The following is a 72,089-nucleotide window of genomic DNA, read 5'->3' as shown; positions in this document are numbered from 1 at the left end:
GTGTATACTTGATACCTACTCATGTTTTGAGATAACAAGGTGAAGAAACCATTAGCTTTCTAGATTAGCTTTCTAGATTCCTTACTAACTATATATATACAAAAATATATCTCAAATAAGACTATCATGATTCTTTCCAACAAGACTAGATTTATTTTCAAGAGGATCAAAAGTATATACAATTTAATAATACGATATCTAACTATATCTCCATGATAATTTTTTTAATAACCTTAGGAAAATCCATCCCACAACTTCTTCTCTTGCTAAAAGATCTTCACTTGATTGATTTTTGAGATTAAATCAATTAAAAAATTCATAAATGAGTTACACCATCTCAAAACAAGTACATGAACACAACCATTTTAAATTCATCATATATCAAATAGTTTAATGTTTCCATCAATCTTATTGATTTTATACATTTTTTGAGGTATGTTCTCTTTAATAGATCAAAACCCTATACAAAATCTAAATCTAAATGATGTGCCTTTTGTGAAAAGGTAACTATCCTTTAATGTTGACAGTGAATTGTTATGGGCCAACCACAATAATCAATTAATATTGAACTAGTTATCATAAAAAGCATTGATGCAGAGCATCTATCACAAACCATAAAACCTTCATTCAAGGGTAGACTTTAAACTTGAATCAAGAGGCATATAAAAAGATAAAAAATTCTTCTCAACTCCAAACTGATTTCAAAGGTTATATTACATCCCTAAAAACCTTCATTCAAAATTTTAGATCATAATATTCACCATAACATGAGAGAACAAATTCTTTATTGCCATGGAATACCCTAGTTCAGGGTTTCATCCTTTAAAAACTATTTTCACCAAAATAACCACACAAAATTCAATTCTTAACCAAATTAAGTAAGAAAAAAACAAATGGAAAGAAGATTCAGAGAACTTTCCAACACATATATCCTTTCTTCATTACTATTTCTCATGTGACCACACCAAATGCTGCAACTGGACTGTTGTTGCCTTCACCAATCTGCCTTTCACCATGAACTGTAACAAACAGTCATCAATAACATTTACAATATTGATCTTAAATAAAATCGCTTCAGTCAGAATTTATATTACTGAGTTACACAATTCCTCTCAAAATTTGAGCCCGATCCAACAGTTAAATCAAAAGTTATGATCATTTTCCCAAAAATGGGTAACCCTTGGTAAGGTTTTGACAATTATTGTTAAGATAAACATATCTTGCCAAATACTCCACAAAAATGCATAAGAAATGATTCATTTGAAATATATTTCATTAATATATCATTCAATAACTTATACATATAAAAATTACACCAAATGGGATCCTCCATGGATCTATGACAACCACAGATTCCTTAAAACCTCATGACAGTTTGAGGGTTTGATGGATAATCTTTGTCAAATCCCCTCCAAACTGATCTACCCTCTTGATTTCAACCAAACATGGTTTTATAAACCATTTCCAACTCCTTTATAACTACTCTAACCACCTCATGACCAATGGATTTTGTTTTTACACTTTTGTTGCACTTTTTGGCAATGTTGCAACTTTACAATTTTTACAATTTTTGTATTTTTGACATAAATGACTCTAACCCTTACATGGACACTTTTAACACTTCAAGATGGATCAAATATGATATCTTTGGACAAAATGGCTCACTTAGAAGCAAAGAGATGTAACTCTTAATGTACCATGTGAAAGCATGAGCTTTTTATCTATAAGTTAGACACGTCATAGAGAGTCATATGTACTTTATGAATAAACATGTAAAAGCTTTTTATGGAAATGCTTCATTAGTCCAACTTGAAATCTACATTTTATTTTATTTTTCAAAATTCACAAGGGAAGTGAACTATTTGAAAGAATTCAATTCAAATAGATTAAGACTGCAATTGTAGCTGGATATGCACAGAATAAATAATTTGATTTCATGGAAAATTAGGTATATATATGAAGAATAGTCTTACTAGGGCTTCTTTCACAATGTTATAAGAGATGGTGTAGACTTGTCCTTTCCTATATCATCCATTATAAGTGTTGATATTTCATAATTCCCTTATAACTGTTCTTTATAATATTCTTGATAGTCATTTAGTATGAGTGGATGTAGTAATGTCTCTTTTGTCATTTTATGCTATCTTTTATAAATAACTTGTTAGTGAGACATGAACAAATAAACAAGCACTTCATAACTAATGGTGTTGATCCTTCCATATGAATTTTTAATACAGTTGATCATCTATTCTTAGTTCATATTTTCATGTGACCCTCCCAAAGTACCTGTTATTATTTATATTAGTCCTTTAAGTGCATCACAAAAAGTCACATATGAACTAGTAGGAATAAAGGAAGGAACATCATGATTTATCTCAAATTTAATTTTTATAGGTATTTGATGGAGGATATGCCTTATGTTAACATTAAGAATATTCTTGATTATAGTATGTTTGATAAGCAAATTCCTTGATATCAAACTATCACAATGATAAACAAGAAATCATCTATCTATCTATAAATGTAGGGTAAAATATTTTTTTATGAAATGTACAAGCTAGTAAATATGCATAAGTAAATTTAAAAATTTCTCATTAGCATCATTTTTTTGGAGATCCAAGTTATTTGTTATTCTATTCTATATTTGATCCATTTTTTTTCAATCATACTATTTATAATGGGTGACTATCGCCCTTATAAATTGTCTGGAGAGCAAACCTAGAAAGGATAGCTCACCCGTTGCCTAATTTTTTATGGATCATTACTATATGTAGTAGCATGTCTATTTTTGTATTTAAAACAAGACAACAAATTATTCATTCCTATTCTCATGAAAATATATGTTGATATCCTTTCTACCAATCATTGGACTATATTTTATATTTATAAGGAATATTATATGATCTTTGGCAAATGACAAAAATAATATTGTGTTCTTTCTTTGCACCAAAGATCAAGTTTAATTGATTACTATGTTACTAACTATATTGTTTCTTTTATGATGAGGTTATGTGTTATTATGCAAATTGGTGCAAGCGTTATTATATGGATGATGCAATACTTTAATGAGAAGACTATCTTCTATCTGTCTTTGAATCAAATGGGCAAAATATGAATGTAGCTCTTGAAGAATCAATATGGCCTTGAAGATTTATGAAAGAGTTCCATTTGGATACATATGAAAGTACCATATTACTTGAAGTTACTTTACTCTTTCTAGAGAATATCATTTATAAAGATCAAAATAAACATTGAAGATCATGGGCACCTCACTCAAGTGAAAGCATTCTATAATAAAGGCACCTTGAAGATCATGGGTACCTCACTCAAGTGAAAATATTCTATAATAAAGGCACCTTGAAGATCATGGGCACCTCACTCAAGTGAAAATATTCTATAATAAAGGCACCTTGAAGATCATGGGCACCTCACTCAAGTGAAATCATTCTATAATAAAGACACTTTGAAGCTCATGAGCACATACTATATATTATAATTTTAGCCATCACCTCAAAATCCTCTATGCAGTGATTGGCTTTGAGGTGATGCCATTAAGGGGGAGTGTACATGACACCACCTAGTGGCTAAATCCTAGATTTAAGACCTAATAGGCATAAGACCTTTAGGCATTATATGCTCCAAATTCAATAATGCTTAGCCTTAGGTGATGCCATTGAGGGGGAGTGTGCATGCCAATGACACCACCTAGTGGCTAAATCCTAGTTTTTATATCCTACGGGTAGGCATATGTCATAATAGGTATGAAATAAGACCTATATAGGCATTAGTAAGTCCTTTAAGCTTGCAGATAGGCATATGTAAGTCCTTTTTGTTTTAATTACTGCAGGTAGGCATTAGTAAGTCCTATAGGCACATTTGTGCTTAAGTCCTACGAGCATTTGTAAATTCTTCTCCTTGTAAATCTTCCACTTGTAAAAGCATTGTATTAAGACCTATAGGCACTATGTAATGAACCTGGGGAGAGGCTAATTTGAGGGGACCGTGGCTCCAATATAAATTTTTTAAGACCTCACAACATCATTTTTAAAACACTGGGATTATAAATTATGACAAGATGACTTTCATGTAGTCCGGAATGCATGATCTTCATGTTGGCATATATTTGTGTCCCTATTTATCACTGTCAAAGAAGACCTGCATTACTGGGGTGCTTCATTTTTTCTTCTATGGAAATTGACATGTGATCCCCTATTAACATTAAGGGGGAGTGTTAGAACATAATGTTATTAGGGATCACATCCTTATAACATTTATATATAATGTTCTAATCAAGGTTATAAAACCTTATATATTATATGCTTTATAAGCATATCCCATTTGAAATAATTATAATCTAATAACTATTAGATTATTAATTATTTATGAGTGGGGGTTATTGAAAAGGTGTGACTAGTGAAGTCACCCTTCCTCCTATATTTAAGGAGGTTCTCTCTCATTTGAGAGGTGTGAGAATTTGGAGCTTTATGGTGAGTTGTATCACTATGCATATGAGGTATTATTGGCCATGTGGAAGTATTGGAGGAGTGTCCCTAGGTTCATGTCTATTTTATGATAGACTATATTTGTAAGTGTTTTAATTAAATGATGCTTTATGGGGTTTTTTACCCGAAAGGGTTTTCCCCATGTATATCTTGTGTAATGTGTACATTTTGCATGTATGTTTCATATTTCATTTACTTTATAATCTTGTTTATAATGATTAGTATCCTAAGATCCTAATTTCTAACATAAATTCATCTAGCTAGACCGCCCTTATATGATCACCAAAGAAGCAATTCAGGGAGTCACCAGATTACCCAAAGTCGGGCAGGAACCCAGCAAGAAGATCTCCAACGCTGAGGTGGAAAATCTCACCAGCGCAACCCATGATGGAAGGTCGATGAGGATTATCACCATTAAGGACTTAGATGTAAAATTTTCCAGCATGATCATCGGTTACAAGGTAACACAATCAAGTCGATTAAACTTTGTTGTCAGTTCCTGTATCCATGTTGCATAACAAATGATAAAGAATGATGGAAACTACGATTTGTGTGACTGGCTAAGAAGTGAATTGATGATAAATCTTGAAAAATCAAAAGTGATAAGAAAGGGACATTCCAGTATGGTAACCTTATTGTCTGTTTGATGTTATATTTCATGAATGAACTACCGAGATTGGGAAAGAAATGATGGGCTCATTACATTCTGGTAGGCAGACTAATTAGAGATGCAATCACCGGTCTTGGCAGCAACAGGCATGAGAAGTTATGGGGTTTCTTTAAATCTTTCCAAAAGAACATGAGACTAAGGGAGAGAATCTCCAAACACATTATGGAGAAATACTCTCATGGAAGTAGTGGAATCTAGAACAATATGGGTCACTAAATTGGGCTATGAAGTTGATGACAGCATTCTAGAACTATATGCAAAAATGTTTCTTGATGCTAATTTGGATGATAAGACTGAACACTTTGGTACTGCAGAGGAGAAGGCACTTGAAGTTAAAATTGGTTTCAATAAGAAAAGGAGGGAAAAGAAAATAGACAAAATGTCTGCTTTCGTTCAGAATGTAATTCACAGGATAGATACCGAACTAGGTTATGGATCTAAACCGATAGATCAACTGGCAATGACTGAAGTGAAAAGTGCTCCAGAGGTAAAGAGGCCAGAAACCTTCATATCTCCTATCACTTTTGACTCTGATACAGAGGAAAATCAACCTCTTGTGTTCAAAAGGGTACAGAGGAAGAAAGTTGACAAGCCTCTGGTAGAAGAGAAGAAGATGGAACCAAGGAGGAAGCTAGTAAGAAAGGTGACAATAGCATCCACACCTCCGGAAAGGAAACCTACCCAGAAGAGGAAGCCAGCTCCATCTGCCCTTGCAACCCCCGACAAGAAGAAGAAAAAGAGTGAGATAGATGAAGCAATTGAATCCGGTAATATGACTTGTGTAGAATTAATAGATGAGGTAACTAAAGATGGAATTTTGAAGGATGTGTCAAATTTTTATGAGCATTTAGATGACAATGAGCAAAATGAAATGGAAGAAGCAATTTTGTTATATTTAACATATATAAGAAGGATTTTGTAGAGATTTTGAAGGAAATTCCTTTATCTTTGTATAATAAGTTGGATGCAAGGAGGTTAGATGCAATCAAGAGGGATAGAGAGATTAAAGAAGTTGAACTTTTAGGCATTTGTGGTTCTATAAATAATGAGGAAATGAATAGATGTATAGAAGTTGCAAATAGAACAATCTTTAGCAGCAAACCCCGACAAATAATCTTAATGATGGGTAGAGTCAATGAAATACTAAATGAGACCTAAGAAGGATGGGCTAAATTTTTCCAAAAGAATCCTGATTTCCTTACTTCCCAAGAAGATTTTGCTAAGGCAACAACTCCTACCATTCCAGACAGATCCAAAGGAAAATAAATTTTGGGGAACTCAAATCAAATTTTGAATGAACCGATAGATAATTCTCAATTAGATAAGTGTGTACAAACTCCGCTGGCAGATCAACCAAAAATTAATGAGAGTATACAGGCTAAACCGATAGAGACAACATATGTACAATCTGAGAAAGGTAATGTACAAGATATAGATAATATTGTGGATAATAATCCACCGACAATGACAGATACCACACCAAGTGGCGGAGTCACCGATGCAAAAGAGGATGGAAAAGGGATACACTAGGAGAGGATAAGGAAAATAAAGAAAAGGAAAAGGAGACTGATAAGAGTAAAGTTGCACAAACATCCAGTACTAAACCGGCAGTTGATTCCTCATCAAAACTTTTGGCAATTGACACTTCTCAAGTTGAGAAGAAATCCATCACAGAGATGAGTCCCACAGAGCTAATGATGATGGCTTCTCAAAAACTAATGAAGGAGGGATCTACAGACAAGGGGATAATAGATCAGTCAATAACACTTTTGCACAGACTGATTCCGAAATGTATAATTGAAAATGAAGCGAGCCCTTCTAGCAAGCTTAATGCATTGACAAAGCACATCTCTAAAAACTTTCAATCATTACAGCAGATTTCCAACTAGAAAGCACTTGAAAGATTCACTTTGGCTAAGAAAGCCGCTTTTGACCAAATTATTGAGACAGAAAAGAGGAAGATTGAAGAGAAACTTATACTTATTGAAAATTCTTTGAAACAATGTACTAACATTTATAGGGTCTTTTGTAATATAGAGATTCTTACAGCAAATGTAGATAAGAGGATAAATGAGTTACAAGAAAAGATTGCTAATATTGCTAATTCGTTTGATGGACTAACTTCACTTACAACATCTATTGATGGACAAATTTTGACTTTGGAGAACCAAATTTTTCCTTTTGAAAAGGAAAGAGAAAAGATCATTCAGAGAGCCAGAAGTCTCAGAGGTTTGGTGAGTCCAAGATTGGATTCACTTGGTGTACATAAGAGGGAATGCATGGATATGCTTGGGAAGCCCACACCGACAGAAGTCACTGTGAAAGAATCACTTGCACATTTACTGAGTGGACTTGTATCCATATTTGAAACATTCAAAATCAGTTGGGATACCTATATACATTTACTAGAGAAAGAATATCTAGAAATCTTGAAATTGGTCAAGCTCCAGTAAGTAATCTGTAATTATTCATTCTTTTGCACAGATTCCTAACAATTCTTTCACCGGTCTTTGGCATTGATGCCAAAGGGGGAGTATATGTATGTGAAAAATGAAATGAAAATGAAAGTATGTATATAATCCTAGGGGAAGGATATCAGACAGAGGGTATATGAATCAAAGGAGGAGATGAATGCAATCATGGTCAATCAGCTCAAGGGAGCATGTTTCAGCTTAGTTGAACCGGCAGGGAATTCATTTTTCACATGAGTGTTTCCATCAATGCCAAAGGGGGAGATTGTTGGCAATTGACACTCATTGGATTCATATGTTGTCATTGATGGCAACAAGATTCTGTTGAAGGCAGATACCAACAAATACCGGCATCGGCACCGGCATCCTACACTTCAGTGAAGCCGACATCAATTTGGAATCCGGAAAAGGTTTTATTTGTAAAATCATTTTGTAATTATTGTATAGAGCCAACATTGAATATCTTTTGTAATGTGTTGTAAGCAGAAATAAGGCATATTGTTTTGATTAAGTAAAAATAGGTATTTGAAAGGTACCTGAACCTTATACAAGCCAGGAGAACAGAAAAGCTTTAAAAAGTGCCTAATCACTTCAAAAAGTCAAAATGAACCCATCGGAAGGGCATAGCTTAAAACATCATTACATAAAACTCAGAACAGACAGCAAAAGGAAAGCAAAAGATGGCAAAGAGACAGAACCAAGGACAACAACTTGAACTAAATACTATTCAGGATCTCCTCAGCGTGAACAACCATTTGTTTCATGTTGTTCGCTGAGGTCTTCATATCCTCCAGCTTACGACCTTTGATGTCGACCTTATTCTTTGTGTTGGCTCTAGTCCTCCTTTCATGACCCTTCTTGTTCACCTGCTCTTTATGCAGAACAAACTCTTTAACATGCTCTGCCAAGGGCTTGTCACCAACTGTAATTCTTGCCATGGCCTGTGTATCAGTTTTCAAACTATTAATATCCTTCACCAAAGTAGTAATGGTCTCACAGAAAGCCTTAATGGTATCTTTGTCACCACTATCACTTTGACCCCCTTTTTCCTCGTTATGCAGACTAGTGGTATTCATGGTCTCCACGGTTTCCAAATTATCCTTAACCGGGTTACCCTCCCCTTCTTTGTCCTGACTATCAATCCTCTTATTATCATCATCCTCCTCCTCAGACTCAACCAGAACATAATTGAGATCAGAATTGCTACCCTTTTTAGTATTCTTTTTCTGAGCCTTCTTTCCAGAGGCTTTCCCTTTCCTCTTTTTAATAGGTTTTTCCTCAAGGGAATCAGTTTCAGAGTCTGACATTTCAGATTCCACAATAATCCTCCTCTTCTTGGCCCTAATCCTCCCTTTTTTGCTAGTTTCTTCCGACTCTCCCTCAGTGAAATAAGGCATATTATTTGTAAAGGGTATATAAGTTAGTTTATTAGGTCATTTTGATATAGGAGAATGTAAATAACGAATGTGGAGAAGAAAAGTGATGTGAAGGATATGTATGTAGATCATTTTGTATGCGAAAGTAATATCATGCAATGGTCAATAGACGGTTTGTAAAGCATTCTTAGAGAAAAGGAGATGTCGGTAAAAGGGTTTAGGGTTTATGAACTGGTACAGAACAGAGCTATAATCAGAACTCTTTTTGGCATTACAGATGCACTTTGTGAGTTCACCATTATTGTTTTATCTCAGCAGAAGCCTATAGTCAGTGAGACTCTTTTGTGTTGAGCAGTGTACTCTAGGCAGTGTGCCTTCCTGCATGTGCAGGCCCCCATGCTATGTAATATCTTTCATATGGCCAGTGAATTGATATTGTGGGTCACAAATCCCACCGTGATTTTTCCTCTTTGAGGTTTTCCATGTATAAAATTCTATGTGTTATGGTGTTCATTCATGTGGCTAGTTTATTTACCTCATGTTATATGTTTCTTCATTTACCGGTTTATATGTGTATGTTGTAATGAGGTAAAATCTTATTACACCGACAGAACACTAATTCACCCCCCCCCCCCCCCCCTCCCCCCTCAGTATTCCTGGATTCCTTCTATTCCAACACTAGCTATATTTTGGCAGAGTATAGGTATGCTCAAGCTATGTGTGATGATGAATGAGAAGGAAGAAGCCTCTTTTATAGAAGTCACTATGAGAATGGAGGATTTAGATTAAAAGGTGAAATTGTGAATGGCCAAGATCTCATAGATGAAAGATAATCAATAAGATTTGAGGGTCGGTAAAGATGAAGGGAGGAGATTAAAAGGTGGATAGGTACAAAGATAAGGGTGAACAGGATTAAGAGGATAATTTGAAATGAAGAGATATGATTAAGCGATGGATTAACTTTAGAGAAGGCACAAAGTGAGTGAAGAGACAATTGACACTTGTCACATGCCCACGATTTTAGATTATGATCCATGCGAACGAGTTGGAGCGATAAGATTTAAATAAGAAAAATAATGAATTAATTAAATAAATTACAGTCTTTATTTAACTAATAGAGAAAAAGGGCTAGATAAATTAAATAAATAAGAAAATTTATTTAATTTAGGAGAGAGGTGAGATTAAATAAATAATATTTATTATTTATTTAAAGAAGATGATTAGTGATTTAATTAAATAAATATAAATATTAATTAATAGTGGAAGAGGCTAATGAATTAATTGAATAAATAAAAATATTTATCTAATTAATAGAAGCGATTATAGTAAACTAATTAAATAAATAATAAATATTTATTTAATTAAGGTCATTTCTAGGTGTCTACAAGAGGAAACAAATCAGAATACCTTGGAGAAAGGCGGCAAGTAGTTGTAACTTTCCTACATTATTCAGGAGTTTGCCTTTCCAACTAGCTAGTTTCTTTTGAAGTTGCTCCGGGATGGAATTTTAGAAGTTGAGGGTAACCTCCTTTATATTAATGGGGAGACCCAAGTAAACTCCAAGGAGGTCAGCACATTGACAGCCTGGAATGTTTTGAATTTTTCTCCTCAGACAAGTCATGGTGTTGAAGAAGTAGATCTAACTTTTCTCATAATTGATACATTGGCCCAAAACCTTAGTATATTTGTTCAAACATTTCTTCCATCTCCTAGCCTCCACCACCAAAATCACACCAAACAAGATAGCATCATCCATAAATTGTTGCAAAACAAAAGGAGAGAGAGAGAGTGGACACAACTTTGACACCCTTGAGTTCTCCATCAATACCGAGTTTAAGAATGTTCCTTCCCAACACCTCAACCAACATGGTAAAAAGGTAAGGGGAAAGAGAGTCCCTATGTCTGATACCCATCTCCATCCCAAAGAAACCTCGTGTAACCCCAGTCACACTGATGGAATCCCAATTTACTAAGGACTTTAAAGAGGGAGTCCTATTTGACCCTATCATAACCTTTGGAAATATCAAGTTTGAGAGTCATACCTAGGAGGAGGCTCATTTCCATCGAATGCATAATTTTGTGCGTAGAGATAGTTGCATCCAGAATTTGGAGGCCAGAGAGAAAACCTTTTTTAATTCATATTGATCAAAGTTCCAAGCAAGGGTTTAATTATATTCACTAGGACTTTGGAGAAGATCTTATAGATCGTATTACATAAGCTAATAGATCTAAAGTCAGATAAGTTGGTAGGATCAAGAACTTTGAGAACCAGATCCATGTAAGAATTGTTGATTTTCTTTATAATTTTACCTATTTGAAAGAATTATTTGTCCGCCATAGTGATGTCATAACCAACTATATCCCATAATTCATGAAAAAAGGTTGGGGGAAAACCATTTGGCCCTGAGGTCTTATAAGCCCCCATGGAAAAGGTGGCAAGTCTGACTTCTTCATTAGTAATTGTGACAGGGATTTGGGTGTTATTCTTCAAATATAGGGCTATAGGTAAGTAGTATAATGATTGTTCTTCCATTTCAAGGTCACGGGTCGTGGAGCGTTCCAAATAAGCCTAGTAGAAGTAGTTAGAAATCATCAAACCAATTTGAGTGTCATCTGAGATTTTTTTGACCATTCTCATCAAGAAGAGACGAGATAGTGTTTATTTTTCTATGTTTGAAAGCAGATTTGTGAAAGAAGGTAGAATTCCTATCACCTCCTTCAACCACTAGATACTTGATTTTTGTTTCCAAAAAAAATCTTCTTTCTTTAAAGTATATTTCCAGTTCCTCCTCAAGGATTTTTCAGCAATATGGGTCACTTTAGAAAGGTCTCAATTGAAAATTTTAATTTGAATATTGGTAAGCTTAGTAGTCAACTCTTCCTTAACCTGGATCACCAAATATAAATTTGTTCCACCCCTTCACTTTAGCTTTTATGAGATTCAGTTTTTGGAATACCTTGTACATAGTCATCCCCTAGATGGGGATGATCCACCAATTAAGGATGCAATCCTTGAAATTGGGGTGGGTAGACCACATAATTTCATACCGAAAAGCAAAAGGTTCCCTTTTGTATCTGTTGACCCAAGAGAGCATGAGGGGGTTTCGATCTGTAATAGTCCTTGATAGAGATACAAGATTGGAGTTGCAACCAATGTCCTAGTTATAGGAGGTCATGGTCAAGTTTGACCTAGATAAGGTTAGTATCTTTTGTGTGTTTAGTCCAGGTAAAGGGTTGCCCATGTATATCAATCTCCATTAACCTTATTGTATTGATGAAGTCTACCAGGTTCGCCATGTTGTCAATGTAATATATTGCTCCCCCATTATCCTTGTTGTACCATACTCATTATGTTTCCTATATTTATTTTTTAACTCATCCCATTTGAGAATAAGATCCCCCTTTTTGAAATATCTAGAAGTTGATTTCTTGTTAAAAGACCTCTTCATTTATGCTCGATGCATTTCCAAGTTTTGCATTGTTGGCCTTCTTGTTTCTTTGAACTACATTATCTCAGTAAAATTTATTTCAATTGGTTCTTCTTCCATCATTTCCAACTCCTTGATAAGACCAAGTGCTAGTAAATCAACTGAAATAGTAGCCTTGCCTCATTTCCATACACAAGAGCATAAGATGAATTCCTTGTAGACCTCTTAGGAGTGATTCTATCAACTCATAAGGTTTATTCGACTTGTGCTAAGTTATTTGATTATCCTCAATTGTCCTCTTAATGACCCTGGTTAGATTGTTGTCTGGGGGCTCAGATAGTCTATAACCTTGAGGATAGTGATTTGAGGATGCATTCAAATAAATTTCATTTCTCATAGCCCAATCACTTTTTTTATAACAAAGGTCATTACATTGTTTGGAATTATTGAGTCGTGAACACCAAATCTTACTACCAAGTCTTTGTAGAATTTTAGGATAACACTCTCACTTGCCTCTTTCAATGCAACACCTTTTGTACATATTGTGAAGTAATCTATTTATATCAACACCTACTTATGATTTGAACTTAAGGATAGATTATTGACTCCAATGAAATCAAGACTCCACTTCATGAAGGGTTGTTCTACTTGTATTCAATGCAAGGGTGAGCCTGCTAACTTATTCTCCTACAAACATAGCACATTTTTTGCACTTTCTCACCCATATATGTATGTCCTTAAAAAAATCAAGTTGGGGCAAAATGACCTCCTACTACCCCATCATGAAACCCTTCTAAAGTTTTGTTAGTCTGATCAAATTCAACACACCTCAACAATACACCATTAAAATCCTAAGAAAATTACCACCTATAAGGACATAAGGAATTGCTTGCAATATAGAATGCCTTCTTTTTTCATTGTTTAGTCCCTTGGGGCATTTGTATATTTGAAGATAATGAAGCATTTCATGTGTCCAACTTGCATTATTTATAGGTGTACCATTTTGATGTTTATTATTGAGTACAAGGATAGCCTCTTTTTCTTTTTATCACTCACTTTCTAACCCAACAACTATACATTCACAAATAAGGGGAGCTTTGTCATGTTGATTTCACATCATACTCTATAACTTTCATGATATAACCAACCCTATTATCACTCAAAAATAACTATTTGACACTTGGGTGAGAAACCATTAAATGAATCTTATTGTTTGAAACAAAATTCCTAAATCTTTTGAGACATCTAATCACAAGTACATGTCTTTCAACAAACATATACCTTTCATAATAACTTTTTAGGCCTTATCTAAAGATGGCTATTGGTTGCTCCAAACCATCTTCATTTTTTTGTACTAGCATAGATGAGATGGTATTCATGCTTCCAAAAGAATACAACATGAATTCTTTAGAAATATCAATATCAATAAGTGTAGGTGCTACTACTATATCCTATTTAATGGCTTCAAAACTCCTCTTCAATTCTCTTGTCCAATTGAAGCACATATTCTTTTTCAACACAGAAATGAGTGGCTTAGAAATATTTGTTATATCAAGTATAAATCTTTTTACAAGATTAATCCTTCCAAGAAAAATTTGTAAACCTTTCTTATGACTTAGTAAAGGCAAACCTAGAATGTCACTTACCCTTTTAGGATCAATAGTAATTCCATGTTTTGAGATAACATGGTGAAGGAGTTTACCTTCATGGATAGTAAAGATACATTTATTTGGATTAGGTGATATGCCATATCCTCTACACCTATCAAAAACTTACTTTAATTGGGAGAATTTTTCTTTAGCATCCTTTGAAAAAATAGTTAAAGTATTAAGGTAAACAAGAACAATCTTACTCATCAACCCTATAAATTCCATGTCCATGGCCCTTTGAAATTTTGACCCAACATTAGATAAACCAAAGGGAAATTTCTTGTAGACTATTTTTCTCCATTTAGTGATAAGTGGTGTCTTGTATTTGGTCTCTTCTTTCACCAAAAGTTGGTTATAGCCAAAATATCCATCCAGAAATGGAAACCTCTCAGAACTAATATAACCTACAAAATTTGTTTCATAGAGGGTAGCAGGTAATGATATTTGAGTGAAGTTTTGTTTAGGTTTCTAAATTCAACACATAGCCTTATCTCTCTATTTTTCTTCGTCAAGGGAACTAGATTAGAGACCCAAGAAGTGTGTTTGATTGCTAAAATGTTGCTTTCCTCTATCAAATTATTTACTTCTTTTTCATGAGTGGCTCAAGCTTGGGATTTAACGGCCTTTGTTTTTTCTTACTAGTTTGGCATAGGGTTCCAATTCAATGCTATGTTGTGCCAATTTAGGATCAAAACCTTGTAAATCTTTGTACTCCCAAGAAAAGATATCATTATAATCCTAACAAATTAAAATGAAATCATTATTTTCTTCTTTAGTGCAAACCTTTCCAAGCTTGAGGAGCTTTTCTTTGAGATGACAACTTCCTCATAATGTTATTATTTAAATAAAATATCAGTCTCTTATTTCTTAACTTGGTCATTTGTGTTGAAAATGTATCTAAATTCACTAATCCCCTTGGCAACTTGTTTTTTTTTAAACTATATAATTTAATCTTCATATTTCTATTGTAACTTTTCTTGATTACCAATTGAAAATTGAACCTCTTCTTAAAGAAAGTTTACAATTTGTTGATCTCTATCAAAAACTTTCCAATGAATGTTATTATTAGGTATCAAGGGCCTTACCATCTTTACATATTTTTGTATCTTTCATTGATGATATCACTTGTTATGTTATTGATGCCCTCCTAAATGGCACAAGGTTAGAAAATGATAAACAACACAAAAGACACAAAAACCGTTAGTGTTAGTCAATCAAAAACTAATCTAAAAAGGCATACCAAGAAAGACACTAAAAACATGCAAGCATATTTAACTATCAAAGCAAACATGATGAGGCATCTCCAAATACCTCCTAACATGCTCTTAGTTTCTTCTCCCTTGTTCCTCTCCTCTCCAAGTTCCAAAATAGTGTAGCTCTCAGCAACTTTTTGCACTATGGATGCTTATGGAGGATTGAGATTGTAGTATAGCTCATAATGTGAAATGAAAAGCTAATACTATGCTATTGATGCTAAAATGATATATTTTAACCAAAATAACAAGATTTTAGTTTGTTATGCTGGATTATGAAGAAATGGGCTCTATTTATAGGAAAAATGGAGCAAAGGATGGTTGAGATTGAGCAATCTCAACAATGGTCAGGATTGAATGATTTCAAATCCATGTGAGGGCTTTCAACCCAATCCCAGGATGACAAGTGTCAATGTGAGATAGGTTGAAAGGGGAGGGAATAAGCATTAAATGCTTGATATGACCTTGAGATTTAGAGTCAAGGTTGGTTGAATGAATAAACTCTTTATTCAAAGAATAAAGCTTTTATCCAATGGATAAACTCTTGTGCAAATGTGAAATGGATGAATATGGTCAAAACAATAAATGTTTGGGGGGACAAGTTTGAAATAACCATAAATGGTTATGTAAGAGCCATAAATGGTCATGTAAGAGCCATTAGTGGTCTTTGAAGACTTTGGGGGTTAATTTGTTGAACACGCAAAGCATTAAATGTTTTTCAAAGACTTTGGAGTCTTTGAGAAGTGACTTCATTTTGCTTAGGAATGTGACAATAATTAGGGGATGGATTAGGCTAATTAGGAAGGGGTTAGAAGAATCTAGAAGGGGATTAGATTTTGCAAGTGGATTTGGTGGGTGAGGGAAAATAGGATTTTATTAAAATAAAAGTTCATTTATTTCAATAAATGTGTGCAAGTTGCATTTGTAGGAAAATGCAAGTGGGGTGGGGATAATGATTTAAATAAATGTTTTATTTAATTTATTTAAAAGAGGAATAGGGGGATTTAATTAAATAAATAGATTTTATTTATTTAATTGATTGGAATTTGATTTAATGAATTAATTAAAATAAATTGAATAATTTATTTAATTAATAGAAGAATGTTTGGAGATGAATTAATTAAATATTTATTTAATTAACTGATGGCTAGTGCATTTTTAATCAAATAAATAGCAAATATTTATTTAATTAAGCTGGACAGATTTGTGTGACTACAGTTATTTTGCACTCCTATAGTAGCAAACATATCAACATGTTTGTTATTTATTCTAGGCATAGATAACACATTAAAAGCATCAAATATTCAATCAAATCCCATGCCCTATGTTGGCAAGACTACAAAACTTCATTTTCATGACATAAATACCCCTATTCTGATTCATAATGAATTCACTATCCCCAAATACCTGCAAGCAGCCAACCTTCCTCGTCCTTACCAATTTGAAGTCATGAATAAGAGTCTTGTATTCAATTGTTTTAATGGTATAGCTTAAACAGAACCAAAAAAAGTAGTATTTGTCACCTCTTGGAGATACAAGGATTGCACCTCCACGAGCTCCATTTTTACTTCTTGAGCAATCAAATAATATTTGTTGAGCCTCATTAGACTATTGTTCATTATTGTTCATCACTCTTGACAAGGTTAGGCATCACTAAATCAACCTCATCCATCAAATAAACCAAACCCTACCTCTTCCACTTGCTAGTATGGACTAGCTAAATGGTTTTTAGCTACCCATTCATCAAGATGTATAGTAAGAATGTTTTTTGTTTATGTATTATGCTCTTGGACAACAAGTGTTCTTATTGGTTAATGACATATTTGCATTAACAACACTAGGGACATATGTATCTATATGGTATTTGCCTATGGATTCTTATTTTATGGTCACCTTGGTACCATATCTTATCCTAAATAACATGTGAGACCAATCAAAGGAAAACTAGCCACTTATCCTCATTTTAAAATCTCTATAAAGACAAGTAAAAGTATGGTGGTAAGGTCTATCACAAAGACATCAGGAGGAATATAAAATTTTGTACAAGCATTCAAGGTAAGACTCAAACCTTTAATAACCCATATTGTATTGATGTTTGTCCTATCCAGTAGTACTACTCCCTTGGCAAGTGGATCATACTAGACACTCAACCTATCAACAATTTGTTTTGGTATGGCATTACTACTAGCACTTGATTCTATCATACTATTATGGACTAAATGTTGTCAATGATTAAAGACACATAGAAAGGTTGTAGTTTTACCTCTTTGTGTTTCTTTTAACACTTACCTTGGGATGTGTTGGTGAGTACAACTTTGGACTAGTCCTTAGGAGGCTAACTTGAGAAACATATATTTGATAAAGTAGCTTGTAAGAGGTATTTTTCTTAATAATGGATAATGAATCTCACATTGAAATACTGATGTTTTTCCTTTTTAATATGCTCTACTATATTGAATGGGATTGTACTAACGTTTTGGTGTCTCTTAGGAACAATAGTGTCTCCTTAAGCTTGTGTTGATTGTGGTTGTGCTCTTGGCTACTCCTTGTTTTCTACAACTTGATTTCTTGGTGGAATTCACAAATTTAAAATGCTAGATGGAGCATAAACCCCTAGATTCACTTGAGGAATGGAAATATGTCCCTAATCGGCATGTTATCCAAAATCTACAACCCTCTTTGTGGTCATTGTATTGGCTACAATTGATGAGCATGGTTGATTTATTTCACAAGACTCCTCTCCTTGCCAATTCACCAACATTTTTCATTGACTTTGTTCTTGGAGTTCATCTTGATGCGATGATGTTTCATGAACTACATTTAAATGCACATTTGAAGTGTTTTGCACCATTATAGCTTGGTTAATCGATCAAATTGACCATGTGCTTTATTTATGTGGTTGGTTACATGGGAAACATCACTCATAATATTGTACCATATTATATTGGATAGGTACAAGCTCTCTTGAAGTGCTTATAGTGTTAATATTATAGACTTGGTAAGGACTTGGATTAAGAGGTTATCTTAGGCCTTGATTTTTAGCTTGATATGAAGGCATGCTTGACTAATTTGGCTAGTAAGGAAGTTGACAAGTAGCTTGATAACTAAAATCTTGATTATGTTGTGTTTTTAGGTCCACTATCTCATTACCAAATGATTGTTGGAGACTTTTTATTTCTTGGAACTCAAGATTAAGTTGGGATATTATTTTCTTTAGAAACTGACTATAATAGGTACAACAACTATGGGGGGTATTCAGATAGGCATGGTAGCTTTATTTTAGGGAAGATGGGCATTGGGGGTCTTGGTACAATTTTCTCAACTTAAATAAGGATTTTTTCTACCCTTATTGTAATTTCATATGTGCATTTGGGAGTGTAACCCCACCCATTAATTGAGTTAGTACTAATATGTCACTATTTAATTCCTTCAAATAATACAAGAGTGCATACTCAAGAGAGGGTCTTACCAACAATGGGATTCTATCCTAAGTCCTTTGACAATGGAAGTTGAATTCTATCATATGCTCATGACGAGCCCTTTCAAGGGTGGTTAGTTGATCTACCAAGGACAAACTGTGGTTTGGTTTGTCCTCAAACTACCTACACAAGGCTTCTCCCAATTAGTCCCAGGTGTTGATTGATTTTATTGTTATCCCTTTGAACCATTGTAGAGCTTTCCCTTTGAATGATGTAGCTATAAATCTAATGGCTTTTTTCTCTTCAATTATATGATGAAATGAGCATAGATTTGCCACATCTTTGATATGCTCAATAGTTATTGTTTGATCTTTTCCATTAAAAAATGTATACTTTTGAGGGTAGATATAAAGATATCATGTTGTTGTGTAAGCTTTAGAGAACCACCCCATTGAATGGTACAAAATTTTGATTCCTAGGTACAACAATAGAATTTGGAGTTGTTTGATTAATGAAAATGTGTTGAAAAGGCCTACTAGGAGGAGGTGTAGAGAGTTTCCTTATTGATAGACCTACACTCTATCTAGTTTTTCTACCTCTTCTCCTAGGTGTTGAGAGATTCAAGTATGTGAATGATTTTGATCTTCCCTAGTTTGTATCCTTCTCATTCAAATCTACACACATTGCTTCAAAACTAAAGCTCAAGAGTCACCAACTTTGTTAAAAATGCTTCAACAAGTTGAAAGTTGTTGGTACACATATCGACACTAGCATGAAATTGATGTGTTATGGATGTGTTCTAAGATTGTTTTAGTCCAAACAATCTCACCAAGCATGCCAAAAACTATTATCACGTAGATATGCACCCTTTCTAAGTTATCAACTCAGTTATCTATTAAAACATGGCAAGATTTCTCAAAGTGTGTGCTTTGATAGGTAAAATTCAACCCTCAAAGTAGTTTGGTTCCCTTGTTGCAATCACTTAAACTAAACTAACTATTGTTGTTGTTGAGGAAAGGGATAGAGAAATAACTTGAAAATAAAACCAATATTTAATAAGGTGATGCAAAAAAAATTTACTAAGACCTAGACTATTATTTTCTCACAGACATTCAGTAACTCAGTTTTTACATATAACTCTCATATTTGACATATCTATGTATAAGTATTTTATAGAGAAATTTATGTTTTAACAATCATAGGAGGAAGAGAATAAATTATTGTTCAACAAATAACACCTGCACACAAGTAACACAAACTATAACCTACATAGAACATGCTTTCCTATTCAAAGGTGCCAATGATAAGACGTGCATTTGAGGATTACTATTAGAAAACACAAAAACTAAACATCAATTATCAAATTTCAGACAATATAACATTCTATTTGAAGTTCAAATATTATAAAATTTATTGATAATATGGTCTTGTAGCAACAATACAAGTTTGAAATGCTTTGAAAATACTTGAAGAAAGATGAAATTACATTGTTTTTAGTCTCAAGAATGATTGGTTATGAGTCATTTTTTGGAAAGAACTCTCAAAATCTACAATACTAGAAAAAGTTTGCAAGAAATAACTCTAATTGTTCCTAGGCATCCCTTTTTTACCACATATATTTCCTAGAAATCAGCTACATATGCAAGGAATGGTAAAAATACACGTGTCTTGCCTTGATTTACTTGGTCAACTTCATCCTAGTTGCCCAGCTTCTTACTCCACCTTTTGCTCCTAGATACCTTCTTTGTGATGATAGTTTGAAGGCTCGATGTTTGATTTCTTTTCACTTCATTTATTAATATCCCTTTGGTAGATTCTTAAATGCTCTTAGCTACCTTGAACTAGGTCAAAGTGTGTCCAAATCTTTTCAACCAAACCCAAATTGTCCTATATATTTGCAACTTGTTACCCAAGTCATCAAACTTCCTTAGATGCTCTCTCATTCTCATAACATCCTTTCAAACTACTAAAATCCACTCTCCACATTTATAGGACATGTGAGAAGATTTAACAATGGTTAAGTGTCTTATGGGGGAATAAGAGACCATTAAGGCTTTAAAATGGCATAGGCAATCACCTTTATGATTTTCTCCTTTTATTATCTTGGTTATTGTGCATCAAACTAAGTCACTATTGAACTTTTCCATATCTCCCCTCAAATACTCTTATCGTTTTCATCTTTAAGACGATACTTGTTTGTCTTGCTAGGACTGACACCATGTCTTCATTACATGGTAGACCACTCATCAAAATTGTCATCTCATTTATTGACATGTACCTTGTCAAGTATAATATGTGTACTATCATGGCCACTATCTCTTCAAGAATGCAATTGCCTCATGGATTACATGATTGCCTTATAACACAAGAAATCATTGTCCTCTTATTTACATGTCTTTTGCAAGATTTTCTTACCCTTATGTTTGGCACTATCATGATGTTTATCTTAATTGATTTGGTCTCTTTGTGTCTTGAAAGTCTTTCTATGTACAGTTTCATGCATAGACTATAACCATGTCTCTTTTCTAATTATCTTATTATAAATCCCATATGCACTAAAGACCTTATGCAACTCCTTTGTTGTTCTATTCTTTAACATGGCAATGCTTCAAGTGGACTATCCTATATGCATTATGAAACTATTATTTTGTCACTATGTAATTATTCTAGGCTCTCATTGTTAGCATAGTCACTATCACCTCTAACTTATCTTGCTATTTCTCATTTGAGATCCATGTGCTTTGATCCACTAGCTCCACTATGCACTATCATTCAAAGCCCCAAGGTATGTGTTATCTTGTGCCCTGTCCCACATCTTTGTTCTCTATTTATCATGAAAAGAGGAAGTGGCTTCATTCACCAAGGAAAAGATGGCATTCACTATCTCTAACGGGCTTTTGACTATCTTCAATATTGTACTCACGATGACTACCATCTTATTGCCAAAGATTTAGTCACTTTTAGACACAATGTTACTCTATGATCCTTTTCTCTTCATATAGGACCCGTCATATCAAAAAAAAAACTTCAAAGAAATGTATGCTTTCTCCCTAGCTATCATTTTGCTTCATTAAAATTAATGAAGTTTCCACAATCCATAATGATTTGCTTGTTACTCTTTTGGATATGACCATGTAGATTTTGTTGTTGCCAACATTTCGGATCAAACACCATGACCTGATGATGGATCATGGTGTTTGATCCAAAACGTTAGCAACACCAAAATCTACAGAGTCAAATCCAAAAGAGTAACAAGCATTTTTCTTTTCATACACACACACACACACACACACACACACACACACATATATATATATATATAACTCCGTTGGGAGATAGAGTATCCATATGTTAAGGAGCTATATATATATATATATATATAGGGTATACACAAGTTTTATATCACTTAACAAAGTGAGTGGAGTGATGAATGTGAACTAATAACACCATTCAAACAACCTTTACTTGTATTTACATTTTGAAAAAAAATAGAGAGCGTGAATAGGTTTCTATTAGGATTTAATTATTTTAACCATGAAACAATGATACATCATTCAATGGTATTTCAACAATTAAAGAACTCTCCCATAGCTCATACCATTGGAAACTTTGTCATATCCTTTTTAAGATACCTCTGTCACAATGAACTCATTTCTAGAGGCTTCTTTGTACATTGTCGAGATAATGTAATTAAAGGACTGTCATGACCGTTTGTTGGTATTCCTGTCATGTATTTTCTATACATATCTAAGACTTTCTACTGAAAATATCGACCCTCTATTACTATGCATTATGACTATGAATGGCACTCTTGAACTATCATTGGCCAATCAAGTCTTTGACTTTGTCTTTGGGACTGCTTTACAAGGTATATTACTAGGACTATTAAACACATCTACGACATTGCTATCCCTATCATGCTTTTGGATTACCTTGTGACTGTCATCTTCTTTTGATTTCACTATCATACTTGTTCACTTCATTTATGACTTCCCTATTTCATGATAGTGGTGATCCTTTTTGGCATTTTTAAAGGTTCCTACCAGCATTATCATTGTCATTAAACATTTTTCCACATAACCACCATATTGTTGACTCTTAAAGATTTATCTCTGCAACCTTCACCTTTCACAACAATATCAATCACATTGAATGCCTTTTTTAATTTTAGTCAAGTGACTTTTTTCTTATTTTACAGTGGTCTTCAAGAGAGCAAGTCAAGGAGGATTGTATGTTACTCTTTCTAATATTCCTCTAGTTTTGAATTGAACCTAATGCCTTTGAACCCCTCATGATGCACTTGGTTTCATGTCACCACTTCACGGCAAGCCAACGAAAGCCATTAGGATACTGAGGATGCATTTTATTTCCCCACTTGAGCTAAATTCTATCTCTCTTCACAATATCTTTAAATGGAACCCCCATTTTTCACCATCATGTATCGTTGGTACACTGTTATTAGCTTTAACTATAATTTAAATGTGTAGGAATGAAGGAAATGTCATGCAATATTCCCTACGTGTTGGCTCAGTTACTTTGAAATATAATGTTGTGGAATATTTCCTTCGTACTATCTTATGACATTCCCTAATATGCATTGTATTCTAAGGGTTTCTTGGTAGAAGCTCTTGGTATTTATGGGCAGGGTTTACAACATTTGAAGAAAACTTCAACAAGGGAGAGTCTTGACATTTCTCATGGCTGTTACTTGATTCACATGATCGCCTTTGATCTCTCACTAAAGCAGAAAGATCTTACTGTTATATGACATGTACTTGAACATCTAAAACCAAATGTTTTTCTATAGACAAAAAGGTGAGAATCCTCGTGATAGGAAGAAATGCAGCTGACTTATAATAGAGCATTTAAAATAAAGTATCACTTCTATGGGCAAAAAGGTAAGAATCCTCACGCTGGAAGAAATGCAAAAATGATCTTGATGTACAGAAAGTATGAAATTTCCAAAGAATAAAGTTTTTTATAAAAAGGGTTGATTTTTGAAAGGAGGTCAGCATCCACAAAATGCAAAAGCTGATCAATTTGGTTCCCTTCCAAATACAAATAAACAATAACCATATAAAATCTGATAAATACTAAATAGGCTAGGTACATCAAAAGACACGTTAAATCTTCCTTTTAGATTTAAATTCTGGATTATAACATCAATTGCAAGCTATAGTATTTGACAAGAAGTCAAATTATAATATTGTTGCCAAGTTATGGAAACATCTGGACACAAAGATTTCATCGAGTTCATAGTTATCATCATCTGCCATATCTATTCACCTTATAAATCAGGCAACATATGATATTTATAAATCAATTATGCATTTTGAAAAAACCTATACCAATTTGACAAGAAGTCAAATCATCATACTGTTTCCAAGTTATGGAAACATCTGGACATAAAGATTTCATCGAGTTCATACTTGTTATCGTCTGCCACCTACACCTTATAAATCAGGCTATATATGATATTTTTAAATCAATTAAGCATTTTGAAATAAGCAATACGGATTTGTGGAACAAAGATTATAAAAATATGGTGTAACAACCACATTATTCTTGGAATATGGATCTGCACCATGCTTAACTAGTTACTTGGCGATACCTCTGTCTCACACACTGTAGCATAGCGAAGTGCCGTTTGTCCCTCCATGTCCTGTAGCACCACCAAGAATGAATATAGCATTTCAAAAATTTTATTGTATGTTATAAATATATATTTTGATCAATTTGCCTCAATTCTTATAGAAATTTATTTCTAGAAATTTCAATTTTTTATTACATTATACAAGTTCACAATCTTTGACATCAGGTTTTTGTTTCCAAAACTTGTGACCAAGTTATACAATTGAAAGTTATATATCAACTGTCTCCCAAAGATTTCTACACTGAAAATATACAACAAATCATTCTCACTCAATAGCATACCAATCATACAAACTCTAGACAGAAAATTTCTGCATAGCCTTAGTATAACTACCATTGCCTTACCAAACGTTGCACAAATCAAAATCATGTGCAAAGGTTTTGACACTACACTTAATTATGACTGAATGTTGATTGTCATATAACCTCCCCTCTCACAGATTGTTAAAATTTGTAGGCATGTGAAAGGTTTTACTCGAAATTCCCTTTGTGATGCAGATTAAAAGACTACTGTTTTACAGATTTAATAGTTTATTTCACAGCTCCGTAAGGTAGGGTGTGGTCATAATAGGAGAAAGTTACAAAGAGAAACCAGCTAACAAACAACTAACAAGGAACAATGTCAGTGATGACCAAGAAATCAAACCCAACTCCCAAAGTAAAAATCAGCTGAATAGCATCATTTAGAGTAAGTAAAGAAACAACTTGTATCAATATTTGTGGATGAAAATCAAGCAATCAACGGAATTATCAAAAATACAGTGTACAATATCACAAGGTAGTGTCCATAAGGTGCCAAAGAACAGTCATCCTTGACATGTATTAAGTGAAAAGTGCCTCTGAATACCATCCTCTGTAAATCACCATAAAGTCTTGCATAACTCATCTAACAATGACATCTCTAGGAGAGACTCGTGCACTACACCACTGTGTGGCCTCCAGAGCATTCTAATATCAGTGGAAAGCACATCTGATCAAGGATGTTAACAAAAAATTCACAGTTGCAGAATCTGGTTATGATGACCACAACACCATATTTTACAAATATGGCAAGTTTAATCCTACTAACTCCTCCCCTAGTTCTCATATCTTGCACAAGATGACAAGATTAGAAAAGTATAGCATTGCAAAGAGAAGATTAGCTTGGGGTTACAGCCACCTCCATGGCTTATGCATAATGACATTGGCCAAATGGAAATAGATAAAGCATCTCTTAAAAGCTTGAAAATCTTGCACTTTTATTGACAACTTTTCCAGATACATTTGGGTTTATTTCCCAAGTCTATTACAGATGGGTGGTTTGCATTACTTTCTTGATATGCAAGATTGGCAATTGGAAGATGCAATTTTTCTCTACGAATCCAAGTATGCTTTGCAATCTAGATAAAGTTCATAATGGATGACAGTGAAACAGCATAACTACCTTTTCAGACAGGATAATGTTGGCTCCCTACTGTGGTAATAAAAAAGGTGATGTCACTCTATGGTAATATTTGGTTGGCAATCTTCTATACCCATACATATCCAACCCATATTTCCTATATTGTTGGTTTACTCTCTAGATTCATACACAATGCCAAAAAACTAATTCGAATGCTGCAAAGAATATTCTGGGCCATATTAAGGGTACTTGCTCCCTTAGCATTGAGTATAGTGAACAGAGCAGTGCTCCTTTACTTAGGTGCACTAAGAGAAACTGGAAAGTGATATTAACAGTAGGAACTCCACTTCTAGATTTGTCTATTATCTTGGTTCTAGATTGATGGCTTGGTAGTACAAGAAACAATCACTGCCTGCTCTACTACCAGGGTTGAGTCCCAGAGAATATCTTAGTGCTGGACAAGAAGCAGTTTACTTTCAAAATTGAATTTGCTTGAAAAGTTGTATTAACTAGAATCTGCATCCTAAGAAGCAATTGAAACTGTAGCCCAACCAGCAAAGAACTTTTCTTCATGTACAGACCAACATACATCATCATTAAATTTTCCTATTGAACCATGATCAAACAATTACCTTTTGTTAGAGTCGCCAATAGACTCAATCCTCTAGGATCACCTGCAAAAGCAAAAGATGTCTTCCACAAGAGAGCAAGAAGAGCAAAATATTGCCTGATTATGTGCACAATGGATTAGACTGATGTTGGACTTGAAATGTCCATATGATGCCTTACTTATATAAGCAAGGTTAAGAGATAGGTTTAGACAAGATTGTGACAAGTGTCTTAATCCTATAACATAAGACAGCTAACAAGACAAATATTAAATGACCTAGGACACCAGAAGTAAATGTGACGAGATAAGATGTCATCAAGACAACCAAAACTTTTAGAAATATTCCTAAGACCTAAGTAAACTTAACATATGAAAGGAACCTACTAGTGAGCTAGTTAGGTAAAACACCTTATTGGTGCAGGGGCACCCAAGGGTTTTATGAGACCACATGAGTAAATGTGTCAAGTTGAGTCTATCTGAGGTGTAATAAGGACATTTTGCTCATTTTGTGATGTAATAAGACCATTTATAGTCCATGGTGTAATGTGTAGGGTTCATGTGTCATTGTTTTCAAAAGTTATCTAGTTGAGTCACAAAGTTGTCATATGAGCAAATAAATGTAAAAATGTTCCTTATTGGTGTGAAGATCATGTAAAAATGATGTAAAAGGTCAAGCAATGTAGGGTTGTCATGAAACAACTTGTTAAAATTTTCAAATTTGAATTCCAACAGTCATGTTTAGTTTAAAAGTTGGTTAGGAGGTTGAAGTCGGTTGAATGGGCATGGAGAAAGTTTAAATACTCATGTTCACACCTGGAAAAGGTTTTTGTTGATGGTTGAAGGTCGGATCTTGTAAAACAAAAGAGTTCTTGGCAATGAGTAAAACGATTCCCTGCAATTTTGTGTAAAATCTGAACTTTTTCTTGGTTGCAACAGTCCGTACAGGGCAATATTTGATTGGATTTTCATTGGAAGTGATAGGGAAATGTTCTAACACTCATTTGGCATTGGTTTGAAGGCCTAATCAATCCTTTTTGTGCATGTATTGTTGACTGTCCTAAATTCTGCCATATTTGACAGTTTTGTAAGGGTTTGAGGGTCACAATGAAGAATTGACCCATTCCACTTTATGTATCCACTGTTTCTTGTGGAATGGGTCTGGAAAGTTGTATTATAGCCTATTCTAACAATTGAAGTGCAGGTATGGCCATGGAGATGTGATGGTGAAACCCTAGGCTGAAGAGTGGTGAGGAATTGTGTGTTGAGTAAGTAAATTTATGATGCCATGTGTGGAGTTGAGTGAAATCATTGAATGAGTGGGTGTTTTTACAGTTTCTTGAGTTTATGCAGGTCACATATGGAATGTGTTTGGTTCATTGTTGGAGTATTGAAGAGATTTGAGGGGTGAGATTGAGAAAGCCCTTGCTTGTAGTCCTAAAAAGGAGGGTTTTGTGTTTGGGAGTGTAAATGTTCATGGAACTGTCTAAAACCTTGAAAATATGTTGATTTGCATCCTTTAGTAAGACTTTTTGGGGGTTTTGAGGTTTGGTGATGAGTTTTTGAGGTAGTTGCTTTGTAAAAGTGGACTAATTAGCCTAGTTTCATGCGTAGCAGGGTGCTGGTTGGTACAGTTGGTCCAAAGTACCTATACCTGAGTTTTGGATATGTTTTAGAACTCCCAAATAGGTGTCTAAATATGTAATTTGTTGGGCAAGTGTTTTGGAAGAATTTGGAGTTAAGTTTTAAATACCCGTTTAGTAGGGCTACTACGAATAAGCCTTATAGAGCAGTCCGGGTGTAATGAAGTTAGAACCCTGAGTTTGATGAGTGCAGAACCTTTTGTCAAGTTAATTTGAGTGTGTTGAGACCCTTCGATGTGTTGGATAAGCCTTTGGAGTTGGAATCCATAGTTGAGTGCTTTGAATGAAGCCTAGTAAGGTTGAGTACCAAACAAAGTGAATAGATTGTGAACCTAGTTTGGAAAAGGGGTTGATGATATCCCTCTAGAGTTGATCATGACCAATATCCTCTGCATCACTAATTCACACCAACACCCTTGAAGAGAAAATTGAAGATGGAAGAGAAAATTGAAAAACACTTTATAAAGATCTTGACAAAAGCCAAAGGGATCAAGTTCCAAGACATGCTAGGGCTGCTAAAGGAGACATCATATTGATGTCCTCAAAATGAACAAAACAGGTCAATGAGACTTAAAAGTACACTTAATTAAAAATTGAAAACTACAACCACAACAGAAGCTCTGGTATCAAAAAGAAAATAAGCATTATTTTATCCAAGTAATAGATGTGAGTAGAGACCCATCTAGGAAACAAGTAGCTCATAAAATTATAATTTGGAGACTGTTGTGACCTTTTCATACATCGCCCCATTGCAAACGGGGACCCCCTCTTTCCTGCTTTCCGCGTTGGTTAGTTTAGGGTTTTGGCAGCATAATGGGCAATTTTGAGTTTCCCGTGCCCAAGTCTCGGATTTTTGAATATGCCTAATTGTCATTTAGGGTTTTTGAAGTTATAGGATCAAGCACATAAAGTTGAGATTTTAAATGATCCTAATTTTGTCTAAGTATAAACCTTTTGAGTGTTAATGTGTTTTTGAGCGTCCATGTCGGTAATTTTAAAGTGCTAAGGTGTTTTAGGACCTTCTGGAGTTGTTTTCTCGCTCCTAGGAAGTTATTCAAGTTGATTTTGCACTTTATCCCGATAGGTTTCCTTTTGTTTCGCTCAAATTTTGGTGAATTTGCCTAAGTCCATATGAGTTTTATTGAGTTTTGAAGTTTCCTAGTGGTTTTGAGTGGAAAAATCATCATTTTCCGAATGAAAATCCATATTCTAAGGGTTAAAAGGTCAAAATTCCACACTAGAGGTGCTTTTCCCCTCATATTCCTGACTACCCATGATTTTCCCCACTCAAAATCCAGGCTGGACATGAATTTCCCCTGGAATCCAGACATGCCCTATTTTTCCACCATTCAAAATCCATACTAGGGGCAATTTTCCACCAGGTAACTGAAAATTTGGCTAAGTGTTGGGACTTTTCCTGACAACTCACGTTTTTCCACTAGGAATGTGGATAAGGTTGCGGATGACTTTTATGATGATTCCTGACATGGATCGATTTTCCACTAAGTGCTTTTGTGGCAGGATTTTGTGGATTTTTATGCGGATACTCATTCCAGACCCTAGGCGAATTTCCACTGGAGATGATTTTGACAATTTTGTATCCGGATGATTATCCAGACAGGGGTCGATTTTCCCCTAGGATGATTTTTTGTGCTGAGTGATGAATTTTTTTGGTTGGGATTTTCCCAATAGGGGTCAATTTTCCCCTGGACCCCAATTGTGCAAAGTTGATGAAGATTTTGATAGGGATTTTTATCCCTACTTGGGGCGATTTTCCCCCAAAGCCCAAAGTAGATATTTAATGATTTTTAATGATTTTTATTGGGGTTTCTATCCCGAGTTAAATTGATTTTCCCCCAAGTGGTCATTTTGATCTAAATTTTGAAATATTTTAAATGAATGGGCCCCAAATTTAATTGTTTTTACAAAGTGCAACAATTATTTAAAAAATAAAAAACAATTAATAAATGATTTGCAAAAAACATTTAATGATTTAACCTTCTAGAAGCAAATCGATTTTTGTCAGGCAAGTATAAGTACAAGTTTTTTATCCCACATTGCTTATGTGGTGAAAGTTGAGGGTGAAAGCAAGTTTAAAAGGAGGGAGACCAGCAATATTTTATTATTATAGTTGCTAATGGTGATTGTTGTGGCAAGTTGAAGACATATCATAGACTCCAGCTAGGCGATTTTTTGCTAGAGTGTCCATTGGACACCATTTGGAATTCTAAAGTTGCAGATTTGTTTGTCTCGCCTTGGCGCCCCTTGTGGAGGAGAATTTGCAGCAACTTTGGCCACCATTTTCAATGATTTTTGGGGTTTCTTCCTAACTTGGTGCCATACTTTAGCTGGGCGATTTCAACTTCGGGGGTTATTTCCCTTTAGTTTGAACATTTTGATGAATGTGTTGAGTGTTGGTTGGCTGCCATTAATTTCAGACTCAGTTGGACCTGCACATATCCACCATTGCTGAAGATTTTCTACCTCCATTGTTGGTTGGAAGTTCGATTTTCAGACTTCACACTTTGTTCCCAGCTGATTTTCACCTAAGGCGATTTTGTCAAGAGGTTGATTGGAGGAGTTTTAATGCATTTTCAGAGCTATTCATCACTGTTGCAAGTCTGAGACGCCATTGTTGCAAGTTGTCCTCAGAAAAAACTTCATTTCCAGCCACTTGACAGCTTTGGCAATTTTGTTTGGAAGACACTTTTAAATCATTTTTTGATCATTTTCAGGGATTTTTACTACTTTGCAAGGTGCTGGTAAGTCTGAAACAATTCATTTCAGACTTGTCCTCAGAAAATATTCTTTTTACCAGCCATACTTGTCCTCAGAAAATATTCTTTTTAACAACCATACTTACATTCCCGGGATTGATTGTTTTCACCAATTGAAATAGATTTTCATCAAATTTGTGCATATTTGGGTGATTGCAACGTATTTTTAGAGAGTAATTTGTGAAGTTGCAGGTTATCTTCAAATTTGCTGACAGCCATTGTTGACCTCGGAAGTTGTCATCGGACATAGTTTTGTGTGAAAACACAACCTTTCACACCTTTCCGTAGTCATTGTTTGATCCGGTTTACTCCTTTGCACTCTGATTTGAATAAAATTTCTAAGTATAAGGAGGTGATTTCAGACTTTGGTCTGAAAATTGTTAATTTTAATGAATTTCACGATGATTTTATACCCTGACCTTGTCACATCTTGCAGTTAATTGTTAAAATCTATTGAGAATGTGATTATTTTCCTGATTTCCATACCCAATCTCGTCTAAATCATTAGGAAATTAGAAATTTTGTCAGGAAAACTTTCCAAGGTTCTAACTTCTAGCTTCATACAGGTACGAAGTCGAAGTCTAGACTCAAGGAAAGGAGAGAACAACAGAGGATTGTTGAGATGGGATTCTATCCAGAATCCAAGATGTCATCCAGATGGAAGGAGATTACAGACACGAACATGCATTTCTTGAACATGAGCCAGATGCGACAGCGTATGTTCGGAATTGGAAGCCAAATTCCTTCCCCAGCCTATGTGAACATTATGAAGAGTGGCATTTATCAAGCCGTTGGATTCCTGCAATCCATACAGTGCAATGAGCTTATCCTGGAGTGTGCACGATGCTATGATCCTCGCCCCCGAATGATCAAGACTCCTAAGGGTGCCATCATTGCCTACCTTGCTGAGGATGCGATCACTGAGGTGTTTGGAATTGCACATGGAGCAGATATGAAAGATATAACTAAGGATGAATATGAAGATAGATGTAAGACGATGGATGCGTGCAAGACCGTAGTAAACAAGGAGTGGATGATCGAGCCTAGGCCTCATCATTCCAAGGCTCCCAAGACACTCATGTGCATAGACTTCAAAGATGAATATAGTGATTTAATATTCCTACTTAACCGAGTGATGGGGATACCGTAGGGTGCAATATACGATGGATGGATGTTCTATTTCATCCAGGATTGTCTGAAAGGAACGTTGATTAATTGGTCTAGAATCATAAGTGACAATCTGGATTTTCAGCTGAGGAATGTGGAGCGGTCCAGATCATTCGCCATGACTTCCTATTTGGTGTACCTGCTTGCATGATTTGTTACATGCAAGGGATTGATATGCAGAGGTGAAGTTGGGGATGAACAAGGACAATTTAGGAGTTATGAGTGCTATCCATAGTTGAACATGTATCAAATTGAAGCTTATAAGAGAGTGAATGATGTATTCATAATGTACATAACGCGAATGTTGCAAGTTGGAGTCCACAGGAGGTTGTCTTAGGAGGCAACGGAGCTGATAGAGAAATATGGATCGTGGTATATACAGTTTCCCACTTTCACATACCTCAGGATTCATGGATTTCAATCTAAACCTTACAAACTTCCTAGGTATCCTTCTGACAGAATGATCTTGTTGGAAGTGGTCAGATAGCTTTTGGATTTTGATTCCATCCAGAAGGAAAAGCACAGAATCAGCATGCCAATTCCTATTTTTGTGGGGAAGACATCGAAGGTTTGCCAATCCGCCTTAGTAGCTAGCACAGCAAATGACGAGCTTGCATTCTATCGATTTGCAACATACAAGAGAAGAGAAAGATTTGATCTAGATAAGAAAGTTGGAAGAATCAGAGGAGATAAGTTCATCCACCAGGTAGACATAGAAGATTATTGGGTTGACCTGATGGACGAGCAAGCAATAAAAAGAAGAATGTGGTTCAGAATGTCAATGGATTTCATGAGGAAGTGTGGACTTTTCCTCATTCCTGATCAAGTAATTGATGATAAGGATCATATGCATCCACAATATGAGAATGAGATGAAGAAGACGATTTTATTGCCAAATTGGTCAAAACCAGAAGAAATAGATTTGAACAGATTGATGAGAGAGGTCTTGAGTTTCTCCTGAGCATGGGTGGCTATTCAGATGAATAGATTAGTTGATATGGGTGTTGCTTTCACTTATGAAAAGATGAAACGGGAAGAATTTTCTTCCGAGGATGATCAGAGGACTATCAGTGATATCAGGATTCATGCGGATGAGGAGAGTCAAGCTCCCAAATGAAGGAAGAACACACCAGGAGAAGTCAAGGCTAGAGGGAAGAAGATTGAGGAGGTTAAAAAGAAACAAAAGTCTATCATTCCTTCAACTATCATTCATCCGCCACCCCTCAGTGTCTCATCAATCAAGGAAGTTGAAGTGCCAGAACAAAACAAGGAGACTGAGCAATGTTCCAACACAGTGATATTGCCAGAAAATATTCAGGATTTACATGCCACAGAGACATCTGCTCCACCTAAAGAGGATAATGGTCAGTCGGGATCCCCTACTGTCCTTTTACAGGTTAGTTTGGGAAAGAATGTATATGATTTGACCAAGGATAATCCTGATGATGATGATGATGTTATCTCGGCATTGAGAGGGCTTGATCGAGATATGTGTCTCGATGATGGTATGGAGATGGCCGCTATTTCTGATTGGTTGATGAGGAGTATGGAGAAAAGTAAGAAAATGATAGAGGCACAGTCTATTGATGACATTGATGACTACTTAGCTAGAAGCAATAAGGAGAAAGAACCTAAAAGAGCTGAGATTTTGTCACACATAGCTAGAGATGAGACAGGAATGTGGATTACGCAAGTGGTTGTTCCTATTGGAGGTGTGACAGCGGACATTGCTACTCCCATGGATTTCCATATTACTTCAGTTACCCTTGGTCGTACTACCAAAGAGCAGGAATTTCAGGAGGTTGGTGACACCCTTAAGGCAATCAGTGCAAGATTGGATGGAGAAATAGAGAAAAGAGAGAAGTAAGAAGAAGAGAATATCAGACTTAGAGAGTACATTGCAGGGATAAGGCGTGAGAATCCCACCCTTATTTCCCCTATTGCAATTGATCATGGACTACATTCACATTATGAGGCAGCGAGAGATACACTCTCAGAGGTGGAAAAATGGATTGAAAACACAAAGAGATAGGCGGATGATTTCCTTACTCAGTTTGTCCAAGCATTTGACAGGACAACAGGGCTCATATTTAGAATACAGTATTTGGAGGGAGTTTGGGAAGAATTTCGACCTATTTAGGAGAAGACTATTCCACACCTCAGAGCTTTGAAGAAGATTCCTATGTCCACGTTGATCATGGAGAATGTTGTACACAATGAAGATAGATACGATTTCCATGGCTGGTATTGTTCGTTGGTCATGAAGAAATCAACTTATGAGAGTGCACAAAAGAGTTGTGCAGAGATGGAGGGATCTATTCATGATATTCAGTCGAAGATCCTTGCCTCAATTGAGGAGTTATTGGGGGTTGATGTCAGTGAAGCCAGTGGGTTACACTTAGCTGAATTAAGAGACAAAATGAAATTCATGTATTTCAATCAGTTGGACTCTTTGAAGAAAAGTCAGATCAATGATTTGGTCTCTTTGTTGATTCATGTTCATGATTTGCAGAAGCTCATGCCAGATTGGGAGAACACTTCGGATGCTTGCTCGGATGCATTGGACGTGATTGATTTACAGCACGATACCTTACCCAGCATTTCCATGGAAGAGCTAGATTCTGTATTGGTTAGATTCTTGGAGTATGCTAGGAGAGAGAGAGATGCAAGGGGGGATCTTCTAGAAGATTCCCTATTTGATGACTAGGTATCTTTCTATTGGGCCATATGTTGGTGGCACCATTTTTTATGTAAACCCTAATTAGGGCAATTCTAGGGTTTTGTTGGCATGATCTTGGCCCTTAATTTAGTTTTAATCTTGGCTATCCATTTTGTATGAGACTCTATATATACCTCATTGTCTCTCATTTGTAAGAGAGAGTTTTTGTAAAATTGTTGGTATATGCTACAGCTTTTGAATATAAATCATTGTTCGACTTGATGGTGATTTTGTCTTTCAAGTATTATTTTGCATTCAAGGTTCTCAATTCCTCCAAGTTAGATTAGAATTTTAGATTAGAATTTGATTTCAATGTTTGTTAGATTGAATGAAAGAATTGTTGAGTATATTTGTATGGAATCTATTAATCCATACCACTAGCCCTCATGTTGATTGTAAGTGTGCCTTGCGTGGTCAACTGGAAATTTATGCAAACTTAACTTCAATTATTACATATCCATTGTTATGCATCAACTTGGATGGTTTCAATGCTTGATGGTAGTAATTTGAATATCTATGAGATACCCCTTAGATGATTGCACTAAGCTCGTGTCAAGATCTGTTCGATTTGATGGTGAGACCTTGCCTAGTTTGATTCCACTAAATTTGTTCATCATTTCCTACATTCCTAGGCTTAGAATAGATTTCCTGAACACTATTCCCTTTTGTCATTTTTTAGTAAGTCTTGTTAGAATTGAATCCAGAACTACATTGCCATATCCTAAGTTATCAGCACACCCATTCCATATCATGATAAATGAAGTTAATTCGAACAATTGTGTAAGTTACTGAGTGAAAACAACAATTCACATCGACCATTGAGTTACCCACTCGTCAAGACCTGACTGTAGAAAACTTGGAATCATTTTAGTTGATCTTATCCTTGGCATCTGAGGTGATTTTGTTCAAGAGAGGGTAAAGTACTTTGGTATTTTATTCTGAATGTTATGTGCTTAAAACACACATCAACAGAGACCAAGGTTGGGAATTAAAGCTGTCATAGATTCCTAGCAAAGCTTGATGTAGAAGAAATGATAGAATCACCATCCACCACTACAATAGGTTGATATTTCAATATAAAATTGGTAATATCCTTAAGAGAATGTCCAAGGTTAAGGGTGTCAGCTAAAACAATCCTAGAAAAATGAGTACGCCCCCTAGACGGTATCCTAACACCCAATGCCAATGAACCTTCAAAAGAGGGAACAAACCAATAATTGCACTATCTCTTTGGTGACAGTTTTAGGAAAAGAGAACTAGAATGTCCTCAATGTTGAACAAAAGTAGATTGATAACAGATGGTATGAGAGCACTAAGTGGACAAGGTTGACCTAGTAACACAGAAACAGAAGAAGTCTCATTAACATGTCTCCATTAGTTTGTCAGCCAACAAGATCCACATTGCACTTGATGGTTTCAATGTCCATAATAGATTGAAAGGTACTTGTCTATATTGCCTACAATGCCCTACATTTGAATGTGACAGCCTCCCAAAGATAAATGACCAAGCACTCCTAATTAATTGATAAAGAAAGTAGATATTAAACCTCCAAACACTTTGAGAAACTAGCGTACATTTCCTAAGTCTCAACAAAAAGGGCACCTTAAACTATAGTGTTCCTCATTCTTCACTTCCAAGAGGGAACAAAGATGATAATACAAACCCCTAATTTATATCAACTTGTAATTGCTCAAGACAAACCTGTAAATGTCCTACTAGACGAATCCTCAAGCAATTTGACCACTAATGTTATGAAAAGGACTAGTCAGATGATGCTACCATCAACAATCTATGAGAAATGCTCCACCTAGGAACCCATTTAGCATCTCAACTTCCTCAACCTAAAGACCAAGTGCATAAATGACCTGATGTCAATTGACCTGAAGTCCTTGAAGTTGATTGAGGATTACTTCCAAATATTCGATCTATCGAAAAGATACAAAGGAGAAGTCCAAGAGGCATAACTGTATTTCCAATATGGATGTTCTCTAGTTACCTTATTGATCATAAACATTGGAGGAAAAAGAGAAATCATGACGTCTAAGGATAATTTGAATAGAAAAAACCAATAAAAAGAGAAGCTAATAGTAAAATGGTCATGGAATATCAACATCAATGTCCAATGGGGACACAAGGAGAAAACCCTCTCAACGTAATGAATTTCTAAAATGTATATCTCATGAAGGCTAAACCTCTAAGGGTTCAAAAATTGTGAAGTTGGAAAATAAGCCTAAAGCTACTCTCACGACAAAAGGGCTAGGAAGCAAATTCGTCTTTGACAATGCACTAAGGAACCATTTGTTTGCAATGGATCGTATGTGGAAGTATCATAGTTTGACTATCTCAATACACATCTAGTTAAAAGATCCTAAATTGGGGCCAAACTTGTGAGTTAATGATTGAATAGAAATGTAGTAACTTCAAAGAAATGTCCTAGAAATGTACCTAAAACACCAAATTCCGAAGACAAAAGGAATGTCCCATGAGTGTGAAGTAGACTTAAATTCAGTATACAAGTCAATAAAGTGAACCAATTATATGATATTGTGATCTCCACAAGCTCTTCTTCAAAAGGGTATTTGAAATCTCGTATGAGCATCACACTGAAGACCATTACCTTAATTTTATTAAGGTGATTCACTAGCTAGTGGCATGCATAGAAATAAGAACAAGGTCAAGGGCATTCAAATATTTCTTCAAACTATCACAAGTATACAAGGTGGCCACATCATTGAAAAAAAATTGTATGGTGATGAAAATATGATGCAATGCACAAATATCAACATAATTATGTTGTCAAATAACATCTTTTATCTCATCAATGTAAATATTAGAGAAATTCAACAAGAGAGGACACCCCTACTTTGAATCCATTAGTATAATCAAAAATTCCATAGTCTATGGGTTTTATGAAATTGGCCAGCAATTGTTTCAACTAGACATCAGTACTCTCATGATGGCAATACTAAAGGCATTTAGGATTATTGAAGTACAAAATTTAGAACACAAATTGTAAATATGTTTTGCGCTCTCTACATGAAAATCATGTCATTAGATATGCTAATCAATACACCATTAACATCCAACAATTACTCGATTATACTGAAAATTTGTAAATCAAATTATTACACAATTACTGCACAAATAAAAATGTTGAAATATAATTGTTTTATTCGGGATGATCTTTACATTGCAACACATTAGCTTTAATAGCTTGACATTTCCCATGAATAACCACCCAAAATTCTTAACATTAATTTATATAAAACTATATTCCCCCCCCCCCTATTACATCAATTCAAACAAGTGTGAAACACTGCAAGGACTAAACACAACAACCCTTCTGAAGACTTTTAAAAAGAATCTCTACCAATTCTCCTTGCTCACCCAAGAAACACCACACTAAACACATCACTCGATCTCCTGACTGTCAAACCTGCAAAATATTTGTGAATCAAGGCGTACTTCACTATCCACAAGTATACCACTCCTGTGAACTGAGATAAACTCCATTATCCACAAGAAAATATACCAACCAATGGTGAATGGAGACTCTCTCAATTATCCATGGTAACACAACCACCAATCAATTGTGAATCATGACTAACTCATCCATAGTAAGACTTTTCCATTTGTGGATTGACACTAACTCAATTATCCACAAGTGCACACTTGCAAAACTATAGATCAAGACAAACTCAATTATCCATCTATGCTCCCCCAAGTTTCCAGGATGGGGATGGCGAGACATATTTCCAATTCGGGATTACTTTTTGGCCATTTTTTAGGGGACGACAAGCAACGGCTATTAAAAAATAAAGAAATTTTTAAAATATAGGGAAATTTCATATTATTCAGATGATAACGTTGATAAAGCATTCATCATAGACATTATAGAACCTTTGTGAGCATAGGTGATTGAATAGGGATTGTGATCTTTATATATACATATGAGCACAAATTCATATTTTTCCAAGAAGCCAAAGCCTTCAATACTACATGTTTTGTTGTCAAACTCATTTACAAAGAGGAATGGTTAAGTAAAAAGGTGATTGGTTATGTTCCAATTTGATCTTAAATGGGATTTTTCTGAGTTGTCTCTACAAATACATTTTTGCATTATGAAAATGGAATTTCTTGCCAACTACGACTTAATTCGTATTCAACAATATAATTAATATAGCATGCCAACTTTGTCTATGGCAATCCTTGTACACTAAACAAGTTGTCTCCTACATGAAACAAGATAATCCTTGATTGCAGCTTTGACTATGACGATGTAGAGATTTGCAATAGTGGATATATATTTTGCAGATTCTATGATCATGATTCATCATTGGTGTAATACTTGGTTAGACTTATATTTTGATGGGGTTTGGGAGCAACACCCCGAATGGGGTCGAGGAGCAACACCCTTTGTGGGGGTCTAGGGATAGTGCCCCCACAGAGTTGAGGGGCAATGCCCCTCATGGGGTCTTTATATTAACACCTTCAAAACCACACAAACCTTCATGGTGAACAGCATTTTCATATTTTTTTTGTAAATCCTACTGGGCATGTCATAAACCAAACAAGCACTGAAAGGTTGTAAGTTTTTTTTTTTTTTAATTACATAAAATTGTCCCTGGGTATGTGTTGACGTGTATTTTGTACACCATCATACACAGAATAAAATACCTAAAGGCATCTTATCCTCTCTTGAGAAAATAGTCTCTAACTGCTGAAGATTCGCGTAAAGGATCAGTTAGGTAGACTCCAAGGTTCTTTGATGTAGGGTCTCTACGTGTGGACAAGCTCCAGTGGTATGATGTGATTTGCTGGAATCACAAGGGGACTTACATTGAACTTCCGATCTTCTTTGCTGGACACAGGCTCTTACTAACTTAGATTAAAAAATGGAAAAAGGATGGGGGTGAAGAGAGGATCTAATCTTAATACTAAGAATGTAGGAGCAATGATTGATTTTGATGAAACTCTAACTAGGTCTTGTTTTGACATCAATGGAACATCTACACAAGGCTAGTGCGATCTTCTAAGGGATCTTTATGATGTTCAAATCATCACCGCAGGCATAGATACCATCCAAGTTGATGCATATCAATGAAGAGGCAACAAATTGAAATTGAGCTTAGGCTGAATGATCCAGTTGACTACGCAAGGCAAGTCTGCAATCAACAAACTGCTAGTAGTATGGATGTACGAATTCCACTATCAATCAATCACATTCCCTCCATTCATTTAATCATCTACCATCTAAGATTGAAGACTCAACAAGAAACCATGCAAATTGCAAGAAAAACGACATATTTCACCATTACTTCAATGAAAATGGAGTTTGTTTACAATCAATGGCAACAATTTCTTGCCTTGTCCTCCTATTCTACTATCTATCTACTAACTACTTTCAACTATTTCTATCCTATCTCTCTAATTCTCTCTAAATCTCTCTAACTCTCATTCTCTTTTACAAATGAAATGTTTGGGCTTATATAGTGCCCACAATACAATCTGATGGCTTAGATCAATTCAAGATCAATGGCCAAGATTTTACAATGAAAACCCTAATTAGGGTTTGTTACAACCATTACATAACATTCAATGTTTGACCAATGATAAAATTGTATTGCTTGGACACATGTCCCTTTTAGAAAAATTGACCAATGGATAGCCGGGGTAGGTACATCGGAGTTTGTGCCACCTTCCATGAGTTAAGTACATTGAATCTGGACATGCTGAGATGGACTTCACTAATTGGAGAAATGATGACTAGGACGCCACCTCATTTGACACTTGGAACTTGGTAGATATTCAACTTGATGTTGTTGAGAAGCTTGCTTTAATTAATTCATCTGGAACTATTTTGCTTCTTCAACGAGCCCTTGTTCTAACTCCTTGCGTCCTTGATGTGCAGGAAGATGATGTACCTCGCCTTGGAACGCTGGATTGCCCTTGATGACGTTAGTCCAAAGAAGGTCGTCCTTGCCAATGCTAGACTAGATGAGGTCGCCCCTGTCCTTGCTTGATCGTCCTGGCGAAGACTGTCCTTGATCCGGCTTGATTTTTTCTTGAAGAGATCTTCATTCGATGCCTACACAACATTTCAAAATTAGTAACATGATTTTGCAATACATAACATAAATTAGAGAGCAAATTTTAGGAAATTTAATGATAAGTCCTTTATTAATCATTTCCTAAAAAAGACTGAGCTAAGGCAAAACAAAATTCCAAAATTCAAAATTAAGGCAATGACGATCAAAATTTGAAATTAAAACAATAAATCCATATCGTCATACCTCTTTGAGAGCTTAACTCTAAAATGCAAAATAAAGGAATTCGCCTAGGCAAAATTTGAAATTCGATAGTCTTGATGTGATCTTCAAAAGAACGTTCCTCTTATCAACTTCGCCACCCTTCAAGTCTTGGACGTGATTTCCTCTTCAAGTTAGCAATTTCGCCATCTTTGATATGTCTTTGACGTCCTAGGCAACTTCGCTCAAATGGAAACTTCAAGTTCGCCTCTCCTTTGGATAGTAGTTTCGCACCACCTTTGATTGAATTCGCTCCTCTTCTTGAATGATAATTTCGCCCTTCCTTTGTATGAAATTCGCTCCTCTTTTGCCTTCTCCAAGTTGCATATGAGAGATGATAAATGATGATGTGAAAATGAAATAAACACCTTCCTTTATAGGCGCTCACCTTCATATTGACCTTAGGCCGACTTTTTGCAAAATATAGCAATTAAAACGATTTTTAAATAAATAATAAAGGCCGACCTTGACAAAATAAACCCAAGCGCTCCCTTTTGATTTTTATTAAATTAATAATTAATTATTAAATGCCTTTATTTTTAATTAATAAATTTCGATTTTTTACAAAGGCAAAAAATAATTAATAAATACATACCATGCGCTATTTAAATGCTTTTAATTAAATATCGATTTTTTTTTAGCATTTAAATAAATTTAAAAAATGTGTTTTAAGCGCCAAAATGAAAAAGTGAGAAGATACGTACCTCATCGCCCTGGTCCCTGACTGAGGGACAGGAGCGATCCATCAATTTGGTCATGATTCTTGCAATTTTTACGTCCAAGGTCTTCATCCTTACGTCCAAATCGCCATTTTAGCTGGGTCCTTTGAGTTAGATTGACTTGCATGTGTGAATGAGTGCCTTTGGATGTAATATCGCCCTGGTCCCTTCCTGAGGGACAGGAGCGATCCTAGTGTCCTGGCTCAAATTTGCAAACTTTTGATCTTTGTTCTTCATTCATTGTCTTCCAAAGGGCGTCCTTGACCATGCCTATCTTTGCCTTGTCTTGGTTTTGATGGAACATGAGTGTTTTAGTAAAAATCGCTTTGGTCCTTGTCCAAAGGACAGGAGCGATATAGGCTCTTTGTGCAAAATGGTAGCATTTTAACGTTCAACACTTTGGTATATCACCTTCAAAAGACGCCTTAGACCTTTTACCATCTTGCAAAACCTTGGCTTGACGTAAATTTTGAGAGACTTGGCCAATATAATCAATATCGCTCTGGTCCCTTCCTGAGGGACAGGAGCGAACTTCAAGTTTTTGAGCTTGTCCTTGCGTTCTTCAACTTGCCATTACCTTCAATGCGTGAAATGACGTCCCTTGATTCCTCTTGGTGGCTTGATACTTGTTAAACTTTCAAAATCTTGGTCTTTATGGAAATTTCGCTCTGGTCCCTTCCTGAGGGACAGGAGCGAATTAGGATATTTTAGAGCAAATCCCTCAATGTGGCGATCCTTGTAACTTTGTGCTTGATGGAGATGCTTCGAAACGTCCTTGGTACCTTGTTCTTCGCCTTGGAGTGTCCTGATCTTGGAGGGACGGCAATATAATCATCATATCGCCCTGGTCCCTTGGAGAGGGACAGGAGCGAATTTGTACTTGTAGTCTCCATCACACTTCGCCAGCTTCCAAATTTATCTTCAACGGTTTCGTAATGTCCCCTTTCATTCGTCCATGCCTTGGAATTCATTGTAACTTGGCAAGAAATTCATCTTAGACAAAAATCGCTCTGGTCCCTCCCTGAGGGACAGGAGCGAACTTAAGCATTTTGGTCCCTTGTTGGCGTTTCATAATCTTCAATTTATCTTCAATGAGTTCATTTCACCTCTTTTCTTGCCTTTGAACGTAAAATTTGCTTGATCTTTGCCCAGATCGTACCTTATGAAGAATTTCGCTCTGGTCCTTCAATGAGGGATAGGACCCTCTAGGCAAAAACTTCATCATTTCGTTATTTTTGATCAAGTCTGGATGTCCTATCATGCTCATTTCGTCCTTCACCATGCCTTTGATGTCTCGATTCGTCCAAACAAGGTCAGGAATGGCTCAACTAAGCATTTTCGCTCTGGACCCTTGGTGAGGGACACGAGCGATTCGCCTTGGTCCCTTGGAGAGGGACAGGAGCGCTTTTTCGCTCTGGACCCTTGGAGAAGGACACGAGCGAAATTTGACTTTTCGCACTCTCGATCAGGACAATTTTAATGGAATATAACATTTAAGTATAAGTGACATTTCCTTCTATGTTTCTTCTGTTTCTTCTTTCTTATACTTTAAGTTATATTCCATATATACTTTCAGGATGTTTGAGAGTGGTTTTAGACCTCCAGGAGTTATATTGCAAAATCTAGTTTTTGGAGGTTTTTTCAGTTTCCAGACTTAGTCAAATTTCAGGATCAGGACATTCCAGACTTAGCCAAATTTCAGGATCAGGGCCTCACTCAAGCCGGACTTGCTTATCCATGTGATCTCCCCGACAGCACTTCAAGTTATATTCATTTGATAAAATGTACTTCTTTGGACCTTTTCACATCGTCAAGACGTTAAAATCCTGCAAGGACAAAGCAAAATTGGATTTGTAGCTCCGGTCCTTCACTGAGGGACAGGAGCGATTTTTCCCCTGGAGGCATTTCTGTGCTCACGAAAATCTTCAATTTATATTCAATGGAAAGATCTCGCCTTTCTCCATCACTTCCAATTCGTAATTCATCTTGACCCTGCAGGAATAGTAAGATATTTGAAAACGAGCTCCCGTCCTTCACTGAGGGACAGGAGCGATTTTGCTCCTACAGGCCAAAATAACATGATTTTTCACATTTTAACACTTCACAAGGCGAAAACAAATCAATTCCAATGCCTAGGATCAAAAATCAAAAAAGTCAAAATTTGGTCAAAAATATTCAATTGGACAAAAATTCACATTTCATCTTCAACACTTAGACAAATTTAAGCTCTGCATCAACATTCCAATTGAAAATTAGACCATTCTGGCGAATTCATTGCATTCAAAATTTGCATTCTAGAAAAGGAAATTCAAAAAAACTCTCAAAACCAACTGGATCTGGCCTGAAAAGACGGTAATTAAAACCCTAAGGCTTGATCCTAAATCCAGACAACTAACAAACTAACAAAACCCTAAAAAAGCAAAGCGAAAACGAGCAAAACGAGCAAAAAACATGGGTCCCCATTTGCAATGGGGCGATGTGTGAAAACGTCACAACAGTATGTTAGGGGATGGCTACTCATCCACAAGACAGATGGGGGACATTTGGACATTTCCTAAATCTTGGGGACAGCTAGCCATCCCCTAACATACCCTGCCTTTTTTATGTACTAGGGACATGTCCTAATTTTTGACAAAAAAGGGGACCGGGGGGGGGCATTTCCTACACATCCTTGTGGCCCTGAAATGTTCCCTATGGGGGACTACAGGTAAAAAGGCATGGGACAAACCTGGGGAGCAATGTTATCCATAGGTACCAAACGCCAAATCTCTAGAACGACACATACTTTACTATCTTCAAACCAAACAAAGTTGTCAGGCCCCCTTGCTCCATCAAGAGACTCAAGATGAAAGATGAAACTGATGTTGCTTCTCATGCACTGTATCATCTCCGAGTGAAAAGCTAAATTGAGATGATAAAATACCTCCTCCCTCTAATGCCTCCAACCTCCAATTTGACCTGTTTAAAAAAGATGTTCATCCGCATTGTCATTGTGAGGAGAGTCTTGATCATTTATTTCAAAATTACTTCTTTCTTCCTTAGTTTTAGTAGCAGCCAAAGCATTAATTTTTTTACCTGCCATCAATAAGATGCCTTACACGTTGTATAAAATTCAAGCTAATGTGCCCTCTTTTGATTACAATTGTATCATTTGAATAAAAGCTTTTGTTGTTTTCCCACAGCAACATGATTACTTCACTCTTACGTTATCTTTTCTCCTCCACTTTTCCTTCTTTTAGTTTCCTTCAAGATTAACGTGCTTATTACAATTTTGGCAATGACAAGAAATTAAAAAAGGCAAACAAATGTCAACTTACCATGGCTCAACTAATGAAGATGCTTGGCTCACATAGAGACCACCAGGGTTCCATTCCCACTTAATGCGAAAGCAAATAGATACATGACCAGCCTTTGGTCACCTTAACAGCCCACTTATCCAATTGGTTTTTGTACTCTAATGCTGTAATCATTCAAAATAATTTCACCAAAGAAAAGGCAAACAAATCGTGGAGAAAATGGGAAATGAAAAACACTTCAGAGACACAGCAGATGCAATGGAAGCGTAGTTTAGGTGAGCTGGTTATGTAATAATCCTTAAATCAGCATGCAATACCTTGAACATGTGGAATGCATTTCGAGAGAAATTATATAGGAATTATAGTTGTCACAATGATTCTTTCAGCATGGTAGACATGGGACTCAACTGCAACAATCCTAGGATCTCAAGGGATATGCAAAAATTGTCTTTTCATTTGCTTGCTACAGAGTTTAATCTCAAAAACACAGGCCATATTGGCCCACCCTACTTTCTTCCCCTAAAGCAAGCTCAAATCCACCATGAGCACCATTGATTGACCCTCATGGCAGAAAAAACTAGTAGTAATGAGAAATCCCATGGGAAAATCAAATAAATAAATATCAAGCATCAAAGGAGATGCCAAAACAAATTAAAAGCATAGAGAATTCGTTAACTGATATCTGTAAAGTTTTCAGCAACAATAAAATGTAAAGAAGGTAGTTAATTAGGTCATTGCCATGCAAGAAACCAGTTTGGTGGATTAGAACACCCTTGTGGAAGCCCACGAGAAAATTTCTTTTTAATATATACTATATATTGTTCAAGGAGGTGTACAACCGTACCCAACTCTGGATTTGAATCTGTTACCTCCTCTATGGAGAACACATGCCTTCAGCATCACAGATTCACAACCCACCAAGCTGTACTGTTATTGGCTACTCAAGAAGAATGGAATAAGCCGTATGTTGAAATGTTGTTTGATTAGCATATGCCATAGATAAAGACTTAATAATATCCTTCTATTGGCTAAACAGTCAACTAGTGGTCTGAATTAAGTGGGCCTGAATTACAGTCATGTTGCATATCCTTAGCTCATGTTGATGTCCCCTTTGGTATTCTAAAATGCTAGTGACTGAAAATAGTAATAAACCCTTACACTATTTGGCAATGGCAGAGTCAATTAAAGGTGCAAGTTATTAAATAGAACCATTTAAATCAGTCATAGAGATAACCAATGATGAATTCAGATACAAGGCCAATAAACATTGGAAACCTACCCTTGAATCAACTGGGACTTCTTGATCTAACAATTGAAGCAGACCTGCAGTGTACCCTTCATTAGCATTAGAATGATCCTCCTCCAATTTCCTGTAAAAGACATTGAGAAAAATTATCTCTCCAATAATCAGCAAACAGTATTATTTTTAAAGATACCTATTCCAAGTAGTTCAGGTAAATGTACTCAATAAGGAATGCATAATTAAAAAGTTGAAATGATTTAGAGTTTGGACTTTGGACTGTGCCATTCCAATGGGCATGCAAAAGAATCTCTAATAAGCACAACTATCCCTTCATCTAGTAATAGCCATTATTTTTTCCACTTCAGATTCATTAATAAAACTCTAATGTACGTGCTGTTCTCCAATAATTGCTGTCAAAGAAACCTAAAAGGATAAGGTGATAAGAATTACGCTTCATCATCTGATCCTTCTTCATGCACAAATGAGCTAAAAACAGATGTCACTCCTCCAGAGTTTGCAGATTGCTGAGAGCTGCCAGACTTTTTTCTCTTCTTCTAAACAATATAAGAAATGAATTAGAAATACTAGTAACCTAAATTATATCCCAAAGAGGAAGATATAATAAGAAGAACGAAAAAAAAAATACAGAAAAATTATTAAACAATAATAACTACACGGTTGAATTCATTTATAAGATACTTACTTCAGGAAAGTTTTCATTCCAATTAGGAAATTCCTTGTTGACCACGCCAATGTATTGCTCCATAGCCTCCTCCGGATTCATGTTTCCCAATTGTTGCCAAACATGCCTTGCACATGCCAAAAATGGTCCCCTCCATCACTCAGCCATAGCAGCTCTCATTCCCTGTGATTATGACTTAAGTCATCCAATAAGCTACCAAGCAAACTATGTCCCTTAGTGAACTGGCAGTAGTGTCTGTTCTTACACTCCCCCTTCCCTCACAAGCAGCAGACAGGAAAGAACTATAAAATTTTGATCAAATGGTGGAAGAAACTTGTGATCTGTGATTAAAGGGATGCCTTCTATGAAGACAGCCCTCAAGAAAACTCTGCATGCCATTTCTTGAGGAAGAGGAGCACAAGGTCCTAGGAAAAAGAAGATAAGAAAGGATGCACCAGTGGAAATGGAGATGATTTACAGACAACTATTATAATGATTCATATTAACACTTCCTAGTGGAACATCTATGTCATTGCAAACTCTCACAAGTCTCCAGCTTCACAGTTCAGTTACGTTAAAATCCCACAAGGACATTTCACATTGGCATTGACTGGATATTTCTCTACGGTTCCCAGCACAATCTCAGTGATGAGGAGCAAAATTCTTTACAGCTCAGACACATTCCTATCCCTTAGAGCTCTAGCAACCACAGACAGACAACTAATTGCCCTTCTGCTTAAAACTTTAAATCAAACAACTAGTTTGGATTTCCACTAGACTTGACTAAGCATTATCTATAGAGAAAAGACATTTAATCATAGCAACTATCAAATTATTCAAAATTCTTGCAACTAACTGGACAGGAAACAATTATCATATCAACAGAATATATATACGCAATTAGAAGATCCTTAAATCTAAACAAGCCATGTAATCTGGCAAACAGGATATTCAATCATTTACTATTTCAATCACAACAGAAGACATTTGGCTGATACCTTCTCAAAAAAAAAATCAATCTAAATTAGCACCTTCCTTACCAAAAAGAACAGAAATCTCAGTAATAAAAAAAAGTTTACATATTAAGATTTGAGCATGTTCTAACATGCATTTGTCTCACTAAAACATACATATGCAAAGGCAAAGGAGGATACAAACAGTAAAAGGTGTGGCTGCAGGAAACAAAAAGTGGCACAAAAGAAAGCTAACCTCTTGGAAAGCAATGTGCATAAAGTAAAGTGAGTGGTGCTGGTACAAGTGGCCTCAAACGGGGATTCCTCCCCCCTGGCACTTCCCCTGATTTGGCGGCAGCAAACCAGCCCAGCAGGGCAGAAGATCTGAAGGAACATCAAATTCACAAAGAATGCATAAATTCAAAAGACCTACATCATGTTTGTGGTGATTTTTGTAGGAAGTAGAATGTGTAGTATTACCCTCTCTCTCCCCTATGTTGATGAGAGGGAATTTGATAGGTATTAAAGATTTTGGTGTATATCGTGGTGGAAGACACTCAATCTCCTTCTTACCCTCACATGCAGCAAGCACTTCTATTTCCTTAGGTGACACTATGGTATCTTTAGCAATCAAACCTATTGATTTTCATGTCACCAATGATTGTATTTAAGTAATATCGGGCAACATTGGAAGGCGTTCTCTTGTGGCCAAATTCCTTGGGAAATGCTCACCATATGAGGAATTCATGGCTTGGAATGCGCTAGCTTGGGATATCCGTGGAGATTTTGGAGCATGGATTATATCTTCTAGAAGTCAGCTCCATCAAAGACTACAACTTTTTGTGGCAGGATGGTTCTTGGTTCTTGGTGAAGGTCGAGGTGTTTTTTTCCAAGTGGTCCCCTTTTTCAGCTCCACAGTTGCCATTATCACTAATGTTCCAATCTAGATTCAGCTATATAACCAGCCTCTAATCATGAGCAATTAATCAAAAAATTGATTTATTAGGTTGTGGATTTTGTGAAATCGGATTTGAAATTAGTGGATTTGAAATGCAGGTTTGTCAAGGTTTGTGTTGAATATAACATCTCCAACCTCATTATCCATACTGTCAAGATCCACACTTTGTTGGGGATTTAAACCCAATTTATAAATGTTAAGGGTTTGCCTTTGAGGTGTTTCCACTATAATCTGATCAGGCACAGAAGGGGCACACTTTCAAAATTTCCACTAGGCATAGAGCAATCTGTATCAAGAATTAGATTAGGAAAGGAGGCTCCCTTGACAATGACTTCTGCTTGCAAAATCACCCAAAAAAAAAAATTGAAATGGCTCAACCACCTTCCTCTCTTCGTAAGGACATGAGAGATAGAGCTTTGTTGGTGCACACAAGTGGAGAGGACCTCACGTTTTCTACAATAGGTTGTGTTCTGTAACATAAGTGTACCTTGCCATGTATACCTCTGGTTTCAGTGCATGGCCTATGTGTACCTTTTTTTTGCAAGGCACATTGCTATGCGGCATGTGGCCTAGGCATGTCTTCTCAGTGAGGCGCATTGCTATGCAACATACAACCTAGGCATGTCTTTTCCATGAGGCTTATTGCCATTCCATGTAGGGCTTTGTGGCGTGCACGCAACAAGTGTGCATGATGGCTATTTTTATAGTTGTGTTTTTCGGTGTGTGGCCTAGGCATGTCTTGAGTGGTTACAAGTATAGGGTTATTTCTCAACCTAGCTACACAAGTCCGAGTTATTCCCCAACAGTGATTATATCGAAGATGCCACTTTGGGCTTACGTGTTTGGCAGCCACTGTCCTACTCAATTGAGTGTGAGATGAATTTGTTCTCCCCTATGTATGGTTTTGAATCCAAATCAATGGTGATTTAGGTATTTGTGTGTTGTGAGAAACTAGTAAATGCATGTTTAATACCATGGTTGTTTATTTTCATATTGCATGCAATTGAATTTAAGGATTAAATCTTGTGTGTGAATAGTGCTTGGTGCATCAGAAATCGGGAAAATAGAAAAGAAAATAAAGGGAAAATTACAATTTATTATGCATCAAAAATGCTATTTAATTTCTACAATTAGATAAAATTATTATTCAAAATTTTCCCTTGGCATTAGGAAAAAATTGATTAAATTATTTGAATTGTTTGGAAAAAGGTTTAAATCATATTATTTTATTTATCTTTGAAAAATAAATCAATTCAAGCACTTTTAAAATGCTAAATTGCCTATGATGAAAAAGGCATAAGAAAATTCCCTTGTTAATGGGGTTGGCAGTGTTGAGGCCCAAGCTGAAAGGAAGAATGTTTGTTGGTATCAATTTGAATATACCAAAAGTTGGAAGCCACCATAATATGGGTGGCATAAAATCAATTTTGACAGTGCATCAAGAGGCAACCCTAGCCCCTCTGGTGCTGGATGCTATATCAAAAATTGGAATAGGGAGAGGGTGGCAAATCTTTTTAAACCTCTACTGTCTTGGACAAACAATGAAGCCGAACTCCAAGATTTGATATTTTGCTTGAAATCAGGTCAGCAATTAAACATTCATTCACTAGAAATAGAAGGTAACTCGATCATCATTGTGAATGCTCTCCACAAGGATGTGATGTCGAGATGCAAACTAAATTCTTTTCTGGACATTGTGTTCGAGCTAGCGAAGGGCTTATCCACTTACATAGTTAACCACGTTTACAGGGAAGCAAATGGAGACATCAATGTGTTGGCCAGCATTGGGGTTGATGGGACAAATGACAAGACTATTTTTTTTAACCTATGTGACACTGGGACAAAACTTAGCTAATCAAGGCTATACATTCTGCCTCGGTAAGGAACATGGATTTCACACACTTGTGTAGCCTTTTCTCATGACGGACAGGTGGCTTGAGGACACGTTGCATTCTCTGCATGTGCCACATTTTATCTTAAGGGGACATTATTTAATTTGGTTTACGGAATCAAACAGTCGATGTAACAAGGGAGGATTGCATTGCATTGGAAATCTTGTACCTCTCAACGTACACATGCTTGAGCCTACGAAATGAGGCCTTCGAAGGGATTTAAAATGAGATGTCTGAAAGCAAAAATGCATCATAATTAATGCATTGTTGGCATATCAACATGGCAGAGCTCGATATTCATGTGAGATTTACTATCCCACAACATCAAATGTCTTTCCTAGGTGAGATAACAGAACAAAGGCTCAAGGTGGTCTTTTTGCCTCCTAATGGCCTGATGATAGTTGCAATTAACATGGTACTAGGAGTTAATTCCATGATAGCCTCTTAAGAGGTATCGACTTAATACTAATATCTCTTCTTGCTTCAGTGCAATCCTATTGGAATTGGAGTAACTAAAAGCAATGGTTTTGGCCCTAACAAGGGAAATGATTCACAATGCATTTCTAGGTGGTTTGGAGGAGGTGATTCTGGCTACCAAACTAGGCGTAGGCATTCCCAAATTCTTAAATGAGGTTTTGGATGTGGTCTAGCACCCTAACTTGGCCAACTTTCGCACTATTATGATAAAGCAACATTGTGCCAAGGCTGCGTTGGGCTATGACTTTCTGACTTAGAATGTGAAGTGGATGAAGGACTTTATCAAACTAGTTCAAGGTGAAGACAAGGAAGCTCAAGGATGACTTTAGTAAATGAATTGTTGTAAATATGTTTAGTCTTGTTGCATAGGCTTTTGGGGTCGGATGCCTTTGGTCTATAAGGAGTCATGTATGTTGATAAGGCGGTTTTCTGGTCATAGTTGGCTAGTTGGTTTTGAAAAACACTTTCAATGTATATTTTTCTTTAATAATTAATATACTAGCAACTAGATGTTGCAGCTTGCCGATCGAAAAAAGGGATAAGAAAATAAAGAAAAGAGACAAAAATGAAAATAGAAATTAAAAAAGAAAAAGTGAAATGAAAATTAGAAAAGGAAAAGTGCATAAACGAAAAGATTTGTCTTTTTCGTCATTCTCTCAATTCGGCATTTTCACTCAAAATCCTCTCCTTCAAAAAACGGAAAATATGGATTTGCATGGAAATTGTGGATGGAATTGCTTAAAGTTGGATTCAAATTGATGATGCTAGGTATGGGATTGTCGGGTGGGGAGTGGAAATTTAGCTGCATGTGTGAATGCATGGTTGTTCTTGAGGAGGATTTTTCTCCATTATTTGCAAGGTTGAAAATAGGTATTTCTCTATTTAATTTTGCATTAAAATGAACTCATTTCCTTTTTCTATGCCCAAAATAGGTGGTTGCATGGGGCCTCTTGCTATAGGAATGAATTCAGAATTTATTTAATAGTTTTAGAATGCTATTTAAATTTTGAAAAATGTCCATATTGTGGCCATACTATGGCAAAAGTTTCCAAAATTTAAGAAACATGAATTTTATATGAAAAGTATGTTGTTAGCCATATTTAGAACCAAGGGGTAACTTGAGAAAAATCAAATTTGAAATTTAAACTTTGAAGCTTTTCTTCAATAGTGGATTTGGGAGTTTATGGTTTTCATATGAGAAAAAAAATTGAAATTTTGAAATTGGGAAAGATCTACAATAAACTTTAATGTGTAAAAAGAAGTCTCCACAATTCTTTTTGAATAAGAACCAAAGGGTATTCAAATCGTATGATTTTTGTGATAAAAATAAATTGAAAATTTTAATTGTTTGAATTGAATTTAAATGAATTGGAATATGCGAATTTATGTCTCCTTAATGAAATTTTGATGTGAATACTATGAAATCATGCTCAATATTTTATGCTATGTTTGTGCATTGTTTGTGCATCGTTTTGCCTACCATGCCCAATTGGTCAAAATTGGAGCATTAAGAGCCTAGGATTGAGGTCTAGGGTTAGGGAGGAGTGGCTCTACATGTAGTCCCTAGTCCCAAGTTCAACTATGACCTTATGGCCATAGTGATTGTAGGTTTGTAAATCATGTGGGAATTAAGGAAATTGAGTGTTTGATTGAGCTAGTAATATTATTTCGACGACATGGCTTGAGCACTTGCATAGGCTCAATATGATCAGCCAGCATGCAACCTCTGCTTGGGTGGTGAATGTCACTGGAGTACTCCCTTTGCCTTGAGATGGGCATACATACACTAGTTTGCAAGCCATCTCTTCATGGTTCACATAACCCTCATTACCTCTCACCAGTTCCCTTGTCCTTGTATTTGTTGGGTGTCATATCCAACATGTCTTATACTTAGCCATATTGTATTTTTGAGTGACTATTGTATAGAACCATGATTGGCATGTGTGTAAGCCTACTCCCATGTTTGGTGTGAGTGTGTTTGTGGCCCATGTGACTATCTTGTAGCATGGTGGGAGTGGATCTTTAAAATCCACATATTAGGGTGGCTTGGAACCACCATTGGGGATTGGAAGATCTATCTGGAGAGCTCTAGAGCATGTTCGAGATTGGAAAAGGCTCTGAGTTTTATTTAACATATTATTATTTATATTTTGCAAAAATGTATAATGTTTGACACTTGAGTCCTTGTAGCAAATTGTAATAATTATATGAAACCTCCTAACTATATGGATTGTTAACCAACCACAAAGATGGTATTGGCGTTGTGTTTTCTTTTACCGTGTATCAGCATTGGTGTCAAGCATGCATGCAGTTCTATATGCTTTTTATCCTTTTGGTAATGTTGGTTAAAATGAACTAGAACACCTTTCCTTTGGGTTTTAAAATAAACATAGAGAACATTTGGTTTGGGCTTAAAATCAATCTTTCATGGGTTAGAAAACATGCATTTGACAATATAACATTAGGAATCCTTTTGTGTTTTGTGTGTGTAGTGTGTCCTTGAGAAGCATCTTATCAATGGGTTGTTTAAGGTTCTTCAAGTGTTCTTGGTGTGGTCTAGAGGTGTTGGAAACATTTACCCTTCATCCCTACTGTATTTGGCCTCATGTGGAAGCTTCTTTGTAGTCTCCCTAGCCCTTGAAAGTTATATCCTTTGTCAATTAGTGTGAGGCAAGATCGGATGTCTAGTACCTCTTCAATTCCCCATCAATTTCTTCATTTCAAAGTCCATTTTTGTTTGTGGTCCTCTCCGAGTAGTTCTTTAGTGTTTGGCATGTCTTGGGGAGCAAACCCTAGCTTGGATTCACTCACTAGCTAGGATTCCAGTACTAGAACGACACTACAATGCTCAAGGAGGACTACAACACTTGGCAAGGACTCCAACCCCAAGACTAGAATACAACGCTAGTTTGGAACCTGTGTTCTGGGCACTAGCATTTGTACCCTCTCTAGGCGCTAGTGTCTTCTAGTTCCCAATTTTTTCATTTCATTATCCAAATGACTCTTCCGATCTTTTCTCAAGGAAACCTTGTACACAAAAGTTGTTTCCTTGGCCACAAGAGCCTTCCCATGTTGTCATTTTGTTGATGATTGTCGTATATCAAGTCTTATGGTATCTCCTTGCCTTGGGAAGAGTGTAGTATTCAAGGAGTGACTCATCATCAAACTAATTGTAGAGTTTGTACCTCCTAGTTAAGTAGCCTCTTGTGTAGCCTTGTCCCTCTTTTTGAGTGTTATTTAGGGTTGTTGTTGAGTGGATTGAGGTGAGAGTTCCCTCATCCTACCTATTGTGACCTTTTCACAAATCAACCCATTGCAAATGGGGACCCTCCCTTTTTCCTGCTTTCTAGGGTTTTTGTTAGAGCCTTGTGACCTTCCTGCATCAGTATTGCCAGTTTGTCAGTTGTGAATGGTCTGGATTTTGAAAGTCACGAGTCAGTTTGTGCAAACCAAGTCAAAACAGAGTCTAGACGCCATCAAAGTACCTAGAAAAGCCGAAGGACAAAGATCGCAATTGATTTGAGCTAATTTGGACAACTTTCTATTTTTAGAAAGTTTTTTTTAGGAAGTTTTGTTTTTGGCATTTTGAGCACGATCCCCGAAATGGCTATGTTTAGAAAGTTTTTCCTATTTTTTAGGGAACCTTTCTTTTTCTATTTTCGGAAAGGGGTCTAGGGTTTGCACTATTGACACTGAGATGCACTGAAATGATCAACAAATTCCTCCAAAAATCCAAGTTTTGACCCAAAAAGCTAACCTCCTAAATTTTAGGGATCCTAAGGAATTCGATGGATGAATGGAGTCTAGTTTTCAAATTTCAAGATGATCTGGCAAGAATTGCACAAGTTATGAAGATTTAAGTTTTGATCATGTGGTTTCTGAAGTTGATAAAGTCCGCCCTCCATGGTTCCTGAAGTTTACCAAGTCCGCTTTGGAAAAGGTGAGGTGGGTCATCAACTTGAAGAAGTCTGCCCTACCATGAAGTTGAAGGTGCAAGCAAATGATGAAGTCCGCCCTAAGTAAAGAGCATCAAACTTGATAAAGTCCACCTTGGAGTTGAGCCATGGAATACATCAAGTTCGCCCTTGGTCAAGGACTGTGGTTCCTAAAGTTTGTAAAGTCTGCCTTCTTGGTGGACAATGTCAAGCAACCCCACCCTATCATGAGACATGGTGCAAGGAAGTGAGGAAGTCCGCCCAAGGGTGAGGGAATCAACAAATGTTTGAAGAGCATGAAGTTTACCAAGTCCGCCCTCCATGGTTCCTAAAGATGTTCAAGTCCGCCTTGAGAATGAGGGTTGTGTGTCATGAAGTTTATGAAGTCCACCCTGTGGATAAGATGGTGTTAAAGTCCACCCTCAAGCAATGAGCCATGAAATCAATGAAGTCCGCCCTTGACTAATATGAAAGGTGCACAAACATTAGGAAGTCCACCATAGCAAGGAGAATCAATGCAATAAAGTCCGCCTCATGTGAAAACTCACTAAGTTTGAAATGAAGGAATATTCCAAGGAGATGTCATCAAGATTTGATTCCCAAGTTCGAACTATGACATATTTGGAATGTTTTTAAAAAGAGAATATTGCAAATTTGATTCGAATTATGAACTGAAAACTGAATTAGAAAGTTGCATTGGAAAGATAAGATGAGGATTTCGAACTTGATAGTGATAACAAAGCAACTAAGGACGAAAATGGAAACTTTCTTTGCAAACTCGAAAGACTAAATGTCCAGGTTCGATGAATGAAGAGCAAATTAGAAACAAGTTTTGGAGATCCTCTGTGTTTCCAATCATGAAAATTGAACCTCATACAAATGCCTTTAGCTCTCTCATTTATTCATTTTAAGTTCGAACTTTCTAAGCAAGTTGAGAGCAATTATGAGAGGTTTTTTGCAGGTGAATGACATTTTTGAGAGAATTTTTAAGAGTTTTTACAGGTTGGAAGTAATTTCAAGGAGATATCAAACTTATCTCTAAGTTTTCAACCATTTTCACAAGTTTCAGCACAGATTTTGGAGGAGCTTTGACTGTTTGGAAGACAAATTTATTAATTTTCTGAGATTAACAGCCGATTTTTCATCCTCCAAGCAACTTCTTTTCTCATTCTTCTTCATTCTTCGAAGGTGAAAGTTGATTTCATAGGCAGAGTATTGGGTTTTGAACCCAATCTTTCTTCAAAGTTTTAAAGAGAAAGAACAAATATAGCAGATTTCCTTTCTTCTCTTTCTTACTTTTTGTCTTTCAAGGAGTTTGAATGAACTAAATTTTTTCCCAAATTCTGATTTTGAAGTTCAAATCAGACTGTTAACTCCTTAAGTTTGATGATTTTCAAGGGATTTTCTTAAGATTTTCAGAATATCAAAGTATTTGAAAATCCAATTTTCAAGGCTGTGTTGAGAAGAGAGTAAACTATAAATTACTTAGCTTCCAAACTCTGAAATTGCACCTAAAATGCAAATTATAACTTAAGTTTATTTGTTTCTTGTAGAGATTTCGATGACCTTCGAAGTAGGGACATCACGCAAAATGAAGTTTCTAGTAGACAAAGATTCCCCTCTAGAATCTAAGATGAATTCTAAATGAAAGCAAGTTGGTGACACAAACTTGGGTCACATCGACCTCCGAGAATTTAAGAAGAGAATGTATGGCACAGGCACTCAGCTACCTACCGCAATCGCACGAAAGATGATGAACAACGGGATAGTACAGGCTGCCGGTGTCCTTCCCACAATGCAGTGTGCTGACTTAATTGTAGAATGCTCCAGGCATTACAACACAGTGAACAGAGAGATAGTAGCTCCTGATGGCAGAATCCTCGCAAACATTGGAGAAGTAGCGATCAGAGAGGCGTTTTGTATCCCTGAGTACCACAAAACTGTTTACATGACCAGAGATGAAGCAGCACAGTTATACAATGACCACATTGAAGAATATGAGGCTAACATCAACCATCAATGGTTGGAAAAGCCCAGGAAAGGGACCAAGATACCTAAGATCCTTGTGAGGGCGTATTTCAAAGAATATTACGGAGATCTCATAGTCTTGCTGAACAAAGTCATGGGAAGCCAGCAAGGTGCTCCTTTAGAACCATGGATGTACTACTTTATCCATGAAGTCACCGTTGGAGTAAAGATGATTAACCCGGCGAAGATCATTAGTAATAATCTAGATGATCAATTGAGAAATTTGGAAAAGAATAGGACATTCTACATAAATTCTTACTTAGTCTATTCTTTGGCAAGAACATATAGGTACCTCTCCTTGTAAGTAGGGGCGTTGTCGAGAACAAAGAAAACTAATTTCCAGATTATGACTGTTATCCATAGCTGCAACTAGAAGAAAAGTTCCACATGGAGAGTCAATGATGCATTCTTGATGCATATCACTAGAACCCTTCAGGGAGGTATCCATCAGCGACTCTCTTAAGAATCGAAGGATTTTATCAGTAGATTTGGGTATTGGTATATCCAATATCCCAAGTTCACTTACCCGAGGATCTAGGGATTCTCCGAACAGCCATATAGATTCCCCATGTTCCCTACAAATAGGATGGCACTACTTGAAGTAGTACAGCAGTTGGAGAATTTTATGAGTGTAAAGAGAAAGAAGCAAAAGACAGGAGCGTCCTCCCTCACTATTGGGAACGGATTGGAAACATGTCCTTCATCCCAAGCTACTACATTTGCTGATAAGAAAATTCTGTGGTACCCATTCTTCTGGTACCAAGCAAAGAGTCATTTTGATCCTTTTCATCGAATAGGGAAAGTGGATGGAGTAAAATTTGAGCACAAGCCAGACCTCAAAGACTACTAGGCTAATGTTGTTGATAGCTTTAATGTGAGAAGAAGACTATGGTCTAGAATTCCATTGAGTTTGATCAGAGTTTCTGAAGTATTCCGAGTAGCAGACCAGCTTGAGGAGGATAATGAGTTTGAGCAGCCACATTATGCCACCTTGAAGAACGAGACCCTTACCCCCATTGATTGGTCAGATTCTGAGAGATCTAACCTTGGAGATCTAATGAGGCCGGTAATTGAGTACTCTAAATGGTGGGCAGCTCGAAGGACAAAGGAGCTTAAAGTGAGAAATGTTGCCTTCACATATGACCTTATGGGGACAGATGAATCTATGTCTTCGAATCATGTTGTAACCTCTAGCGATCCAAGGAATCCCGAGAGTGTTGGGTCGAGGAAAAGAAAAGAACCCACTGAGAATTCATCAAGCGCAAAAGGAAAGAAAATCCTTAGAGAAGTAGATGTGGGCAGGTTGCAACAGTCAGGAGAAGGTCACTCAACCATAAGTGCTTCGTCTACCACACCACTGAGAGTAATAATTGATGAACAAGAACAAGATGTTGAAATGGAATTTCCTTCTCCTATCATTGAGGAGATCATAGAGGAACCAGTTCAGGAACCCAATATAGCTAAGGATGTCGAAGTTGAGGACCTGGAACAGCCAAGGGAATTCCTGGATGGCATAGTCACTTCGAAGAAAGAGGTAGAAGATAATTTTGATAAAGGTGGCATGGAACAATAAACCATTCTTGATTGGTTGAAGGAAAGAATGAAAGCCAAAGTTTCTAAGGAGGTGCACCATATAGATAATACAACTACACTTTTGGCTGAATTAGACAAATCCAGCAAGGAAAAGCCAGCCAAGCCAGCCAAGAGATTTTCTTTGATCCAAAGAGACAGTGCAGGATGCAGAACGGTTCAGATAGCAGTACCTAAGGTAGGGAAAACTCAGGATGATATCACTCCTAAAGAATATGAGATTACTACCGTAAACTTGGGTAAGCCTACCAAGGCCCAAGAGGTCTAGGATTTTGATGATTCCTGCAACACCCTCAAGGCAAGGTTGAACAAAGAAGTAGAAAAGAGGAAGACGGTTGAAGCTGAGAATGAACAGTGGAAGAAGTATGTTCAACATTTAACAAAACCCATTGATCGGGAAGAAGTACCTGTTACTCCACCTATATCTCTTCCACAGGAATCATTAAAGGAGTATGAGGACATGAAGACCACTTTCAGAGAGGCCAAAAGATGGACTGATGATGCCTCAGAACGTGCTGACATACTCATTGAGAACCTGATATCAGCACATGATTCCACCTCTTCCCTATTAAGTAGACTTCATGACATAGCTGAAGTTTGGGAAGATATTAAGGATATTCAGAGCAGAATAATTCCATGTCTGAAAGCAATTAGAGGGCTTTCTCAACAGGATCTTATAGAAAGAAAAGCTATCCAACCTGGTGCCATTTACGATTTCAACACCTGGTACTTTGCCTTGATTACCAAAGTTGAATCTTTGAGAAAATTCGAAGCTAAATGTTCAGAGATAGAGAAATCCATCAGAGGTATTTAGGACAAAGTTTTCTTTGTGGCGGCTGAGGTATTGCAGTAGGACGAGGTGCGAGAGAAGCATTTGCGTGCAGAGAATCTGAAGGCCAAAGTTCAAGGAAACTTCTTCAAAGTTTCAGGGTCAATTCTCAAGGAAGATCTCACCAGAATTTCAAGCTTCATATGCATAGATGATAATTTCTTAGCACAAACAACTGACTAGGAAGACACTCTCGCCACATGTGCTGATGATGTGGACATGGTCGATTTCCAAATTGGCAGCTTGCCACATGTCACCATGGAAGAGGTTCAATCTCTCGTGTCTAGATGCAACGAATCTGCAGCATCTCAAAAAGGAAACTAGATGGCCACTTCACCAGGATTAGCAGCTGCGCCACTTGTCCTTTTTCCTCTTGTTGAAACTATTAGAGTTTTGGGAAACCCTAATTAGGGTTTCGATTTTTCAATCTGGGCCCTTGATTATTGTTCAATCTCGGCCATTCAAACTTTTTGTGTGCCTATATAAGGTTGCCTCCTCTCATTTGGAGAGTGTGAGGTTTTTGAAATATTGTTGCATGAAGGTCATTTCCAAATAATATATTACATGTGTGCTTTCTCTTAGGGCTTTGTAATCCCTATTGTTTGAGTGAGTAAGCAAGGTTTTCAATTTCTTCAACACATTAGTTAGAATTTATTTTACATTGTTAGATGAATGAAAGATTTGATAAGTATTGGTTTATGGTGTATCTCTGCTCATACTTTTGGTGAATGGATGATTTTCATTCACTGTGCAAAGTTAGTCTGAGCTTTTCATTTTGTGTATGCTTAAACTTCCGATCATAAGCACATCCCTTGAAGATTGCATCCACTTTGTGTAAGTTGTCTTAAGTGAGGCGAAACAAAGTGTGGTTTATTGAGTTCACCGAATCAATACCGTCTCTGGAATTCATAGGAATAGAGTAGATTTCTCAACCCTTATCCCTTTTGTCCTTTTTTTTGAAAGTCTTAAACCTCAAAAATCCCAAAAATTAAAAAAGAAAGAAAGAAAGAGAGCTTTAATTGACAAATCCATCTAAGTCCCAAAATTGTTGACTACTCGTTCAAGCGTAAGTCCCTTTGTGTATTACCAGCAAATCACAACATCCATTGAGCTTATCCACACGTCAAGACCCGACAAAAGAAACCTTGGAATCATCATATGATCTTCTAGCAATCTTAGCATAAGCAGTGACTTTTCAAGAGAGGGTAAATATATCTTTGGGTACTTTATTCTAATGTTTGGTAGATGATAAAACAAACACCAACACTAGCCTTGGTTAGTTGTATCATCTAGTGGAGCTCTAATAGCTCCTAGTCATTCCACCATTTGTGTGGGCCTATGTGGATATTGTAAGATCTCTTAACTGTGTCTTGGTGTGGATCGAAGGTTGATGATTCCCCCATTCTGCCCTAGTGTTGGGTTCATGAGAGAACACAATCGTAGGATAGTACCTAATCATCATTAGGAATCATTCCCCTCTCATAGGTTCATCATGGTGGTTTCATCTCATGATTGGTAAGTCTTTCATGGGTGCCACCTTGCTTATGCAATGATGAGATCATTCTTGTTATCATTACCTTTGTATCATTGTGTCTTGCACAAGACTTGTGTGCACGTTGTAGTGCAAGTGCGCCATGTTTGTATTGCATCTTTGTTGTTATTACTTTTGTTAAAAAAAAAATGTTGTTATGTCAAGTTTTATCCTTAGTGTTTTAGACGGGGACTTACATTGTACACCTCACATTTTGCACCTAACATTCCTTCAACTAATGTTCACACTCAAGCATCTAGTGTGGAGACTTTTGAGGAGACAATATGGTCATTTGAAACTTCAAGTCCTTTCATTGACCAAGGTTCAAGAGACATGTCCTAACATTCAATATTATTCATTCCTCACTTCTACCAGATCCAATTTTGGTTCACCCATGCCTTCTGATGATTTGGTTTAGTAGGACATTTATTGTCTCCCAAAGGCAACTCCATGGGATGAGCACTCGATACATCTATCAAGTTTCTTTTGTGTGTCCCTTTGTGCGAATATGGAGGACCCCCTTGAGGATATTCACATCCTCTTTGATAACTATCATAGCTACTATTTCTACATCATCTTTAAATCTTGTCCTACATTTAATCCACAAGGTTCTAGCTTGTCACTTTCTTCAATTAGGTCAAGGACTCCTAATTTGATTGTAGCACCTCTCAATAATGACATGGCAACACATAAGAAATTTCTAGGAACATTATACAATCTAATATTTCTTCACTTGTATTCATTTTAGGAATGGGAAGATATCCTACATACACCTTTGTGTTTGTTTCTTCTTAAGAGGAGAAATGTTGTTCAGAAATCATAGGTTTTCTTTAGCATTGGATGTTGAGCTTTTAACATCTAAGTACGAGACTACACCTTGAGGGGAGCATCAGATTCTCTATTAATGGGGGCTTCTCTCCCTTTTCTTAGGAGGCTCTTCTTTCTAGGGGAGATTTTCCTTTTCTAATCTTTCTTCACTCATTCATTTTAGGAATGGGAAGATATCCTACATACACCTTTGTGTTTATTTCTTCTTAAGAGGAGATATGTTGTCCAGCAATCATAAGTTTTCTTTAGCATTGGATGTTGAGCATTTAACATCGAAGCGGGAGACTACACCTTGAGGGGAGTGTCATAGTCTCTATTTATGGGGGATTCTCTCCCTTTTCTTAGGGGGGTCTTCTTTCTAGGGGAGTTTTTCCTTGTGTGAGGTTTTATACTTCCCAATTCATTGAGAGGCACATTGTCTACATGGCTACACATTCGTCACGACCCATCCAACTATCTTTCCTACCCACCTAAGCTATGTTCATGGGGTGTGTTGGTGCATAATTTTATTTTATTGCATATTATGCAATTAGGATAGGATAAGCTTTCTTAGGTAGGTGGGTACCTTCTAAGGTAAGTTGCATCTACATTATGTTATTTGTACTTTCCTAGTTTGGTGGAGATGTTGTACATGCATGTCTCTACATCTCCTTTATCCCACATTAGTTGTACATTCACATCTCTTGGTGGTGTATCCTTTAAATACCCACCCCTTTCTCTCACATGAGTATCTAATCTAGAATCATCACTTTATATTTCCATTGTTTGTTATAATAGAATTATTCTCTCATTTTAAGCTCCTTGGCCTTGGGTGGCTATCTCCATAGCTAAATCTTATAGCCTCCGTAGGGAGTTGAGCTAGTGGTTTTTCCTAAAAGATGCACCAATTCAAAAAACCTCTACCACCCCAATAAAAGATCTCACAGGAGGCTATCAAACCATGTCACAAATCCCAAGGGAAGACACTAGACATGTTCCAACAATCTCCCCCTTAGCGTTACTTGAGAGGATTTGAACCTACGACCCTGCTCTAATACCACTTGTAGGTAGTTGAGCTAGCCATTTTTCACAAAAGATGCACTTGTTCAAGAAACTGCCACCATCCCAATTAAGAATCTTATGGGAGGCTATTAAACCATGTCACAAATCTCGAGGGGAGACACTAGACACATTCCAACAGCCTCCTATCCAGTTTGAGATCCATTTGGATACCAATGATCAAATCACACCTGCACCCTCCGCCCGGAGCCAACAAGCTCAAAGAGAAGACTTTGTTGGCATAAATCAGCTCTCGGTAAGAGGAGGAATATTGACATTGTATGGCACAGATTATGGAAAACAAGGATCTCTTTCTTCAAACTCTCACTAATGAGAAGGAATCTGACATGTTGGACTTCTTGAATATGAAAATGATATGGTCTAGCTCCCTATATTCACTACCATCTCCTAAACTACAAGCAAAATATCAAAACTGAATTGTGGAGCTAAAGGCAAGCAGAAAGGAAGGAAGACGAGCAAGAAAACTACAACCAAAAGGCTACAACTCAGTCAATAAAGGCACTCAATGGACTATGGGTGCCCTGCTCACCAAAAGTAGAAGAAAGCATTCTACTAAACAATCTTGAGGATTGTGTTCTCTTCATTTTTATTTAAATCCTGGGTAGCGTCCTTGAGTGGTACTTTGTGGTGCCTATTGTAAGTCACTTGCAACTACTACAACCTCTAGTATTACTTTTGCAATCTCTAGCATTAACAATCATGGTATTTCCAAAATCCATAGTACTGCTTACAATGTTTTTGGATTTGACTGTATCAAGATTTTTAACATCCAGAAACACTGTAAGCAACATCTAGCATCTTCGTCAAAATCTTGGTTTCATTTCATCAACCTTTTGTAGCATCTTCTACAGCCTCTCAGTTTCTCTTTGTTAGCTCTAAAACTTCTACAGTGTTTGAGCTGCAAAAGTTCTAGTTTGGTTTTGTCTTGTTTGCTCCCCAATTTATGGATCTAAAGCATAATTCTTTTGTTCAATTTTGAAATTGATAAAAAAGGGGGGTAGGCCCTTATCCTACCTTAACAATCAAGAGAAAAAATATTTAAGCATGTTCCAAACAAAGGTATATTAAAAACCATATGTGCGTATGTTGTTGAGAGGTCCAATCGAAATCAAAAGCATTGTTAGTGAAAAGAGTGAAATTTAACTATAGACAAAGGATGAAACTATCTAGGGTTAGGATTGCAAATCCATTGCACCCACCTATTCCTACTTGATTGAACTAGGTATGTACCACTGATACATTCCAGTGTTTTCCTTGGATGTATCCTCTTTGTGGATTTAGACAAATCACCACGAGGAACCATTCAATGGTGCCCATCACTTCCCATATGTCTTGAGCAAGTCTAAAGCATATCTATGATGTAACTTTTTCCCCGGATATTCCTAAGTATAGTTGGAACACTCGCTGAGTACTCAGCGAGTTTTGAAAAATTGCCGAGTTTTTATACTTTGCGAGTTTTTGTGACTGAAACTCGATGCAGAAACTCGGCGAGTCTGTGCTAAAAACTCAGCCATCTGGGAATAAAGAGAAAAAACGGCAAAAAACAAGTTTATTTTTCATTTCTTACGTTCTATTTTGCTGAGAGGGGGAAAAAAACTCTTCCAAACACTTGACTACTGATTTCCATCGATTTGAAGCGGATTTGAGGCGGATTTCAAGTGGATTTGAAGTGGTTTTTCAAGAAAAATCAGATTGCCAGGTAGGTTTTCTTTTTTTTTCTATTCTTTTTAAAAACATTTTATTTATTTTTTGTTGCATCTAGATGAATAGAAAATCATTCCTAAGTAGTCAAAAATCTTTTTGAGTCATTGGAACAAGATTTAACACTATTTTTGACAAGTTTTGTTGAATTTTTCACTATTTTTTTAGGAATCTCTAGTTTTTCAAAAAAAATCAAACCCTAATAGTTTTTTTGTTTTTTTTAAGCTTTGAATGATGTCTAAAATTATTTCAACTAATTTAGATAGTTTGCTAAATTGTTTAACTAAAATATTAACTTTCTTTTTTCACTTTGTATGTCTAGGTTAACTAACCATTAATTATGGCAAATTCTAATTGGCCACTAGAACCATGCCCATCTGGATATGTAGGCACATGTCCTAAAGGTGCTGAGATAGGGCTTGGAGGTGTGCCTATGAAGGACCGGATCCTGGGACAATGATTTGCATAAAATGTGAAAAAATACTTCATGGAGGCATAAACCACCTCAAATACCACCTTGCAGGCATAGACAAGCATGATGCTAGAGAATGCATTGGGACCACTGCTGAAATAAAAAGAGAAATGAATGCCCTACTTTCAGTTGGGGAGGAGAAGAAATTGCAAAGGGGGAGGGAAAAACTAGACATGAGATCAGCCATAGCTGATTCTCAAGGTGCTTCTATTGACATTGAAGAAGAAGAAGAAGAAGAAGCACTTCAGAGCATAGTGGGCTCTCGTCGTGGCCCACGTATCCGCAAACCCAGCACCACCTCCCCCATCACTTCTACTTCCTATAGTAGAGTACTTGGCACTGTTGCATCACCATCAAGGACACAGTCCATAGGTAGTTATTTTGTGCCCAGGAACACACCTGGAGCACAACCACCATTAGAGGCCACTAGATGGAATAGGGAGGCACATGAGAAAAGAGACATTACATGTGCTGATCTTTGGTACTTCAACAACATCCCATTCAATGTGGTAGACAATCCTTATTGGCTGAATTTGGTGATCGCAAAGACAGTTTCAAGAAAGGGGTACAAGGCCCCTTCTCGCAAGGATTTGAGTGGGAGATTAGTAAATAGTCCACTTGATTTCATTTTTAATTGTTTTTTAGATTTCTTGTTTATTAAATCAAAATCGTGTACTAACACCTAATTTCACTTTGTTCTTGTAGGTTGCTCACAAATGCAGTTGATAGGGCAAAAAAAGTGGTGGAGGACCAAAGGAGAAAATATGGCTGCACCATTCTTTCTGATGAGTGGACAGATGGCAAAAACCGCACCATCATTAATTTTTTGGTTGCTTGCAAGGACAATATTGTGTTCTTGAAATTGGTTGATGCCTCCAGTAAGGTGAAAAATGCAGAAACATTGGTTGGAATGTTGGAGCACATTGTCATGGAGATGGGAGTAGAGAATGTGGTGCAAATCATCACAAATAATGCAACAGCATATGTGGCAGCAGGTAGAATCCTTTTGAATTATCACCTTTAGCAATATTTTCATTTGTTGTGGCTTTGTTTTTCTTGGTTGTATCTTTCCTAAGAATAACTTCTTCTTTTGCAGGTAGAGTCCTCCAAGATAGACACCCCACTCTTTTTGGACACCTTGTGCAACACATGTCCTTGACCTTCTTTTGGAGGACATAGGAAAACTTGATTGGGTGACTCCAGTTGTGGAAGATGCAAGGAGGATCGTGAAATATATTTACAATCACCCTTGGGTTCTACATTTGATGAGAGAGCACACCCAAGGGAGAGATTTGGTGAGAGCCGGTGTCACAAGGTTTGCACGATTTTCTTGACGTTGCAAAGCATTCTTGCTGCATTGACTTCTTTGAAACAAATGTTTGTGAGTCATGTTTGTGAGTCAAGCATGGCTAGACTCACCTTATTCAAAGAAGGCTGAAGGAGAAGGGGTTGCATGCATAGTCTTTGACAACCATTTTGCACAAAGGGCTGCAAAGATTGTGAAGATAACTTCAAAACTTGAATTTTTAATTATTCTTGATTCAAGTCTCTCATTACTAATTTGTAACTTCATTAATTAATCATTTTGTAATTTGTATTTTTCAATTGTAGGTGTCAGAACCCTTGGTTAGAGTTCTCTGCTTAGTAGATGAGGATAAAACCCCAATGGGGTATATTTATGAGGCCATGGATAGGGCCAAGGAGTCTATCAAAAATTACTACAGGGGGATAGACTCAAATTTGATCCCATTTGGGAAATTATTGATAAGAGGTGGAACAATCAGCTCCACCAACCCATCCATGCAGCAGGATACTTCCTCAACCCTCGTTTTAAGTTCGGGGGTTCTTACTCAGATCCCTAATGGAGATGTCATGGAGGGCCTCACTACATGCATCAGAGGATGATACCCGAGGTTGAGGTGAGAGACCTCATTGTGGCCGAACTCCAAAATTATGAAGAAGCAAGGGGTAAGCTATTCTCTTCAAAGCTGGCCATAAGAGGAAGAACCACTCAAACCCCAAGTATAACATTTGCCATTTGGATTTTGGGATCTAAAGTGATTGATAAATTGATAAATTATGTTTTCGCTTTTCTCTTTGCTTTCTAACTCCTCAATTTTTTTTGTTTTGCAGATGCTTGGTGGCAAAGTTGGGGTGTAAATGCCCCAAATCTCAAAAAAAAATCCTCAGAATCTTATGTCAGCCTTGTAGTTCATCCAATTGTGAGCACAACTGGAGCTTGTTTGGAGCCATCCACATGAAAAAGAGGAGCAAGTTAACGCAGAAATGCCTCAATGACCTTGTCTTTGTGCAATATAATCTTCAATTGCGCGTAAGGAAGGTAGAGGAAGCAGCAAGTGGTCCAATTAACTTGGATAGTATAGATCCTTACAATGATTGGACATCACAGGAGCAGCCTCCATGTTTACAGAGGATGACATCACTGATTTGGAGAGGTAGGCTATGGAGGAGGAGGGGGGTGGATTTGGTTTCACGTTGGATGACATTAAGGAGGATGAGGAGTCATTGCCAGTGCCAGGAGCAGGTAGAGACATAGCTTCATCCAAGATGGAGAACGAGCCACAGCCTAAGCCAGACATATCAAGCGAGGAGGCACAGTCACACTCATGAGTCATGCCACACCCACAGCCACAGCAGACTTCTAGGACTAGACCCTCTATTTCTACGGCTACCTCTCCCCCAGTTTATACTAGAGATGGGAAGAGGAAGATGTAATTGTAATGATGTATTTACTTTTAGTTTTACAAAAACTATTTACTATTTTGTTTCCAGCCATCAGCATTCCTCATGAGGATGCAATTTTGTACCCACTTTGCATTTAAATATATCTAGACTCGCCTTGTTTCTTTTGTGTTCTCATTTATTGACTCATTGGATGCATCTTCTCATTGAATTTTGGAAAAAAAAATTCATTTTTAATTAAATTTAAGCGTGTTTTTAAGTTGCTGAGTTTTTTGCTGAGTACTGGCCAAGTTTTTTGCTGAGTTTTTTTTTTCAGGCCTTGGCGAGTTTTTGCTAATGACGAGTAGTTCAACTATGTTCCTGGGAACAGAGAGAATATGTCACCAGAGGAATGATGCCAATTCATTTTGACCTGTTTGGAGTAAGACTATTATTTATGTGATACAATGTTTCCCTATATGGTATCCTTGTAAATTTGCATAGAGACTGTTTACAGGCAGGACTATAACACAATAGGATAGCCAATCCATGAAGGTTTTTGAATGATATGTTGTTAAAAATATCGAATTCTATTCCAGACCAACAATTGACCTCAAACATTGATCAAGGGATTCTATTGTAATGGTAACAGGGAGCAAACATAGGTGGAACAAATATGATGTCAATTTTTATCTCATATTAAAAATATGAGAATACCATCGAAGCACATCCGCACACGAAGTTAACAAAAGTACATAACTACATTTAACATTTACCAAGAAAAAATAAGTTAACCCCAGAATTTCGCCCATTGCCTCACGCTAGAAACTAACATCAAACAGCAATGCCTTCTAACGCATTCTCAACTCAAAAAGCACAGATCAAGTATAAAGAACAGAATAATCTCTAATATAAAATAAAAATTACTTGTGAAATACTTGAAAAGCACAAAAAAGGAAAAGAAAAAAAGATCAGGAGAAAGGGGATAGGAAAAATACCATTTGGCCCGAGCATCCAATTTCAGAGGTGATGGTTGGGAAATATTGCATGGCCCCTCTGTGACAATTTGGTGCAGTCCATACAACTGCATTTCAACAAGACAAACTTTTAATGAATGGAGATATTTTTACACATATAGAACTGCTGATGAATCTTTTCTTTTCTTAAAAAAGATTTTAAACTACATATAAAATCCTCGCAACCATTTTTTTGAGTTTTCTAATTAGCGAATCTAAATTTTAAAGGCATGGAAAAACAGCCAATTGACAATAGGAATAGCCTTCAAAATTACTCTGATCTGGACTTCGTTTGGAATCTTCTGAGACAGGTTGGCAGCCATGGATGAAACATACACCGCCGCTTCACCAAAGATTTCATCAAACTCTGAATTCTCCACTTTCTCCCACTCATCCTCATCGCTTAAGAAACTCGAGTCATTTATTCTAAACTCTGTTTCATTTGTTTTCAAAAAAAATTAGTTCAAATTGATATTACACATAAGTATATGACAATATAGTTAATCTTGTGCTTGATTTGAAATTCCTGAGTAGGTGATTTTGAATTGCTTTCACTTTCAGTTTGAGTTGAAAAGGAGGTTTAAATAAACAATAGATTGACAAGAACTTCGTCAGTAACTATAGAGTTAAACATACCCTGGTTTTTCTTCAATTGTACCAAGGTGATCGCTAAATAGCAAAAGTAGTTAAAAGTATGTAATAAAACTGGGGTAAGCACAACTTTCAAATATTATTTTTAAAAAGCAAGAGATTAACAAGAGATTCGTCACTAGCAATAGAATTAGTTGTTCCCAGTTTGAGTAGAAAGCTCTTTGAAAAAACTGTCTAAAAGATTTTGCATTAACATATTAGATCACACTCCATATTCATCATCTGGATAATGATGAGTGGTGATAGATCAAAGAATATAATCTGAAATGTGGATACAAAATCTTCTACACAGTTTTTTTCCCATATGCTTTCTCATCAACTTCATGGACTGTAAAAGCCTTATATTCTTATTTCCCTGTTTAGTTTGTTCAATTTCACCACGGTTATGATCACATGGGAAATTCAGTTCTAAATATGTAATAAAACAAGGATAGAGAGTGTGATCCAGATTCAAATTCCCCACCTCAAAAAGACAGATCATAACTACCCCAAAAAATTGGACAAGTTGTCGTACAAGGATCATTACGTATATTGTACAGCGTCCCACGTTTTGCATGTTTAAAAAACAAAATCATAAAAACGTAACTGTAAAAAGAGAAATACTAAAACTCCAATTGAAGTGCTACAATACCCTACCTTTCTTCTCTTCTGTTTGGATATCCCTTGCAAAATATTCTTCTTCCACCTCCTCTTTCACTAAGAGTCCCGCGTGCGATGAAACGTCCTCTACTTTCTTCTTGGATATCTCGTCCGAAAAGTAGAATTCAACATTTTCCATTAGAGAAACCACTTCCCTCGGCTTTTCTCCTAATATAACCTCGTCTTCAGCCTCTAAATAATTATCTTCACATTTCTCATCCCGATCGCAGAATTCATTACTTTGCAGCGAAAACCCTGGAGGCATGCCTCCTAAAACAGAATCTTCTATGTGGATTTGCCGGACTTTTTCTTTCTCCGGGCTAAGCTCGTGCTCTGCATCTATATTCTCGTACACGGGGACTCGATCCCAGGGAAATTCTGAAAAATAGCTTTCATTTTCGTAGGAGACTATAGTGGGATTCGATCCCTGGTACTTCAACGAAACAACGAGCGCAATTAGCTTGGCAACCAAAAAAGCAGAGAGGAGAGCAAATAGAATAGAATTGAGAAGCTCCTGCCATATTTCCATTGTAATGAACTGATCAAATTCAAAGGGCCTGCAACTACAAATTTTGCACAGCTTTCTTCTATGACTTCGTTAGCGCGATTTAATTAATAGAGAATAAAAGCTATAGTTCGGTTTCAATGTGCTGCGAATATCCCTTTTCACCGACACTGATTTTCTCTTGGGCCCGCCCGCACGAATAGTCTTAATTTTCATGACATGCAATGTGGGCCCAACGACTGCTTAATTGTTAAGCTGTTTCTTTCGTATAGTGAATCTTAGGCCCAATTACGTAGTTGATTGATAGTATATTCTCATATTCTCTTTGCCTTAATATCTTGTCAACTCATTTAGATTGCGACTTCAATTAATTATTCTACCCCGCATTACAAATGTTTCCCTTGTCGCTAAGGTGTTCCCACCATTAGGGAAGGGGATGATAGACAAGTGTATGTCAATGGTTAAAAAAGGATTGAATTTTATTGCTTCGTTAGTAAAAAGTTTTGAATGATTCTATTTTTTTTATGGAGAAGAGCACCACTAATCATTCATGTTTCAATTATAGTTGAATGCAATTATAGTTGAATGCAATTATAGTTTGTTTTTAATGACGTTTACAAGGTCGAATAGTTTATGGGATTTACAAATAACAAGCAAATCAGATAAACATAAAGGGACCATGAAGAAGAGACCGGTAATCCTTTTTTACCTAATTTCTTTTTCTTTCTATATCTTGGATTTTCTACTATGTATCTTGATCAAGAAGTCGACAACTTTTGTTATCCTTTCTTTCTCAAATAGTTTAGCCAAGGTGCTCACATTTAGTGTCTCAATATAATTGCTCTGAATATCCTTGTAAGTTGAACACTCTATAATGTAATGTCATTTTGTTTCCACCACATATTGGGTGCAATGACAACATTTTCTATATGTCCATTCTTCTTTAGGTATCATCCATCTTCTAGTTTCACATTTGAGTTAATGCGAACTAGTTCTAAGCTGAGCCATTAACATTTTTGCTTCCATTTTATTTTCACTCCTGTGTAGTTCTTTTGAGTATGGTTGAATGTGGGATTAAAATGTTTGACATGGTATGCCTGTTTCCTCCCAAGTTGTCATGTCCACATGTTTTCTTTGAATTTTCCTTGCGCGTACTTTTTTATTTCCCCTTTGTTTTTGGGGCACTCCTTTATGTTAATACCCCACTTGTTCATCCACGTACTCTTCCTTTTGTCTAAATCCTCTACTACTACCATCTTGGGTCGTCGATGCAACTTCATGTTCTCTAATCTTCTTTAGTAGGTTAGCAACCAGATCATAGCTAATGCCTCAACCGGAAAGGCCCTAGTTTCTACCAAGTCGATCGCACAAGACATAGAG

General features: G+C 36.5%; 1 protein-coding gene across 2 annotated transcripts; it reads right to left on the bottom strand.

The window, feature by feature from the left end:
- Positions 1–23,885: 23,885 nt before the first annotated feature.
- Positions 23,886–70,816, bottom strand: LOC131080108 (acyl-CoA-binding domain-containing protein 3). Of its 2 annotated transcripts, none has more exons than XM_058018205.2 (7): positions 70,202–70,816; positions 69,190–69,347; positions 68,897–68,982; positions 46,985–47,090; positions 46,732–46,835; positions 46,318–46,408; positions 23,886–24,430 (listed from the first exon to the last, which is right to left on the bottom strand). In XM_058018205.2, the coding sequence occupies exons 1-7, from the start codon at positions 70,731–70,733 to the stop codon at positions 24,362–24,364; spliced, it is 1,146 nt and encodes a 381-aa protein (XP_057874188.2). In that variant the 5' UTR covers positions 70,734–70,816; the 3' UTR covers positions 23,886–24,361. The 2 variants fall into 2 exon arrangements, with proteins under 2 accessions (XP_057874188.2, XP_057874189.2); XM_058018206.2 differs by having other exon boundaries at positions 46,732–46,832.
- Between the last annotated feature and the right edge of the window lie 1,273 nt (positions 70,817–72,089).

Source organism: Cryptomeria japonica, chromosome 11 (genome assembly GCF_030272615.1).
Source record: "Cryptomeria japonica chromosome 11, Sugi_1.0, whole genome shotgun sequence".
In the NCBI taxonomy this organism is placed as follows: Eukaryota; Viridiplantae; Streptophyta; class Pinopsida; order Cupressales; family Cupressaceae; genus Cryptomeria; species Cryptomeria japonica.
Note: the sequence above shows the minus strand (reverse complement) of the source record. Positions and strands in the feature narration are given on the sequence as shown.

Coding starts and splice junctions, on each gene's coding strand:
- LOC131080108 (XM_058018205.2), bottom strand. CDS start 70,733: ATGGAAATATGGCAGGAGCTTCTCAATTCTATTCTATTTGCTCTCCTC. Junction 47,091..68,896: donor TTGGATGCTCGGGCCAAATG/GTATTTTTCCTA, acceptor GGCATGTGCAAG/GCATGTTTGGCAACAATTGG. Junction 24,431..46,317: donor AAGTCCCAGTTGATTCAAGG/GTAGGTTTCCAA, acceptor GTGGTGCTACAG/GACATGGAGGGACAAACGGC.